The sequence below is a fragment of the Euprymna scolopes genome, chromosome 9 (assembly GCF_053919585.1).
Source record: "Euprymna scolopes isolate OS-2025 chromosome 9, ASM5391958v1, whole genome shotgun sequence".
In the NCBI taxonomy this organism is placed as follows: Eukaryota; Metazoa; Mollusca; class Cephalopoda; order Sepiida; family Sepiolidae; genus Euprymna; species Euprymna scolopes.
This window is the reverse complement of record NC_136490.1, coordinates 147011720-147083808: the sequence shown is the minus strand read 5'-3', so window position 1 is coordinate 147083808 and position 72089 is coordinate 147011720. Positions and strand designations below refer to the sequence as shown.

At 35.1% G+C, this 72089-nt stretch overlaps 1 protein-coding gene across 1 annotated transcript; it reads right to left on the bottom strand.

Annotated features, from left to right (window-relative positions):
- Nucleotides 1-28646: 28646 nt before the first annotated feature.
- LOC145284894 (carnosine synthase 1-like) lies at nt 28647-61504 on the bottom strand. Its single transcript, XM_080133967.1, has 8 exons — nt 61099-61504; nt 45653-46049; nt 44135-44526; nt 41622-41799; nt 39474-39550; nt 36395-36623; nt 33798-34063; nt 28647-32160 (listed from the first exon to the last, which is right to left on the bottom strand). Exons 1-8 carry the CDS (start codon nt 61243-61245, stop codon nt 30964-30966), a joined length of 2883 nt encoding a protein of 960 aa, XP_079990093.1. The 5' UTR covers nt 61246-61504; the 3' UTR covers nt 28647-30963.
- Between the last annotated feature and the right edge of the window lie 10585 nt (nt 61505-72089).

The following is a 72089-nucleotide window of genomic DNA, read 5'->3' as shown; positions in this document are numbered from 1 at the left end:
CGTCTAGACAAAACTCACATTTGTTTTCTTTCACCGTACTCGTTTATTCTTGTGAACACTTGTTTTAAATGCTCTATATGTTCACTTATGGACGCGCTCCTTATGATTATGTCATCCAGGTATGCACAAGCACAATCTAAATCGTTCAGCATTGTGTCCATTGCTTGCTGGAATATCGCCGGCGCGACTTTTATCCCGAACGGTAATCGGTTATACTTGAATAACCCTTTGTGTGTGTTAATGCATAAAATATTTGAGCAGTTTTCTTCTATCGGAATTTGCAAATAGGCGTCCGACAAATCTACTTTTGAAAAAATTTTCCCACCATTTAGTTTGGCAAAAATCTCTTCCGGGCTTGGTAAATGGTAATGGTGATCTTGTAGCATATTATTTAACCCGGTTGAAAAGTCTCTGCAGACTCGAATTTGTTCCAATTTCTTCTTTACGTACACTGTAGGCGCTACCCAAACGCTAGTTTCGATTTTCGATAAAATGCCCGTTCTTTCAAGTCTGTCTAATTCGCTATCTATTTTGTTTAATCCGGCGAACGGCACGTTCCGTTTTTTCTTAAATACTGGTGTTGCATCCTTTTTTTAGCTCGAACGAAGCTTTAAATGTATTACATCTTCCCAGTCCCGTAGTAAATATTTCTGGGAATTTGTTCTTTAGTTCATTTTTAATATTTTCTGACGTTGTGGTGCAGCTGGTTATTTTTTTTACAAAAAGCGTTCATCGGTTTATCCCAAAGGTTGAATTTTTCAATAAAATCTACTCCCAATAAATTCTCACTTTCTTTAATTACGAAGATTTTCAATGTCTTCGTCGTGCCATTTAAATTAATGAGCAGGACGACTTCTCCTTCGAATTTTATTTCGTCTCCTGTCACCGTTCTTGCACCCTAACTTGACTTTTTCAGAGTCGGTTTATCCAGTTTTTTTCCAAGTGCTAAGGTTTATTACCGACAAATTTGCTCCAGAATCAAGTTTAAATTTTATTTGTTTGCCGAAAATATTAACCAACACATATTTTCGTAAATTGCTTTTCTCTTTGTCGTTTGTTCTCATTTGGTGTACTCCATATTTTGTTCTGCAACAAATACTCTTATGTCCGACTTTGTCGCAATTGAAGCATCTGGTATTTTTGTAAGGACAATCCTTTCCAAAATGTTTTTCATCACATCTTCCGCAGTTATTACTTGGTCCCGATTTTCTATAGTTCCTTTGACTTGAATTGTAATTTCGTTTTCTGTAATTAGAGTTTGAGTATTTATAAATCGCGTAATCTTTTGGATTTTGACGAGTTTCACACTTTCTTTGCCCTGCGTTTCTGCCAGATTTTTTAATCTTCCTTATGTACGACACTCCTACTTCTTCTATATCTTTGGAGTCTTTTTTTTTTAGTGATACTGCCCTTTGACAATCTTCTCTATACATTTAAGAAGCCGTTCATTCTGTCTCCCGTCTCTTTCTTGTAGTTCTTTTTTCTATAATTCGTCTCTTTCTTGTTGTCTTTCATCTCTTTCTTGTAGTTCTTTTTTCTGTACTTTGTCTCTTTCTTGTCGACGCGTTTGCATTTCCGCGAATAACTTGTTAAGATCCTCCATTTTGTTTTCCAAATTAGTAAATCAGTCACTTTTACAATTTCCTTTCTTTAATAACTACGAACAATCAATTCCTTTTGTTTTATTAATTACGTACAAGAAAGAAAAAAATCCCTTCTTAGTATACTGAGAAAAAAAAATTACTTTTTCTTTCAAAACAGTCTACCTAATAAGTTCACGGTATCCTAGCGAAACACTTTTTTTGTGCATTTGCAGAAAGGGTTACTGTAACTTTAAAGTTTCTTTTTCTCGTAGGCACTTTGAAATAAAGCGCTTGCTGTTTTTTTCAAGTGTCCCGGATTTTGAATTTCCTTTTCAAGTAGTCACAAAAAAATCTTGGTGTTTTGCAAGTATCCAGCGCTTGAATATCGCGTTCGACAATTTCGTAGTTGCTGCGTTTTAAACATTGGATTCCCGAGTGAATTTTTTTCCCGAATACCACTGTTGAGTTTGATAGTGTATTTTCTCACGCGTAAATCTTTTTTCGAAAATCCATCGCCACTGTTGTGTCTGTATCAATAACAACACAAACGCAGAAAGTAAAGGTAAAACAAATATATTAAGACGAAAATATAATACATATTTGCGTTTATACTTATTTTGCTATTTCAGGTGTCATTCGTAAGCTGATATCATATATTTTTATTTTATAACTACTTTGATATATATATATATATATATATATATATATATATATATATATATATGTGTGTGTGTGTGTGTGTGTGTTTGTGTGTGCGTCTGTGTGCGTTTATGTGTATGTGTGTGTCTTATTTGATTTTCGTTTTGATTTTAGATTATCATTATGTGTACATGATTAACAAAAACGCAAACAAATTCCGAGAACCTGGTATTCGTCCAACAAGAAATTTGAAACCAATTTCAGCTGAAGCCGTCCCCATCGCCAGCGATTATTATTATTATGATGGGTTTATGTTGAAATATAAATTATTAGTGTTTCGTCCGTTATAAACGGGGAAATAATATAGTCCGTTGACTTAAAATGAGTTATTCATGCCAAATTGATGGTTCAATATAGTTTAATTTTTTACATTAAATGTTAATTAAATACTATCCGTGAAATAAAAATTATTTCATTGATTTTCATTCACAAATAAATAAAAATAAAAATGAATAAATAAATTATTTTCTTCCATTATTTTTTCCTGTTAGAAATCGGCATCGTTTTGATTTTGATTCGCCTTTTCAGCTGTTTACGTATTTCTGCATTGAGGAGTGTTATGAATTCGTTGGGGGCATATTTTGAGATGTAATAAGAACATGAGTCAACGTTTTTCTAAAGGACTATTTACACAGGATGAAACCTGGATCTATCACTATGATCCAGAAATTAAATTCCAATCAATGCAATAGAAACACTTGGGCTCACCACCTCAAAAGAAGGCAAGAGTTCAGCCCTCCGTTGGCAAGGCCATTTTCAGTTTTCTGGGGGCCGGAAAAATTAAGGATAGCAGATTTTCTGATAAAGTGTACCACAATTACAGGTGCCTATTATGATTTACTTTTGATGAAATAGCATTAGAGAAGCTATTAAAATCAAGAGGCGAAACAAGATCAGCAAAAGTATCATCCTTCTATCAGAAACCCCTCTAATCCATACCGCGCGTGTTGCCAGATCAAAAAGTAGGTTGGGGGCATTAATTATTGAACACCCTCTCGTAACACTTCTAATATTTTGTTCATACTCCCTGGCAAGTAGGCATCCTAGTACAATACATGTACGTTATGTGGAAAGAAACACTGGGTTTAGAATACCTTAATGTGAGTTCAATTAAGAACAGGTTTTATAACACAATGGATAGAAGTAATCGATATTAAAATCGATTCAAATGATTTCTATTAAATTAATCAATTGATATTTTCGAATAATAAAACTTGATCGGTAAAATCTTCTGAAAGTTATATATATATATATATGTATATATATATATATATATATATATATATATATATATATATATATATATATATAAAACTTCGGAGCATTTTTAAAAAGTAGTACAGCGGGGAGGAGATCAAGTCCACATGCTTTTGAGGTGTCTATTTTTTTTTATCATATCACAAACTTGGAAAAAGATTATTTTCAGATTATCGAGTGTGGTTTCTGTCTGCAAATAAAAACCTGATTTCTGTCTGGAAAGGAAAATGCTAGGCCCAAAGTGGAGTTGGAGGCAAATTGTCGGACAAGCAGGTTAGCCTTCTCAGTTGCCGTGTAAACAACTTCAAGGTTGTTAGATAATGGGGCAATTGTTGATTGCATATTATTTACTACACTTTTATAAATTTTTCAGAAATCACGAGTTCCTAATTTCTGCGACCCAATGCGTTTTTTATGATTTCAATATATCTTAGCTGTGACTATTTCGCTCTTACAATTACTTCTTGTGTCGATATACTTTTGTTTACTTGTACTGGACTTATGTTGGACAAATCTGCGGAAGGTCTCAAAGCTACTCACGTATAATAGTATGAAAGTTTGTTTTGGCTAAATTTGGGAAGCAATATATGACTAGGAAGTTAATTCTCAAGGACAGCCAACTTGAGAATAAATTCGATTGGAAATTACTTCGATACCTGAGTATGCAGGGAACCAATCAGAGGAGAGGGGAATGTGTAGTGGCGACCTCTGATTGGTCGGTTGGAATTCGGAGGAGCGTCACTCCCCACCCATCTACTGATATACAAGCTTATGCAAGTGCGGTTTTAGTTAGTTGAGAGTCTAGGCCAATTGAATATAGTTGAGAGCAGTTTCCCAAAACGCCTCTGACCGCGTCTAAATCGATATTCTGCTGTTAATATCTCTCGCTCGCAGGCTATAAAACATTTTCGCCACAAATCATATTTTTGCATTAATGAAACAGAGAATAGTTTGTGTGCAGAAAAAAAAAGCATCCACTGCTTCCTCTCCCATACTCACATCCACCTCTGCTGACTGTTCGTGATACATAGGAAAAATAAGAAGGAAAAAAAATCAGATTCACATAATTGTAGCGACGTTTATGATACATGAAAATTGATCTGGCATTATGGATAACCGTTCTCTCGGTGAACGCGCTCTGGGTCGCAGATGATACAACACCTATTGACTGTGGACTCTGAAGTGATTAATTTCAAGTATCTATAATTTTATCTTGTAGAGTGGTATTTTATTAGAACTTTGTATTTATATAGTTTCTGTTAATATAATTTTATGAAAAAAGAAAACCAACGATTGAAGTTTTTTTATTTGTTATTTTTTTATTACTTATTGCTTCCATGAAGAAGTTTGCATTGCTACCAGACCGGACGATCAACTTGAGTTATTTTTCAGGAATTATCTATCAGGAGAGGAGTGCCTACCTCGACAGCGGAGAGAGGTCTGTTGCCCGTGGATCAACAACAACAATCACAACGTGGTCTAGGCTGCACCTATCTCCCTGGATTGGCGAACTTTTCATGTTGAAATGAAATAACCAGAAATTCTTGTCAAACCTGTCTCTGTGTAGACGATCAGGCCCGACTGTTGTGCTGTGAGTGTTGTTCTGCGTGATCAGAATAACTGTGGAACTTTTTTGGGTCGTTCTGTGATCGGAAAAGCCTAACATGAACTCATATACTGAGATGACCTCGGTTAATAGCAGGAACCTATCAGGCCATATAACCTTGCTGGGTTATACCAAAAAGATATCACCAACCAATCTTCTAACAGAAGCTCACTTTCTAAAAACAAAAATCGAAACACGATCTTTCATAAACATCTAAAACGACTCGCAGACTTCTGCTCACATCTACGGGGTCATTTTTCGCGCCATTTTTCTGCCTAGATAAAATGGAGTTCCTCTTCAGATTTTCTTCTCAAAATGTCTGCTTATATCATAGTTTATATACGGGAGATGCCCACTTATAATAACTTAAATTCATATTATTTTGATTATTCAGACTACTGTTCTAATATTGAGTGTTATTCGCTCAATTTGGTATTATGATTCTGAATGTTTGAGATGTGGATTGATAATTCGTATTATTTTGATTATACGGGCTGATATTTTCATCTTGAGTGTTATTCAAATAATTATCAGTCCTCATCTAAAAAATTTAGAAACATAATATCAAATCGGACACATAACGATCAAGATAAGAAGAGTGACCCGAATAATCAAAATAATACGAATTATCAATCCTCATCTCACAAATTCAGAAAGAGCTTACGTTCACGACCGAATTTAATCGCCGACAAAGAAATCCCAAATCAAAAGATAAGGGGAAAAAAGAATTACTTTGATTGTATTTCCAATCAAATTTTCAAAGTCGTAGTATAAAAGAGGCAAACTGTATTAAAAACTAAATAATAAAAAAAGCAAAGTGAAAACCTATCCTCAAGGTCAAATAGGAAAAAGAAACAATCATATTTGTAAACGAATTAAATGCTCTTCCGCCATTCGAGGTTAACGAAGTGGTTATAGGATGAGCAGGACTTTCTCAATGGAATCCACTTAGCAATTGTGACATAAGACCACTGACGCACTTAAGTAAATGGAAACACTGTTTGATCTTTTATCAACCTACTCGATTCAGATAACTGCACCTACTTCTCACTTGAAAACACACACACACACACACACACACACACACACACACACACACACACACACACACACACACACACACACTAGCAAACGTATGCACTTTCAACCAGGAAAAATGTTTATTCATTCCAACCAATCTAGCATGAAGTATTTGACCTCTCATAAAAAAATACGGAGTTCATTCAAAATATTCTCACCTTCAACCAAAAAGAATTTTATAGTTAACGTGTAACCCCACGCTATAAAAAAAGATAAAAACATTTCACATTTTTTCTGCAGTCCAATAATATACAGTACAAATAAATTCTAGTCACTGGTTGACTTGCCCATCAAGTATCAGCCATAAATGCCCAACAGTCTTTATTTTATCGTCTTTTAATTATAAACTGTTATGAGACGAGGGGGATTTCTGTTCAGCGAAATATTCCCCTGAACAGAATCTTATCACTCTACATAACTAACAGTACTCAACACAGTCCCGCAACATATTAATAAAAGAATGGAGAAGAAGAAAAAAAGAAAGAACTTCATGTCACCTTGTCTTAGTTCAGATCAGCATCGTCATGAAATAACCGAGTGAAGCATACGGATGGCAAAATGAAAGAACACAACCTGTGGGCTATAGATATAAAATAATTTTATTGCATAATAAGGTTTCATCTGCCCTCGAAAATCATCATGCAATCTCTAATAGGGTGAGAGTAAGGCAATCGAAAAAGAATTCGTAAATAAAATAAAAGAGATATATTTCCCATTTTTTGTTCACGTTTATAAGAAAGGATTATTCAGTCAAAGAAAAGAAGAGTAACAAGAATGTTATATGAATCAACTGAACTAACCGATGGAGATGGGTGATGGCTTGGAGAAGGGGGGGATATAAAATGTAAAATACTTAGCTGAATAATATGTGCGATATCCAAAGAGAAAGATAGTTTGTCCAAAGGAAATAATCATCCAATGTCGAAGAGTTTTGAAAAGTCAGTAGGAGACAATGTATTCCGGATATAAATTCGCATTTTTTGTTCGTATCCTCTTTAATGGTATCAACGTTGTCTTCCTATTGTCGACAAGTAATGCCGTTGCAGATCGGGAGATCAGTATCTTCATTTCGCGTCTCTTTAAACGAGATTAATCTTGTTTACTCCTCCCGTAAATATTTCCGCAGACTATTCTTTGATACAGAGTTCTCCATGAAATATCAGAGAATAGGTTCCTTTATCTCATGCGAGATAATCTCTTCTTTTGACTTTCATTGCAACATGGCGACACTTCTTTTGGTATCGTTGTGCAAGACAATATTAGTTCTTTGTACCACAGTGCAAAGCGGTGAAGTTTGCATTTAATTCGCTATTCTCTGATCATTCCAGCCCTATGATTTGGTTTGGACGCATGGTACATAGGCAGTTTATACCATAGATCCGATCATCGCGCTATTAAGGAGAGGGTGAAACGCTAGCCTCTTTGCACCTAAACTGTAAGCCGTCCGTGTATCGATTGGATTTTACCTATATTCTTTTCACCACATGCTTGGTTTTCGTGCTAAAACATTCCTTGAATTAGTTTCTCTTTATCTGTCGCTACTTTCTGGAAGAAAAAAGTTTTAAAGGGAAAGAGATGTGATGGAGTCATATCGGGTCAGGAGGAGTTGTGGAGTTGATCCAGTCTGGATTTTTTCGGTTTGGGTTTCTGAAGAAATGACGTTTAGTAATCAAAATCAAAATAAATAAAAACGAAAATACATGGAGGGGTGGTACTCCTGCTGTTCCGCATTATAGCTTTGTCGTGTTCCCACATCACAACGCACACACAGATTCGACGTGCAAAATTCTCAATAACTGGTACATCTTTCTTTTAACTATATTCTTACGCTTGTTCACTCACACAAGGTATACTGCCACTTGGACGTAAGTAGATACTATTTCGGACCATGTCACCTGGGACTATGTGGGGAGTTGAGCAACGAGATATCTGTTCATATCACATTTAAACTTCTGCATATTGGTACAGTCAGGGAAGAAGAAAACAGAAAAAGAATTCCAAAGTCTAGCAGTCCGAGGGAAGACGCTATTAATGTAGAAGGCTTTCCGGTATCTAGGAACCGCAACAGTAAAGGGGTAGGATTTTGCTACTAGATGGCTTTGTCGAGTGTATGAAAAAAGAAAAAAAAAAGAGTGGCGTAAGAAAATAAGGCCAATGACTAATATATGTCTGCAGATTGAAAAAAAATGTCCAACGTGGGAAGAAACCAGTTCGCTAGTGCAAATAGAACTGAAAATAGAGAAGACCAAAATTAGCGCCGTTGTGATCAGAAACAAACGTATAATAACAAATCCCCACCGAAGTCATTCAAAGAAACAGCCAGGCATCTCTCATCGATCTTTTCGATGTTACGTCTATAGAATTATCTCCATCCAGATTATAATAAATGACAAGCGTTAAGAAGGAACTCTTTATTTCGGGATTTGTCTGCAAATAAAAAAAAAACTGCTGTATTTAATAAAACTTCGGGTTAGATGTGTTCTTTCTTGTCGACAATCAGTAAAGGAGGCAAGTATTTGTCCAAACAATATTAAGTAAGTGAAAAATGAAAAAGTTATGACATTAGTTTATGCAGCAAGGATATTAACTTTTTATGGAAATCGGTCATTTTTATATAGCCTGTAGTGTCCGTTCGCAAACAAAAATAAAATAAACAAAAAAAAAATGGCTGTTACTTCTCTTTATATTCTTGCGATATTGTGACCTGATATGCAAATAAAATGTTTCCGGTTTAGAATAAAGAGGTCAATTTTTTTAGAAACTCAAGCAGTTTGGAATTGGATGTCGGGGTAGCACATTTTGACAGCAGAGTCATGGGTTTTGAAGTAGCGAGTTTTGACAGCAGTGTGTCGAAATCACCCAGAAAATTGTTACTTGAAAAATGTAGAATAGTTAACTATTGACTATTTAACAACAAGCTATTTCGGTCAAACGGAGAAAATGGGTGAACGAGCGAGGTAAAGCAGTGATATCCTGAGGTCGTTTACTGGAGAAGGTGATGTGGTCGCATGGCTTGATAAGCTGAACCTGGTTGCAAAGCTACAAAAAATTAATAACGTAGCAAAATTGATTCCTATGTATCTGGAGGGGAATGCATTAGCGGTATATTAGGAAATGGGAAATAAAGATCAGACTGATGTCGAAAGCATTGAGAGAAGATTGAAGACAGCATTTTCGGGGGATACTTTTAAGGCTTATAATAAGCTCAGAAATATTACCTCGACTGGAGAATCAATGGACGTATATGTAGCAAAAGTAAGGCGACTAGCAGGATTGGCTGAAATTGACGAAATCTTGATAAGACTGTTAAACTGGCTTTCGTGATTGGTTTTCCTGTCCGTATCTCTGTAGATAAGTACTATCGAAATAATGGAGATAGAAGAAATCATGAGGCATGCCAGGGTGCTGGCGGAACATCTCAGTGAATTAGGGAGATTGCAACTTCCACCGCAAAAAAAAAAAAATCAGTAGAGAGAAACAGTGTTGCAGTGTGACCAGGTTAGGCACATTTAAGAATTACCTTTCGCCCCAGGGAAACAAGTGTTATTGCGCCAGTATTTGCCCCTTTAATTCTTAAAAGGCGTATGAGAGTTTGTTGCTACAGATAGTGGTCACAGTCAATGGGAAAATGGTTAGAGCCCTTATTGATACCGGCTGTGCAACTATACTCTTCAGTACATGTGTCATTGACTCTTAGAATTGAGCCAGTAATATTAGTGGTGGATGGTAGAGAAGTGAACTGTTGTGGAGAGACCGATGCCGAGATGGTAGTAAGGTAAATGCCACTACGACTCAGAGTAATCATGCTCGATGGACTTGTCGTGGGAACCGACATGATCCTGAGCCTGTATGTTAGAGACTGGAGGGGAGAAGCTACAATTGCTAAGGGCCAGGTGAAGTTCGGCAATCAATATATAACTAGAATGGCAATAAAATGTGACCAACAGCAATGCTATCCAACCAACAAAACCCAGGCTTGAAGATGATGAGTTGGGGCCCGTTTTCTTTGGGTAACCCTACAGAGAGAGAGAGAGAGAGAGAGAGAGAGAGAGAGAGAGAGAGAGAGAGAGAGAGAGAAAGAGACAGAGAGAGAGCATATATTATTTGGCATCTCTTATTTTTAACTCAAAAGGTTGAAAAGCTACGAAGACGAGCAACCTTTTGTGCTCCATAATTTATGACATGGGTTGCTTTTTTTAGAATCTCACACAGTCAATGTCAATATGTGCAACAGAGAAATGAATGCATAAGTTCAGTCATCATGCATTTTACAATCTATAATCTTATTCATTCAGGCGGCATAATAAATCTGGCATTACTTTTGGTACGCCCCATCCTATGTATGTGATGATTTTAGGGAAGTGTACAAAATTTTAATATCACAACCAGGAAAGGAAGTCCCATCTTTCTATTATTATTTATGATTGAAAGCGATAAGAGAGAGAGGAGAAGAAAGTCAGCTGACTGGTTTTGCTCTCACATTCACATGTATATATATATATATATATATATATATATATATATATATATATATATATATAGTCATCCACATACAGTATATATATACGAGCAAACAGTTAATAAAACATGTTAAAAACACTTTGAAATGAGTTAAAAACATATTTAATCTGAAAAGGAAACACTAGATAAGTGGATAGTCCTTAATCCGCGGAGTTTCGAATAAATACTTTCCTTCTCATCAGAGGGTAGGAATTAGCAAAATGCGGGATCGGATTTTGCATGCAAAAGTATTTGATGAAACAACAAGTAAGTCAAAGATCTTACTTGATAACAAAAAAAGTGAAGCAGAGAGAATATGGTGAAGAAAAAGGTTATTACACATGAATGGACAGTCTGGTGGAAGATTTTATTTTATATATATATCATCCATATACAGTACTGTTTCGCAGCGCATCAGTGCGGCTAGACAGGCAACTGCCTCAAGCTAGGATCGAAACCTGACAGTCCAAATGAAAGTCAAGGCTTCTCACCATTGCGCTATACGGCTGCTGCTTGTGGGGTAATGAATTAACGATGTCTGACATCGTCCAAATGTCTCCGCTCGATTTGTTTACACATAGAGCGTCGCTTAATATGCTAATGGCAGTTTGTATATCACTTCCCAATATATATATATATATATATATATATATATATATATATATATATATATATATATATATATATATATATATAAGAAAGATAAGTACCCACTAAGCATTTAAGGTACTTACAATCCTCGGATACAGAAATGGAGGATGTGGATAACAATGAATTTGTTTGTAGACAGTCAGCACGTTGCCGAGAAAATTCGGAGAATGAATCAGATTTCCTGCTGAACGAACATCACTTAGTTATGAAAGATGAAGGGGATATGAAAGTTAGTGATGGGGATTCTGAGGGTTTGATTTAAGAACAAAATAGCTTAAAGCATAGCGGAAATTAGAAAAGTAATAAGTGAGCAATCAATGCTAACTAACAGACGTAGTACCACATGTTGCATTGTTGTATAAAATGTTAACATCCAATTAATCTGTAGGCACGGATAATGCCTCTGGTCCTTTGGGTCAAGTGTCAACCATAATTGACACGAATGATCTCGCCACAAGGGACTTAGCTGCTAAGAGAAAACTGAATAAAAAGCGATATTGACTAGTGTTGTAACGAATAATCGCCATACAAGGAACTGAGCAGCTAAGAATCAAATTGTGCATAGGGCGAAGCAAGAGGTTATGCTAATTATTTTGGTCAAGAATTTTGGAGAGGAAGTTTGAACCAAAAGAAAACTAATTTGGCAATCGGCGTGAAAATCTATCAAATAAGCATAAGAAGAGAAATATTAATGATATGACGATATGATAGGTAAAAGGATAAAAATTTGTTGAAGAAAATGAGAAAAAATGCATAAGAAAAAAATAACAAACCAATCTTTGAATACAATTAATAGGAAAACGTGTGTTACGAAGACTGTCGAGATAAGCAATAAACTGACTTTATTACTAAAAGTAAATAATAAACATACTGATATTATGATTTGTGCAATCGAAATTTTAAAAAAATTATTTATCTTATTGAATTTTATTACTATTGGTTGGAAAAATAAACTGAGGAAGTCATAAATCGCAGCATCAAAAAGTAATCTGCATTATTTGGATTATTTAGACTAACCTTGAGTGCTATTTTTACAACGTTTCGGCCGATGTAACCTCCGACCTTCTTCAGATGTATCTTGTCCAACTTGGCAATCTTTTGTCGAACTCCGAAATCTTTCTGTTAAACTCGGGAGTCTGCACAGAATTTCAAACGGAACGCTTTATTTAATCCTATAGCATGCTCTCGTTCCGTCAGCCATGACTGGATAGAAGTATTAAGTAATTCGCCAATGTATTATGAGATGCGCACGCACTGAGGATTGAATCTCCAACCTCCAGAAAAGTGTAACTTACAGCTAAATTTCACCAAGTACTTAATCCAATACATCATGCATTCTTGCTGACAGTTGTAGTATGAATTATAGAATCCCTAAACCTATTTTTGATTTAAGATGTACAATTTTATAGCGTATCACTGTACATTGTTATTTATAACTACAAATTATTAATCTCTCTCTCCATCTCTTTCTTTCTCTCTCTCTCTCTCTCTCTCTCTCTCTCTCTCTATATATATATATATATATATATATATATATATGTATATATATATATATATATATATATATATATAAACCCTGTGTACCGCTTTATTGCAGGTCAATATTTTTTTAATTTAGACACGCAGAGAAGTGAAACTTGGTTCACCGGAAGAGCAAAACAAGAACGAATTTCACATTATTTTGTATAAGAAATATTTATTTATCAACATAACTCCCATGCTTCAAAATCACTTTGAATAGCCTCTTGTCAACTGATGATGTCAATCGGCGAATTTGAGATGATGTGATGCTATAGGAAACTTCCAAAATCTTCCTCCAAAGTTCATCTTTCGATGAAAATTGAACACCTCCTTCATAAATTTTCATCGTTATTATTGATCAGAGCTACTCAATTGGGTTTATATATGGAGAACAAGTCAATGTGTCTATGCCATAAAATTTTCTCCAGTAATGCTTAATGACTTAAGGTAGGATGTCGTAACCTTGGTTGAGTGGGATGGCGTATTGTCGTGCATAAAAATTAATTTGCGGTGACGCGCCAATAGAAGATCATCAAACCATGGTAACAAATGCTAATTTAAAAATAAAATGTAAGATTGGCACCTTCTGGTGCTCAAAATGATCCAATTAGTTCATCACAGGTTATTCCAGCCTAAAACATGACACTTCCACCTCCCTGTTGACGACAGAATCGGTGAAGGGTAGGGAATCGAAGAAGACTCCAAACTTTGGCCCAACCATTTGGTCCATCAAGGGTTGCTCTGGCCTCATCTGCGGAAAGAACATTTTCAAAGCTAGCTTTCATGTATTTCTGAACTCAAGCGAAACCTGTTTTTCCTTATGTTTAGTTTAAAACAGTTCTTTCTATGGGCTTAATGCTGCTTGCAATTTCGTTTAAGTCATTGCAGCATGTCTTTCTGGACAAGGAAATTATTCCAGCCTTGTAAAATATAGCAACACTGTTGCTGTCCGGCTGCTTGATAAGTTGACGGCGAATTTTTCTGACATCACGAGGAGAAACTGATTTTCTTATATTTTTGCCCTTCCTTGTTTGATGTTTGGCTAGATTTATGAGAGATAAACTTTCTGCAAGGCCTATAACATCACGCTCCTTTTCACTAGCTGTCAATCGACCCTTTCTAGGCATTTTGGGAGACCTGCACGTAAGTGATACATAGACAAAATTACCAGAAAATAGAAAAATTAGCATAATTTTCAAAATATTTATTCAAATTCCACAAAAATCAGAGAAATAAGACACCTTGTCATACTCTTCCAGTGTACCAAATTTAATTTCTCTGCGTTTCATAGCAATTTTAAAATTAAAAAAAAAATATTGACCTGCAATAAAGCAATACACCGAGTTTATGTTTAATATATATATATATATATATATATATATATATATATATATATATATGTATACATATATAGTAGTAAGTAGTAAGTTACAATGAAACACGGAATATTCTGTGTAGCTAAATTGTCATATATATTTTCATAACTTACTACCTAGCTCTACTTATTTATTGAGCACTGTTGAAGAAAATACTGAAAATTTAAGCATAAAATTATATCTTCGTATATTAATTTATGTGAGTAAATTAAGTAATCATATATATATATACATATACATATATATATATATATATATATATATATATATATATATATATATATATATATATATATATTAGTGGCCTAGCAAGGACACAGGGGAGACAAGAAAAGCAGCAAAACTAAAACTGGCCTGCTAAGACACTATATATGGAAATGTAGGTAAATTTGGGTATTGATTTGAAAATGTAGTTTTTTTTTTTTACCAATTGTCATAAAATTTTAACCATAGAATAGTATTATAATCTAAGCCTACAAATTTTCATGTAGTTTCATCCAGCAGAACCAATGATATGAGCGTTTGGTTATTATCATGCTGGAACACTGCTCAAATTAGTGTGCATAGCTGTAACCCTAGGAGGAAGCCTCTTCTGAAGGCAATACACAAGAAAGACCGCAAACAGTTTCCTGAAGACATGTCAAAAAAGCCCATAGGTTACTGGAACCATGTCATATGGTCTGATGAAACAAACTTTAATTTGTTTGTTTTTGATGGCCTTAAGCATGTGTGGCGGCGACTAGGTTGGGAGTACAAAGATAAATGTGTCATGCCTACAGTTAAGCATAGTGGTGTGAATGTCATGGTCTGGGGCTGCATGAGTGCTGCAGGTATTGGAGAGTTACATTTCACTGAGGGAAACATGAACTCCAACATGTACTGTCAAATACTGCAGCAGAGCATGATCCCCTCCCTCCAGAAACTGGTTAACAGAGCAGTGTTCCAGCATGACAATGACCCAAAACACACATCCAAGACTATCAAGACTATCACTGCTTTACTGAAGAGGCTGATGATAAAGGTGATGAACTGGCCAAGCATGTGTCCCCACTTGAACCCAATAGAACATCTTTGGGGCATCCTCAAGCAGAAGGTGGAGGTGCGCAAAGTCTCAAATATCCGCTAGCTCTGCAACATTGCAATTGAAGAGTTGAAGAGCATTCCACATGTGAAGCTTTGGTAAACTCCATGCTCAGGAGAATAAAGGCAGTTTTTGATAATGATATTGATATAATATTGAGAATTGGCATGTTGTATGTTAATATTGACAACTTTTCTTAAGCAATGTACTCTCTTTTTTGACAAGGATTTATCTTTTAATAGCTACATTTTGAGTTATTTTTAGGGGAAATAAATTAACTCTGTTATATATGCTGTAGACAGACTACTTTTCATTGTGTCAAAAACTCATTTTTAGTGTTGTCCCATGAAGAGATATACTTAAATATTTGAAGAAACTTTTGTGATACACTATATATATATATATATATATGATTAGTTTTTTTGGAAAAAAATTCCAGCAGAGTGCTCAATTAAAAGGAAAATCCAAATTTTAAGAGCGTACTTATATTTTGTGTACAGAAAGTTGTTTGTTGAGACAGGTCATTGGTACCGTCGGTTTCAAGCCCTATAATAAGGCCCGTTTAAGGTATCCTTATCGAGCTCTCTTCAGCCAATATTCGTCGACGAATATTGGCTGAAGAGAGCTCGATAAGGATACCTTAAACGGGCCTTATTATAGGGCTTGAAACCGACGGTACCAATGACCTGTCTCAACAAACAACTTTCTGTACACAAAATATATATATATATATATATATATATATATATATTCACTATTATTACTATTCAGAAACATTATATTAAAAAGTAAATTGACTAAAATGAAGCGGAAAGATTTTTTTCACACAAAATCTTATACCTTTATTCGGGATATAATAATATTCGTATGTGGTATAGTAAAATGAAAATAATATCGAATTACAAAACAATGAAAATCGAAATCGTTAATTAATTCGACTTTATTTGGCAAGGGAATATGTAAATTAAATCATCTCCCCCCCCCGATCTCTATATATCTATATATCACCCGACATTAGAAAGCTATTAATCTACTGAATACATTATTTGGCATTTTTATTTCCCTGTCAGTGAAATAAACGACATTATTTTATTAAGATATTGATATATTTATAGAGGAATTTTATCGATCAAGTGTGATAGTTTCAAATGTGTAAATATGTTAAATCAATTGATTAATTTAAGAGCAATCATTTTAATCGATTTTTATTATCGATCATTTATACCCATTTTGCCATAAAACCTGTTCGAAGCTGAAATCATATCAAGGTCTTCTAAATTAAATGTTTATCTCCAGAAAGCCTACATATATAATAAATTATAGACTAGCTGAATCAATTGTCTACGTAGGGTATATTAAAAGAATAACCCATTTCATTTCTTGGTACATATGCAGAATAAAAACAGTACTATCACCCTAATTTTTCGGGCAGTTTACGTAAACGCCTGAAAGGGCCAAACAAAATGTTCATAATTTATTTTACAAGCAAACGCTGGCCAATGTTTTCAGGGAAAATTTTTTTATTTTTTTATTATGAAGATAATTCAATGATAATTATTTGAAAAATTAATTGAGAAATGAAAACAATATTCATTTTGTTGTTACGAAAATTGCAATAATTAAACATTAGACAGATTTACGAAATTAAAAATGATTCAAATCAAGAAAAATGTTTTATTAATCTATATACCTATAAAAGTAAAGTTTTCTCTGTGTGTGTATGTGTGTGTACATTTCCCTACCAAACTACTCTTTCAATTTTCAGTCTACAGACTCGAGATTTGACATAAGAGGTACTGAGATTTGGAAAAAAAATTTTAATTGGATTTCGGCAAAAATTTGGTTGTCAAGGGGTCAAAGTTCAACGATTTGTCCTTTAAAAACTCCTCCACCATTTTTGATTTTAGATGCAAGTTACTTGGACATGGGCCAAACTTTTTAATTTAAATTGAGCCCGAAACAATAAATGTAAAGAAGTCAACATTGGGATCAAAGTTTAAAAAGAAATTGACCTCTGCAGTCTCTATCAAATTACTCAGCTAATTATATATATTATTCCTTATTGGAATTTTTTATTTATTTATTTTTTTTTTATTTAAGATGAGCAGTGTATGTTAGTTTTATTTTATTTCGAACTATTAGTCTCATCTTATCTTTTTATTGGTGCACAACGTTTCGGCCAACTTCCTCTGGCTTTCGTCGCGGTTACCACCTGACGAAGGCCAGAGGAAGTTGGCCGAAACGTTGTGCACCAATAAAAAGATAAGATGAGACTAATAGTCCGAAATAAAATAAAACTACTCAGCTAATTGTTGGTCTAAACATTTGAAATTTTACATAAAGGGTATTCTGACGTGCTTTTTAATCGGTTTTTAGGCGAAAATGTGACTGCCAAGAGGTCAAAGTTGAAAGAGTTGATCTTTGCAGACTCTACCAAACTCTTCCGACAATTTGAAATTTTAGATGTAGGTTACCTGGATATGAGTCAAACTTTTTAAAATATATATACATATGCATATAAAATTATGAACAGTACATAGAGCCCGAGCAAAGTAATAAATCATGTTATATCAAATTTTAAATCGACGATGACGATAATGGTTTTGACCTTCTCGAATATATATATATATATATATATATATATATATATATATATATATATATATATATATATATGTTATTTGTTTTTGCGATACGTTTTTGGATGAATTCAATTATTTACGACAGTGCGTTTTTACTAAAAGCTAGTTGGGAATAAGTTTCCCTTTAACCAATTTGGTACCCCCACATGGGGAGCGGTATATATATTGTTTTTAAAATGAGATTGTCCACTGACACGTGTTTCGTCGTCTACGACTCATCAGAGTGGCTGAATCTAGACAGATTCAAAATCGGGACCCCACGGTATTAACCTGACCTCTTATGGGCCTATATATATATATATATATATATATATATATATATATATATATATATATATATATATATATATGTGTGTGTGTGTGTGTGTGTGTGTAATATAATATAATATAATATAATATATATATCTGTGTGTGTAATATAATATAATATAATATAATATATATATATTATAATATATATATATATATATATGTATAGATTGGTTTCCTAGAAGTAAATCCATTGAAACCGAGTGATTATTAAAAAGTGCTCAATGGAGGACAGAGCTGGTATATAGTCTGTTTATTATACAAACATTATTGGTTACATATGTGCATACATGTTTCAATGGAATCTTAATTTAAGGAGACGATATTAAAAAATACCACTCTTTTTTGGTCTGATGAAGTTGTCTCCTTGAATAAGGATTCCACTGAAACGTATGGCATATGTAACCAATAATATATATATATATATGAAAGGCAAAAGAGGCGCGCGCGTTTCTGTACGTCCAGCAAAGTCTTTTTTCACCAGGGTTCTCGGGGGGGGGGGCTACAATGTAGAACTTTTTATATATTTCCTAGATTATAATATCTACGATCTGCGAAGGGACGGCGTCTCTAGGTTTATTTTGATCGACTTTTATAAAATTCAGTCTATTCCATCCTCTCGTGTGTTTGTTCGTGGTTGGTTGGTTGCTTTTGTTTTACAGCATATCAACCCTTTTCAGGTTATTTAATGCCGAATCCAGTGATTTTGAAGAACAATTTTTTAATAGAGTATATTTGTTTTTTTAAAGTCGGTTTCTATTTAACCCATAGTTGGGACCCTAACAGGTACTACCAGTCCGGGTCAGATTGGACATGGGAGCAATGGCAATTAAAAGGTGGCTCCACACTCCCCAAAGCCCGAAAGCTGGGGCCTCACCATCGGATATAGCTTAAGGTCATATCCAAGACCGTGTTTGTTCGTGTTTTTCGTATAAAAGCAAAACTAATGGAAAGGAAAAGCAGTTTCTTGGTTTTCTGCCACGGACACCCATGAAGCAATTAGCTTTGATCAATGTTGGGGAAACCCCTCATCTCAAACAATTGCTATTCATTTGGGCACTCCCTTTTTGTTGGGAGCTGGTTTTCCCCAACATCGTGGGGAAACAAATACATGAAACAGGGGAAAGCTGAACCTTCAGTTTTTGAACCTGCGTGAACTCATTCACTAAGCAAGTAACTTTTTGATTGACATCGCTAAATTTGAACGTAGCGGTAATATGTCGCGTTTTCTTTTACTTTCTTTACCGCGTTCGCGTCACGGGTTCAAGCCTGCCTGACTACTAACACTTTTTTCTTTTACACCTCCAAACACTCGGGCAACGCCGGGTACCCCCGCTAGTGTTTATATAATAAACAGACTATATATATATATATATATATATATATATATATATATATATATATATATATATATATATATATATACTAGCAGAAGTACCCGTCGTTGACTGGGTTCAAAAATAGCCTACAGAAAATGGATTGTTATTGATGAAAGTATGATAGGTTATGAAAAGGAGGGGGTTGTAAAGAGATAGGTTTTGATACTCAGAAATTTTACCCTAAGCAAAATATGATGAAAGTAAAGATAATTTTCGCGAAAATATATTTTTTATATCAACTTTGTTTCCATTAGTAGCCAAGAGTGACCAACAAAATGATGTTTCCTTACAAAGAGAAAATCTTATATATATAATAATATAAATATACAAGAAATAAATGTTACCATAAAAGTTACTTTTATGGTAGAAAAGTTCATTGGTTTGTATTTTTAAGTAGTTTGTAAACATTTTTTTTTTAATTCACGAACCGGTTTGAAAAAAAATCAAAATGGCAGCGACTTTGAAATGGAGAGCGCCGTCTTAAATTTGAAAGAGGGGCACCTGAGCATTCTGTGTTAAAAATTTAAGAGAGTTCCGTCCACGCAAGGAATATTTATAAGCATATTTTAATGTTTCCGTTATTTTGTGCTTGAGGAATATTCGATTATAGCATGTGTAGTTTATATAAAAATTCATTTAAGTAGTTATCGCCTCAGATTTCGTTTTAATTTCGGTTCGCTGAAATTATTTCAAGTAAAGAGCATTAAAAACTATTTCAAAACAAAAAAATCATGAACTGAACTTTTATTGACTATGGTAACATTTATCTCTTGTATATTTATTTTTTTCAGGTAGTCATTTGTTGGCTTTTCTGCTAAACACTATTACTAAATAATATCGACGAAATATCGAAAAACAAAGAAACAAAAACAGTTTGGAAAAATAATGTAGCTTTACTTACTTTAGCAAAATAATCCGAAACAGCAAAATGGGATATTAAAAAAGTAAACACGTAATTACTTTAGCTTTTAAAGCAAGGAATCGATATAAATATGAATAAGAAGAAAATGGCGCCCTTTTCAAGCAGAATAGCTTCGTTTCAGTTTTACAGTATTGAACGGTGTAGTATTGCGCCGTCGGATTCAGGGTTGTACTATTGTAATGTAAAGAACACGCAGAAAGGGTTGTAATCAACTTAATTCCTTCTAGTACACTGACAAAAAAAGCTTAAACATATATATAAAGAAAAATAAAAAGGTTATGTAAATGTTTTTAAAAAGACACGTAATCATGTGAGCAGGATTTTTTTCCTTCTTTGGACACGATAACAAGTACCATTCTTATTTTTTATTATTTATCTATTTATCTATTATCAAAAGAGTGCTAAGTGCAAGTGGAGAGGGAAAAACAGAGTTATGCAAAATTTGTGTCGAGAATTGTCTAAAGTTCCGACTTTTTTTGGCTTTTACTTTAATAAGAACGTAAATTTATGAGGGGAATTTATTCGACACAATATGATTCAACTAAAAAATTAATAAAAGCTAACGTGAATTAAGATTAAAGTTAAGGTGTTATTGTTTTAAAAAACCTTGTTAAACTTTGTGACATATTTCCATTCTATGGAGGTCAGGCGCGAACGAACACCCCATAATTTTATTATACCATATTTCTTCAAACTGAAACATAATTATCAAAGTATACTTACGCAAATAGATATAAAAATTCTTTGTTAAAGTTTGTGCCATATTTCCATAGAGTACAGGCGCGAACGCAGACCCCACAATTTTATTATACCATCCCTATTTAAGTTGAAACATACTTATCAAAATATTCTTATGTACATCTATATCAAAAACCCTTGTAAGCGTTTTTTTTTCATTTTTTATTTACATACTTTGTGGGCCAGACCCTACAATTTTTATGAACCACCGTTCTGCCAGATCAAACATACCCATTCCTGATCCTCGATACATCTTCTATCATTATATGCAATCAGTTTTTTAAAATAGTAAACCATATAGGAGTCTATTCGTGATCCTTGATACATCTTCTATCATTATATGCAATCAGTTTTTTAAAATAGTCAACCATATAGGAGCCTATTCGTGACCACACACACACACACACACACACACACACACACACACACACACACACACACACACACACACACACGCACACACACAGACGTTCAGCTTTATATATATATATATATATATATAAAAAAAGAGAGATCGTTCAGCTTTATATATATATATAAAGAGAAATCGTTACATATGTAAGTATTTTCCTTATATATTACTTTGTCTTGATTTAGTTATATTTCTTTTGTGTTTATTTTCCCACCTTTTTTATTGTTTTTTAAGCTTAGTTCTTTTTCTGTGCATGTGTTATGTCTTTCCTTTGTTTGTTATATCTTTCATTTGTTGACTATTATTTAGGACCTCTCGTTTTCTATACAGTTGTAATAGTCTTTTTACTGTACCTTCTGGTTTGCTATTTCATTTCTCTGAACATTATCTGTACTTCCTCGTGCACTCTATCAATCATTCTCCCATTTCTCTTCCTCTCTCCATATAAATAAACATGTTTCTCTATTTATTCCCCCACATTGAACTTAATTTGTTTTTTATTCATAGTCCGAGAGAAAGTATCTTTTCTTCATCTTTACTTAGTGACCCACTTATCTATCTACTATTATATAGAAGTCACTTTGTGTGTGTGTGTATGTGTGTGTGTGTGCGTTCCTTTCTAATAGCTTTCGACTGAGCCTATCCTTTGAAAATTTCACTTAAAGGTAATTTATATGTCTGATAGTGTTCTTAGATATGTTTTTTTTTTACAGAAATTAATCCGATAAGTATCGAAAATCAAAAAAAAAAAAAAAAAAAAAAAACGATCGTAAAAATAGTCTTTTTTCTTATAGATAAACAATATTTTTTCCAGGGTAATATTTTACGTTACACCGGTCAAGGGAGATAATTCTCAGGAAATCAAGGAAGATTCGATTCTCAGCAAATCATTACTTCTACAAAAAACAAACAAAAAAAAACAAAACAAAACAAAAACTAACAAACGAAAAAGAAACGGAACTATTGTCATCTGGAGATATAGCTCAATGGTTAAGTTTCGACTACAAATCGAATAGACCCCTGTTCAACCTCAAGTGTATCTCAATATTCTTATTTTATTATTTTTTTTATATTAATGAATTCAATTTACAATAAAAAGTAGATACCATATATAATCGCCGCAAATCATTTTTTTCGTTTGCATATTTTAAAACTAAACATTAATCAGAAGTAACATTCCAGGCCATTCATCGCCAAACCCAAATATCAGCTGACGTGATATTGCAAATAAACACGGAGGAATTTGATGAACCGCATTATCATTATTACTATTCTTGTCTTTGCGAATTAGCCCCCCCCCCGGCCAAATTATTCCTCGTAATATATAATATTCAGTAGAGGATCGAACCTTTAACAATACATACGAAATCTGCTTGAATTAAAATATCATGTTTAAGTGTATTGTACGACCGGGCAACACCAGGCGTCCAGCTAGTCTTTAATACGTTTCTCAATACTAATATTAAGATTATCATACTTGGCACTTTCAAATACACGCCATCTATACGGCATAGCTACTTTGACGTACCGGTTCTCGTTAGAAAAGTTAAGCAACGTTGATACTGTTTAGTACCAGATGGGTGACTATTTGAAAAAAACAAACAAAAACAAAACAAAACAATTTGTATATCTGATAGAAAATGTGAATGTTGTAGAGACATAGAAATTAGAAGACAAAAGAAGCAGAGGAGAAGAAGGAAAGAAAACGTTTTTGATTTGACATCTCTCAACAGTTGTGCGGCCATCAACTAACTTGCCCTGGATCGGAAGGAATGGCGAGAAATAAGTCACATGGGTTCGCAATCTGCATCAAGCGGAAGATGCGACTCGCGATGAAAGACAGCGAGATTTGTTTGGAAAATCTGTCACTTATGCTATCTAGATAATATAGGCGAAATAAACAGGGCATCTGTCAACAAATGGTTTTTAATTTTATAAAGGTTTGCAAAAGATTTTCCCTTCGCTATAATCCCTATGTGGTTTCTATTTGATTCTTTTTCCCACCCTCTTTTCCCTTCCTATAATCTCTATTCCATATCATTTTTTAATCGCAATCCTAACCTCGATTTAGTGAGGTTCCAAACCGGTTAGTTAACCGCTTCAATCTTTTTTTTTTATATTTTGATACATATATTTTAAATTAAAAACAGATTGTCCTGTATGTATTTTAATTATATATACTTATATACACTAGCGCATACATACATTTTATTTAAATATAGACTTAATTGGCCAGTAACATTATGCTGTAGTAATGTAGTTAGCTGATTATATTTTAAAAGTAAATGGACTTCCAAACATTGAAAATGCGTAGATACAAAGGAGTCGTGACTTTGAGGAATTCGTGCATTTTATGGTTAAGGGCAAATAACTAAACCATAAAAGGTCATGCATAATTTTGCAATTATTTACTAGTAATTCAGTTTTTGCGACGCATTCGTTGAAATCATTCATCATTTTATTTCACTTGTTGCTGACACCGAGTAAATTAAGGAATCACAACGAAAAGATAGACGACATTATAAAATATTTAATAGTTTATTTTAGAGCAACTCAAAGATTTAACATCGGTGATATTTGGACAAGTAAACACAGATTCCTATCCATAAAACAATGAGTGCCAACGGGCAAGAAAAAACAAACAAACAAATGACACAAGATGTGAGAGGAAAAAAGAAATGCTTAGAATCACCCCAAAAGAATCTAGTCTGAAGCAACTTCTAGTTCAGGAAATGTAGTTCCATTATTTAAGTGAATAATATATATATATTATAATTTAAAATCGTCTTTATCTCGTTTTTCATCAATATAATGTCTTCGCAGAAAAAAAAATATACAGAATATAATCAGTCTTGGACAAGATAATAAACACTCATTAAGGACAATGTAATTATGATTGAAAAATATAAAAGGCATTAATTTGTATAAGAGAAGAGTGACTGCGTTAAGAAGAATGAATTGTGGAGAGGACAACGAGTCGAGTGCTTGGGCCAAGCACTGCTTGGCAATGGAGAAAACACATTGAAGTTAAGAGTTGGTATGAATTACTGTGGCAGTAAAAATGAGTATTATTAATTTCAATTTATATTGCAAGTTACTTGGGCAAAAATATTAAGTTTACAATTCGAAAGTCAGATTTTTTTTTTTAGATTTGGCGTCGCCATGTTATGGAGAAGTGTTAATTACGATGCGAGAGTCAGTGTTTTTGAGAATCGGAGTCGTTATATAACAGAAACGCGTTAATTGCAATTCAAGATTTTGAGAATTTGAGTCATCAGGTTATGAACACGTGGTAATTACGATTCGAAAGTCAGAGTTTTGGAGAAATGGAGTTGTCATTTTATGGGGAAGTGTTATTCGAGAATCGGAATTTTCGAGAATGGAGTTGTTAAATCATGACAAAGTGTTAATTATAATTCGGAAGTCGGAGCTTTTTGAGAATTGAAGTCGTCATAGTATTGATAAGTGTTAATTAGGATTAGGCAGTCGGACGTTTTCATTTTGTTTTTTTTTGTGTATAGAGGGTTAGTTAAGTTAAGCAGTATATGAACGGCTAGTTATGTCTGTTCGTGTATGAAGGGTTAATTATGTCTGGTCATGCATGAATGTGTATGATTGAATAATTGTGTCTGGCCATTTAGTGAGGGTTACTTGTGTTTGGCCTTGTAGTAACGGCTGGAAATATGTTCCGCTCTGAGCATGGATTTATGTGATGTGAAATAATATGTAAGGATCATGCAGATCATGTGGTTTAAAATATAAAGACATTTATTTGCACATGAGAGAAATGAGAGGAATTTTAAGAATTGTGACTCGAGTGTTTGGCAGTTTTTAAAACACATTGAAGTTAAGATTACGAATTATGGTGTAAATGCAAATGGATGCTATCAATTTCTATTTCGATTACAGTAACAATGGATACCGTTATAGACAATGGAATCGGCTGAGCTAGGTTCAAGATATCCATTGGATTTATTAAATTCATTACCTTACACCACCGTTGGGAAATATACGCAAACTCATCCCAAGCAATGTAAAAAGGTTGAAAGTTCTTTATAGAACTGTAAGGATTCAACGAGGTCTAAATTTTTGAAGGGAAACTTATTTAAACAACACCGGAACAACACTAATGTAACTATAAAAACACTCTTCAAAATGCACGAATCTCTTTTTCCTCTGTTTATGACCATTTTGATTATATCTGATCACCCCTGCCGTTGTATCTTGTCTTTTCAAGCGAATACGCGCCTTTTCACTGTTTTCAATTTTCAATGTTTCTCTCAACCAGAAATGTATCGAATCTGGTAAGTTCAATTTATAATCACTTTGTACTTAGGATGGGCAGAAGTCTAAAGTTCATACTATTAATGCTGGCGTGTTTCAGGGCTCCATGTTGGGCTTAACTCTTTCTAATTTTTATCAATGACATCCTAAATCATATTCTTAGATCATTCGTTGATATTTATGCCGACGACACTACCATCTATATGAACACTTCAAAGACCGGCAAAGATCATAATCTTTCTGATTATATCTCTTCTGATCGTAAGCACGTTGTGCAATCGGGAAAAAGGTGGCTGCATTCAAAACCAAGCTTCTATTTTTTTCAACACCTCTGATCCTCACGTGGCCCCATTTGAAATGAATGAATCTCTGCTTTTACAGTTTTCTTGAACTGATTTTCACATTTTATCTGAAATAGAAGACTTACATCAAATTCATTGTAAAGGTTGCCGGAAACGCAATCCTCTACATGTATAAGTACCAAGTACGTCCTAAGATGGAGCGCTACACCCGGGGAAGAGCTACTCAGAGCATTTTTTCCTGCCTGTCGATGTCTTTTTCACCGCTGCTCCCTCATTCTCGCAAAAGAGACGTTAAGAGTATCTCTGCTTTATCATTATTTTCATGACAAGTGCTCGATTGAGCTTCAATTTGTGCTCTTCCCTGTAAAACATTCACTACCTAGCTACAACTACTATCAACAATTTTCCTTACTCTCTATCTGTGTCTAAAACTAAATGAAAATTCCATTAGCAAAGCTTTATTCCCAGAACTAAGCGTTTGTGGAACACGATATCGCTTGACTGCTTCCCAGTTGACTGGTTGTTTCCAAGTTCAGCGTAAGCAAGTCCTTGTTGATCTGTCTTCTTAAATAATCGATTCTATCCAATTTCTACCTAAATCCCCCATTAGTGATTATCGCGGTGTTGTCACACTTGACACTGATAAACCCTTATCCTCGAGCATACTCCGGGCCTTCATAAATGCTGACACCGTAGTAGAAAAAATAATTGTATATAATGATTCGCTTGAAATGGCACTTGTATCTGGACATCAAATGACGCTGTAAAACTGATAAAACAATACAACAAATAATTTAAATGAGTTAAAAATGAGTTTCACAAGAAAAAAAATACTAAATAGATAAGGAAAGAAATAAACATTGAAAAGTAAAAAAAAAAGATGTTATTTTATATAATGTACCAAAATATTTCTGGTCTAAAATATTTGTTTATGTGATGTACTTCCACCTTTCTGGCGTAATATAGTTTGTATGTTGTCTTTTAGCCCTGGCGAAACATCAAGTATTCAGCTACTAACAAGATTCGAATTACACTACAAACTCGTGTAATGAGTCCAATCTCGGCTACAGCAGCGCTGGATGGATGGATATTGTCTATTCCAAAGTTTCTGGTGTACCATATTCTTGTATGTAATCCACTTGACACTTTCTTGTGTACCATATTTGTGTATCTGTTTCTAGTTCAAAGTTTCTGGTGTATAATATTTGTGTACGTAATCTACTTAAACCTTCTGATATAATATATATATATATATATATATATATATATATATATATATATATATATATATATATATATATGGTTAGATTTTTTTTGGAAAAAGAAATCCAACAGAGTCCTCAATAAAAAGGAAAATCCGAAAAATAAGAGCGTATTTATATTTTGTATTTTGTGTACAGAAAGTTGTTAGATAAGTCATTGGTACCTTCGGTTTCAGGCCCGATAATTAGGACCGTTTTAGATATTCATATCAAGCTATCTTCAGCCGATACTCATCTTCATGGCTTAAGAGAGCTTGATATGGATATCTAAAACGGTCCTAATTATCGGTCTTGAAACCGACGGTACCAATGACTTATCTCATCTAACAACTTTCTGTACACAAAATACAATATATATATATATATATATATATATATATATATATATATATATGTGTGTGTGTGTGTGTGTGTGTGTGTGCGTGTGTGTGTGTGTGTGTGTGTGTGTTTAATCTATTTAAAAGTCTTTCATGTACCATATTCGTGTATGTGATCTACTTAAACTTTTTTAATGTACTATATTTGTGTATAGGATCTACTTCAACGTTTCTGGTATATTATATTTTGATATGTGATTTGTTCCAATATTTATGGTTTACCATATTTTTTATTTTATTTAACTAAGAATATGGACACAGAGTTTTTATTCTGTAAGTCAATCAGTTAAATTTATTTTCTATTCATTACAAACTGTCAAATGTGCTTCAATTAAAAAAACAAAAACAAAACAACAAAAAATGAATGTAACGTTGACGATATTTGTTTAACAAAGAAGTACAACTTGTTTACAAAGCAAAATTCTTTAATATTTTTTTTCAATGATATACGTTTTAAAAGAAAGAGGAGGAATGTATGTGTGGAAGAGAGTGTATGTTTGTGTGTATGCGTGAAAGAGAGAGAGAACGAGAGAGAGAGAGAGTGTGTGTGCGCGCGCGCGTGTGTGTATGTGTGTGTGTGTATGTGTGTGTGGAGGAAGCCAACAGCAATAGAAGGGATGAAGAGAAAAACATTGCGAAAAAATAACGATCAAAAACTCAGAATATTGAAATACACGTCATTATTTTTGTTGGTTTAATTTTATTAAACTTGAAATATAAAATAATTTCTAAAATTACACCAAGACAATTTTCATTGGAAAACACTAATAAAAACAGGAAGTCGATTTTTTCGTTGCATTTCCTTTTGGTATAAAAATTGTCGACAGAACTTTATATTTTTTATTTCCCAAAAGAGTTGGAGAAAAATACACAGTTTTAGTTTATTATGGCTACCCATAAACATGTCGAATTTTCATAAATAAGTGTTTTAAAGATTGAAATCAAAACATTTTTTGAACATATCAAAATTGTCGTTGAACGATGTCGATATGAATGCACATTTCTGTGATTTGCATGAAAACAGGATCATCACGTGATTCACATTAGATTGATTATTTGTACAACCTCGCCATGATGAATATGGGATTTGCTAACTTTGGAGTTGAATAAGTATGAAGTTCTGTGAAAAGGTTAGTCTCTGAAAACAGAAAATTTCTCCGTATTATTTGAATTCTTCGACTACTGCTCTCATTTGGAATCTTATTTTCACAACGTGAAACTTCAACTTTCAGAAGAGTGTACTATACAACTGAATTTTATCAACTATTCTATCACCCATGCTATATAATCCTCAGTGTGAACGATACTCATAAATACAATTACGAATTAGTTAGGTCTTCTACCAAAGTCTTCTACCTAGTTATGGTTGATGGAACCAGAGTATACTACCCTCGTGGATTAAATAAAAGAGTTCTGTCCGAAATTCCAGGCAGATTCCAGATCTCAATAGAAAGATTCCCGAGTTCAGCAAGATACACACGAAGAAGGTCGGAGTTTAAATCGACCGAAATATTGTGAAAATAACGCTAAAGATGAGAACAGTAGTCCGATGAATCGAAATAATACGAATAATTAATCCTTATCTAAAAAATTCAGAAACGTAATAATAAATTTATTTCTACTGTTAACTACTAAATTAATGACAGACTCAATAATATTATGGAAATGTGTTCCAAAAATTCAGCGTTAATTTATGTGTTGATATAGTTAAGAAAATTTCAATAAAACCCTTCCTTAAATTATTCATGACGGGAAAATTGTCTTGCAATAATCTTTGTACGTCTCATTAAAACCCTTACTAGTCTACACTAATCTCCACTCTAGAGGGGGAAAAAACGTGCAAGTAATGGTAGACTTCCTTGAATTCTCTTTCGTCTTAAATCAAACCGACGACGCATTTATCGCATTACGTACATGTTCACACAATCATACGCACATGCATCTCCTTATACTCCACGCTAGGTGGCTCTAAGATGGAGATCTAAAAAAAAAAACTGAATCACAAAAATATTAGCTCATTTTTGTCTCACTAGAAACCGACGTGTAGATTACGCTACCCATTCAAACCCTGTTTTTGTCATTATATTTAGTAAGATTATCTGTCTACCAAAAGCAATTTTTTTAGTTGCAAAATCCTTCAATGTTATTATTAAATCCCTTGACAGAATTAAATCTGATTATTTGTGAAGTGAGTACATCTAATATATAAACGGTTATATGTCTGTCTGTCGGCCTGTCTGTCTTCATATTTTCAAACTCTATCTCCTCCCAAACTAAAAGTCGCAGAGCGGCGCTAGGGACCTCAGTTTTTTTAAATTTTTAGTCACTTTATATGCGTGCCACGTTGGTACTGTGGTAACCCCACCGCTTTGAATGATACCGTTTCGGTTTCGATTCTAGTTGATGGCACCTAAATACTTCTTTTTACTTTTGAAATCACGACTATAATAATATATACGAAATCTGGATGAATTAAAATATCATATTTAAGCGTATTTTACGCCTGGGTAAAGCCGGGCGCCCCATACCGCTAATAGTTAGTAATCGTTTATTTAGTGTTTCTTAATTTTTAATAATTTTAATTTTTTTGCTGAAATTATAACTTTAAAAATCTTTCAAAATTCTTGAAATATATTTGGACTAATTTAGCAATCCGATTTATTCACATAAGATATTAATATTTCGAATTTTAGAAGGAAATTAGGTGAGAATAGTTATTGTAATTAGTAAAAGTACCAATTGAAATCCCCCTCTTTCACGCATGTTAAGATTTGAGATAATAAAAAAAGATTTCTGTTTGGAGACAAACGGCTAAGTCTCGCGTAAAAATCACAGTATTATACAACGTTTCAGTAATTTGAAGCTTTCCTCACGATTAAGTTTTCAGAGAGGCAAAGAACTTTACTCAAGCATGAAATATATTTTACATTTAGTGCCACGCTTATACAAGGCACATGAAAACAATAAAAGAAAAGAAAACCATCAGGATGGAACGAATGAGAGCATTTTTTCAACATTGTAACTCGGCGTACTTATCCGGAATGTGTCACACAGATCGATAAGGGCCTTCATGGCGGTGGTTGCATCGGGACCAATAGCTGCAATATTTGCTATCGGGAAATCGAACTTACTAAATCTGATCGATCCGTTATCCTGTTTTTCTTTGAGTCTCTTCAAAACCTCTCTGTCAGATAATATATCCCCATGTTCGGATGGAAGACACATCACCCCGACAATGCTTCTAGTCGGCTTCTTGGCCCGGATATGTGGGCGGATACCAAAGGATATCATCATTGCCGAAAGTAATATATCGACACCATAGCATTGCAAGATCCAGTCCCTCAAATAATAGCCACCCATGCGAGCGTTTATTTCAAGGAGTTTCGGCCCCGTCTTGGTCATCATCAGTTCAATATTAAAGACCCCATTTTCGAGGCCAATTTCTAAGCAACATTGGTAAGCAGTTGTGATCAGTTGGCTTTTACTTTCTTCGTCTAATGTGCTTGGCATCACGGCAACAGTTTCGGTGAAATCCGGTACTCTTGTCGGTCCATTGTCACTGACGAATGCTGCTACCAGTTTCCTGTTAAAAATGATCAGGTCAACATCGTGTTCTGAACCGGCGATAAAGTTGGTAAGCATCATGGAAGAACCAAAACCGAGCCCGACTCCGTGCATGTCCAGTTTTTCCTGGATTTCATTAAAATATTGTTTACATTCTTCTTCGGTTTTTACAAGATGGACTCCGACGGCACTGGAACCGTACAGTAGTTTCAGAACGGCTGGAAGTGAGATAGTCTTTTCGCTGACGGCTTTCTGTATGTCGGCGTCGGAATCGATTTGGTGTGTTTTACTGCTGTATAGATACGTTCTTGGGAAGTGCGGAATATCCCCCATTCGCTTGGACAAAATCTGATGGGTGAGGAATTTATTCTTGGCAATTGTTGCCGCTCGAAAATTTGAACCGACGAGTTTGAGCTTTTCACAAATTGCTGCTGCAATTGGTGCATAATCTTCCCAAAAAGAAATGCAACCGTCTGGATAGATTTTCTTAGAATGCAATTTTCGGATAATGTCGGATGCAATTTTCTCAATGTTTTTCAGATTCGATAAGTCATGCTCTACGAAGACGGGAACACTTGGCATGGAGTTGTCGAAATCTGTATCAACCAAAACAACCTGAAGAGTAAAAAAGAAAAATGATTTCGAAAGTTTTTAGATGAGGAGTCATGATTTGTATGATTTGCATTACTCGGGATAGCATTCTCATCTTATTTCTCATGTTCACAATGCCAGCGCAACGTTTTCAAAGGCATATTTCGAACTGGGAAAACTTCTAGTCCAACTTGGGCATCATTTTTAAACTTGAGAAACAAACATTTTTTAATATAATTGAGTAGCTCAAGCCCAGTTATGGCTGTTGGAATGAGAACAATCTCCTTTTGGATTAAATAATTCTGTTCAAATTCCTGGATTTGATATGAAGAGTTCCAAGTTTAATCAGAAGCCTTTCAAGTTCAAAAGACGCATTATAAAAAAGGCCGGAGGTTACATCTGCTGGGATGAATATCTATGGATTTCTCTCTTTCTGTCCTCTCTCTCCCTCTCTCTATCACTATATGTATGTATATGCATATATATATATATATATATATATATATATATATATATATATATATAGTAATTTATAAAATATATATGGCGATTAAGCTACACTGAATATTCCGCGTTTCATCCACTCTAGGACTCTTCAGGCTTATGTGCGCATTCTGTGGTTGTTTGTCGTTTTTATATGCGCATCTTCAATTAAGATTTTAGTTAGCCAATCAGCTTTCTAGTATCCACCGCGCCCTTCCCATCAGCTAATGAGCATGCATTTATCGGACAAAGGCCTATTTGACCTCTAGTTGACCTGTTCCTTTGTGTGTGCTCTATTTAGCCTGGATATTTAGTTTATATATATATATATATATATAAATATATATATAAATATATATATATAGTAATTTATAAAATATATATGGCGATTAAGCTACACTGAATATTCCGCGTTTCATCCACTCTAGGACTCTTCAGGCTTATGTGCGCATTCTGTGGTTGTTTGTCGTTTTTATATGCGCATCTTCAATTGAGATTTTAGTTAGCCAATCAGCTTTCTAGTATCCACCGCGCCCTTCCTATCAGCTAATGAGCATGCATTTATCGGACAAAGGCCTATTTGACCTCTGGTTGACCTGTTCCTTTGTGTGTGCTCTATTTAGCCTGGATATTTAGTTTCTTGATCTGTTTTAAATCTAGGTTATTGTGTTTTTTTAAATGCTAGTTTATATATAAATATATATATATATATATATATATATATATATATATGTGTGTACACACATATATGCAAACACATATATATACATATATACATACATTCATTTAAAACTATTTTGTATCGCTATCTTAGAGTAAATTTTATCTTGTGAACACAGTTGTTTGCTATTTCTCTTCTACAGTTTAATAGTTGTTGGGGTTCTTTAAAGTACAGGATAGCAAATTTTTCATGAAGGCATAAACTACATGGGTCGTCTAGGTCCCTACACCTGGTAGCTTGTCTTATTATTTTCCATTCGACTACCGTCGAATGTCCGCTTTCCTTGAGTTCCCAGTATTAGTTTAAAACTAACAAAAACAATAGAAAATAAAGAAATAAATAAATTAAATAAGCATGAATATACATAAACGATCACACATATATTAATGTATATGTATATATATATGTATATATATACATATATATATATATATATAAATTAGAAACTGATTCTTACATTGACTCCGTGTCTGTTGGCTTCTTCAAAGGCGAACCATTTGCTGAAATCACCAACACCGATAACGAGTAAGGTCTTGCCTTTGATCAAGAAGGCATTCGATCGAGCGATCATCGTCTCAACCAAGTCGGCTGCCGCTTCATGAAGTTTGTTACGATTTATGAATTCATATATTTGGCAGTTAATCATGCAGTCATGACTGTTGATCTCCAGCACAACAACTTCGTATTTTGCTTCTTCTGTTTTTTTCAAGATCAGATCGATTCCTGCCAATTTAACAAAGAAAAAGTATAAAATAAAGGCAAATAAAAAAATGATGATTTGTCAAAGAAAGTTACACACACACACACACACACACACACACACACACACACACACACACACACACACACACACACACACACACACACACACACACACACACACATATATATGTATATATATATATATATATATTGATCAAACATCGGAACGTATAATAATAATAAAATTACTACTACTACTACTACTACTAATAATAATAATAATATAGAAGACTGTGTGAATGACAGCAAAAAAGAACTAGAAAAATACTTAATGCAAAACACTGAAAGAATAATCATAGCAGCGAGAGACACTGAAAAAATCAATAAGACACAAAACAGAGAGAAAAAGAATGAGACAAGAAAAAAGTGGGAAGAGAAACAACTACACGCAAGATTCATAACGATGACAAAAGAGGAAAATAACGAAAACACTTGGATATGAATACGAAAAGGGCACATAATCCGAGAAACTGAATCCCTAATAACTGCAGCACAAGACAACTCGATAAGAACCAACCACATCAAAGCAAAGATCGACAAAACACAAAAAACAGCAAATGCAGACTCTGTGGACAAAGAGACGAGACGATCAACCATATAAGTGAATGCAGCAAACTGGCCCAAAAGGAATGCAAGAACGGACACGACCAAGTGTGAAGGGTATTACACTGAGGATTATGCAAACAACTGCATCTCGAGCACACAGACAATCATAAGCCGGCAACAGTACTTGAAAATGAGAATCACAAAGTCCTATGGGGCATGGACATACAAACTGATGAAACCATCCAAGAAAGAAGAACGGATGTCATAATAATTAACAAGAAAGAAAAGTCCTGTCAAATCGTAGACTTTGCTGTTCCAGCTGACCACAGGATGAATATCAAAGAAAAGGAGAAACGGAGCAAATACACAGAGCTAGTCAGAGAGCTGAAAGGGATATGGAAGATGAAGAAAATCAAAATAATACCTATAATAGTATGAGCACTAGGAACAATCCCGAAAAACTTTGAAAAAAGAATAGGAGAAATTGGAATCAAAGGAATGTCTGGAAAAATACAACGAACAACAATCATGAAAACAGCTGAAATATTAAGAAAAACCCTTGAATGTGGAAACTAACACATAGGAGCAACAATCGCGAGCCAGACAAATTCCTGCAAAAGCAAAACATGAAACACTACATTGATAATATGGTGTAATTCAACTAACATATCTTAACATATAACTTTGAATCACGTTTTTTATCTACTATTTTAGGAATCTATTTTATTTATGTCCACCGCAATATTTTCTTGCTATTGTTTATAATTAACCTAAACACTCTTTTCCTCCAGAACATTCTTTCTTCATACCGTGTTCTTATGTTCGTTATATAACATTTTACTTTTTGACAATAATAGCAGCAAGGCAACCCGATATCGCCCCGGCATAATGTAACTTTAATGTAAATTCAAATATTTTAATGTTCAGATAGAAGGTTGTGCCATTTAAAACCCCGTAAACACACTTCACATGAAGTAAAAGGTGTGGGATATTAATTAATTCGTGACTATTATATTTTGTTTAAATTTCAAACAAATCGCAAATATCTGAATATTCACGAAGGTCTTATTCCCCATTTGTCCCTTTTTGTATAGCACAAATTAAACCATATTATCCACCTTTACGGCAATCCCGTGATACAAAAGTATAAAAATATACACGTGCCTAATTTTATATAAATAGATATTGCACACTATACCTATGTTGTTATGAAGTTAGATTATTTGTAAGGAGATATTAAAAGAATAAAAGGTACTACATTTTTCCGTGACCCGTTTGATCACAATCTAGAAGTATTTATTTCACTTTGATTTGGATCGAAAATTATTAACTCTAACATATCTTCTATTTATTTTTTACTTTTATTCACTCCGGACAAGACATATTGCCACTTGAACGTAAGGGGTCACTATTTGGGATCGTATCTAATGGGAGACTATGTAGGGAGTTGATCAGCAAGATGTCTGTTCACATTACATTTACATTTCTGCTAGTCATTACAATCAGAGAAGCAAGAAACCGTGAAGAAATCCCAAAGTCTGGCAGTCCGAGAGAAGTAGAATAGAATACTTTCTTGCATTTAGGCACTTTTAGAGAGAGGAGAAGGGGTTTTGTTTGCTTCTTGGGTTAGTCGGGGATATTTGCGTGGTCACAAATGCTATGAGTGTTTTTATTAAAAGATTTTTAAGAGATTCTTCATGCATAACTAAAAATTTAACAATTTTATTATATTAAATAATAACTCACCTATCAAGTCAGTCTGAGCCCCAACTTCGCCGCGTTTCTCTTCGCTCAGACCAGCTTCACTCTGAATAATGGCAGCCATGCACTTCTCCGATTGGAGTGCAATATCCTGACGAATTTCCCTGATCTGAATATCCGAAAATCCAAATTTCTTTAATAATAATTCTAAAGAATGCGGAATTGTATTGTCGCCGTTGATAGGTTGATCCGAAATCCCAATCCCGCATGTGATCTGTGAATGAAAAGTGTGTTGTTGTCAAATAACTTTATTTTTACCGTGAATTCGTAGCACTTGTGCCCCCCTCGTGATAATTACCTCCCTGACTAATCCGATAAGCAGCAAAACCCCACCACCCCTAATTTTAGGGATCCTTACATGTCGGAAAGTCTTCCACTGCAATAGTTTTTTCCCCTGAGACCAAATAATTGATTAACAAAATACATTACTCATCCTAAAATACGAAGACCAAAACCTTTGGCTGTTTCACCTGCTAATCTTGATTCAACTGACTGCCAATTGGACCCGGACTGTAGATCCTTGAGTCATCCCTTGCTACATATCAATGCAAAAACTCATTTTGATTGCGTTGGAACAGTTACAAACAAAGCTCCTAGTCATCAATACGTTGTTGTTTTTGATCGACTATAAGCAAATGTGTCATTTACTGTGAACATAGCTTTCGCATTGCCAAATGTTCACTCAAAATGGCGAATACACTGCTTTCTGATCTTAATCTCTTCTGCTATTATACGCAACTTCAATTTACAACTGACAAAAATGAGTGTGAAGATTTATTTCTTTTTCGGCGTTTATTTTTATGAAAATCGCTCCAAACAAGGCAAGAAACCACTTAATGTGAGGAATGCTTCAAAGTCAAAAACTTGCCAACGAAAAGTATAATATGGATAAATTCTAATTCAGAAAACAGTAATTTCCCTCTTCTGTTAGAAACATTTCTTATAGAATGTAAAGACTAAACAATGTAATAAAAGAAGCTAGAGTTACGAGGCTGCTGAAACTAAACCCAAGATTTCTTTTCTATTCTCCTTAAAGTTAAACGGGTTTGAGTCTGGCCAGCACTAAATGGGTAACTATTTGAGAAGATTAGGTGTTAAACGTATAAATCATCTTTTCATATTTAAATTAATGTACAATTCAATTGTATCCTTCAAACTCATCAGTTTAACATTCACATACAAGATGAATTGGAGTAAATACACCGAGGACATTGTCAAGACTGCTTCAAAGAAGATGAACTTTCTACCATGCTAGAAAATTACTCCAACCAGACCGTATCCCATATCTTGAAAAAAAAAGAAGACAATTCGTCCATGCATGGAATATTGTTGCCACAACTATGCTAATTCATTTACCACTAGTCGCTTTCTCTTAGACAGGATAAAATGTCTAAAATGTAATATGTTCCAACCTCTATCCCATCGTCGCAATGTTGCATCCGTGTGTCTGGAATATGTTCTGATGAACTCATAGCACTCGTACCCTCTCGGCGTACATGAATTCATCAGAACATATTCCAGACACAGTGCAATCAAGGAAGCAGGCAACAGGGAAATTATTTCAAAGTCTAACAGTCCGATTAAAGAAACGGTTACAGTAGAAGGTTTTCGGTATCTAGAGACCTCAAAGGGGTAGGATCTTGTTGCCTCTTTAATTAGTCACTGTTTCCTGCTTCCTTGATTGCACTAACCTGCAGAAAAGTACATGCAATGTGAACATATATCTGCTGCTAAACTCCCCAGGGCCTCCTGTTAGGTACGATCCCAAATACGTCCCAAGTGGCAATATGCATTGTTTGTGAAAACGAGGTGGAAAAACTTATATTACGTCTGTATATAAACAGCTAATAATAGTTTACATGTGATAAAAATAGAAACCAAAACCAACCAACCAACCAACAAAAAATCCCACCAACTAACCAACCAACCAACCAACCAACCCACCAACCAATCAACCAAACAATCAACCGAACCAAACCAACCCACCAACCAATCAACCAAACAATCAACCGAACCAAACCAACCAACCAACCAACCAACCAACCAACCAACCAACCAACCAACCAACCAACCAACCAACAAAAAATCCCACCAACTAACCAACCAACCAATCAACCCACCAACCAATCAACCAAACAATCAACCAAACCAAACCAACCAACAAACCAACCAACCAACCAACCAACCAACCAACAAAAAATCACACCAACTAACCAACCAACCAATCAACCCACCAACCAATCAACCAAACAATCAACCAAACCAAACCAACCAACCAACCAACAAAAAATCACACCCACTAACCAACCAACCAATCAACCCACCAACCAATCAACCAAACAATCAACCGAACCGAACCAAACCAACCAACCAACCAACCAACCAACAAAAAATCCCACCAACTAACCAAATAACCAATCAACCCAACAACCAATCAACCAAAGAATCAACCGAACAAAACTAACCAACCAACCAACCAACCAACCAACCAACCAACAAAAAATCCCACCAACTAACCAACCAACCAATCAACCCACCAACCAATCAACCAAACAATCAACCAAACCAAACCAACCAACCAACCAACCAACCAACCAACCAACCAACAAAAAATCACACCAACTAACAAACCAACCAATCAACCCACCAACCAATCAACCAAACAATCAACCAAACCAAACCAACCAACCAACCAACCAACCAACCAACCAACCAACCAACCAACCAACCAACAAAAAATCACACCAACTAATCAATCAACCAATCAACTCACCAACCAATCAACCAAACAATCAACCAAACCAAACCAAACCAACCAACCAACCAACCAACCAACCAACCAGCCAACCAAAAAAAATTCCACCAACTAACCAACCAACCAAAAATCCAACCAACCGAGAAATAAACAAACCCACCAATCAACCAACCAACCAACCAAACGACAACCAAATAAATAAACAACGAAATAACAATATACAAGCAACAGCAGCAGCAACAACAACAACAACAACAACGCAAATAAATAAATGCGACAATAAAATGATAAATATATAAAACTGCTTACTTGTGTTGTTTGTGAATTTCCGCTCGAATTGCGGACCACGTTGCTTCTGATTCGAACGTTGTATTTTCCAATATCATCTGAAAATGAAAGAAATTCAAATTTATTTCAAATTCCAAATTATCGAAAAAAAAGAAAGACAAAATTTTAAAGTCATTAAATTTTAAATAACTATAGTTGAGATTACTAAATTAAAATTCCTACAATTATTAGAAATAATTCTGTGATTGTGTTTGATAAGACTAACGATGTACAAAAAAGTTCTTAGGGGGTTTGGGGTTTTTCAAAATTTTTTTTTTTTTTTAATTCAATTTTCACCCCAAACAAGGCACAGTGCCACTTTGAAGCAGGGGGCTACTATTAGGGAATTAATTAGCGGGGTCATTATGAAGGGAGAAGAGTAGAAAGATGTTTGTTAACATTACACTTGAACTTCTGCATATCATTGCAGTTGGGAAAGCAGAATCCCGGAAGGGAGTTCCAAAGACTCGCAGTTCTGGGGAAGAAACTATTGGAGTAAAAGGCTTTCTTGCACCTAGGGATCTCTACTGTAAATGGATGAGACTTAGTAGCTTGTCGGGTTTGTGGGGGTAGTTACGTCAGGGAGGTACAAGTGTTTGCAGTTCGTCAGAGCATTCACCATTAAAGTATTTGTAGAACAGGCAGAGGGATGCAACATCTCGTCGATGGGACAGAGGTGTAAGCCTAGATGACAGTTCAGGACCTATCAGGTTGGCGACTCTTTTTTGAACCCTGTCCAGGAGCGAGAGACAAGCAGCAGATGCACCAGCCCAGATGTGACAACAGTACTCCATACATGGGCGAATGGTTGCCTTATAGAGGTATAGGATACTGGCAGGCGTAAGTAGTTTTCTAGCACGGTAGAGGGAGCCAACCTTCCTTGCAGCAGCCTTGGCAATGCTCTCAATGTATCTATTCCAGTTCATATTCCCTGTAAACGTTAGGCCGAGGAGTTTAAAAGAAGTACTTTCAGGCAATGTGTTCTTGGCCATTGCTATTGGTGGTAGAGAAGGTTTCTTGTAGTTATTGAAGGAAACAAGCTTAGTCTTAGCAGCATTGAATGTGACCAACCATTTTTGTCCCCATTCCACTACGGATTGGAGGTCGTCCTCTAGTGTTTCTGCCATTTCCTTGGATATGTGTTCATTTGTTTTCCCCTCATATCTGTTATAGAGAGTGGTGTCATCGGCAAATATACCCATCTCCGAAACGAAAATATGTCCCCCAATCTTACTTAAGTGACTTAAGTAAGATTAATGAAATTCCATTTGATCTTAGTGACGCCCTACTATTATTTTCGTTATATTTAACTGCACTGATATAAAAATATAATACTCGGTGTTATTAACAAAACATGTCCCGTTTAAAATAATAATTTTCATTAATTTTTATTAGATAAACACGAAATATCCATTTTACATAAAAATGAATAGAAATAAACATGTATAAATTATTATGTTTAGGAGGAGGATTCAAAATTTGTATTATTTTTATTGTTATCATTTTTTACCTGATAGTCACCACTTAGCAAGCTTCGAAGGTCACTAGAATATAAGGGTTTATGAGTGTAAGGTGATCCGCAAGATAACACCATAATGATTGGTAATGGTGAAAACTGGGTAGAATTTGATTATCTAAGAGGACGTCTCAACAAAAAACTTGTTTACATCGGACTTGAAAACAGCCGTGTTGTAGCAAGCTAGAAAGCAGTCCCGTGATATGGCCTTCCATAGGCGGGCAGTTCTAGGAAAGAAACTTTGCTCATGGACTGTTTCAACCGATGTAAGACCCGACCTTTTTCAGTTGCATCTTTCCAAACTTGAGTATCTTCATGTCTAACTCTGGAACCTATATGGAATTTTGAACTGAACCCTTTATTTATTCCACGGATGAGTGAGTTATTGTTCTCGTTCAATCAGCCATAACCAGACAGATATATTATTTTCTTACTATGTCGTTCTTAATAACTATTGCATGTAATAAAGGTTGATATTTAATATTTAGAAGACTGTCACTTAAAGTTGATTGTAATCAACGCTGTTGTGCCACATGGTTACGTATCGCAACGGATAAAGGGTTAAAACTGTTTTAGCGTTTTCTTTTAAATTAAGAGAATAATCCAAAACTTACGGTTCTGGTGTTTCGGTTGCTCGAACTGAATATATTCTTCAACCAGGACCGAATCTCCTTCTTGCAAATGTTCGAAAACATTTTGTACGGCTGCCGTAATTCCATCGACGTCCATCTTGTTGTGGAATGACACACACTTGCTTCCATACCACGAAACACCCGACGGTTTTACCACAAGCTGAATTAAAGACGAGAAAATTCGCACTTATTGGTACCAAATTATAAACACATCATAACATACGGAATACGTGTATTGATAGATATTTCCCTTTCACCATTTAATCAACACAATTTTTTATTGTCACCACAATGTATTATCTCCCATAAAATACAGTCCATACCATGGGAAAAAAGTCATGACTATTTTTAAAACGATCTCTTGTCTGCCGTATATTGCTGGTCATAGGCAGTTCTAAGAGGTCTACTCTCATAGACTTTGCTTTCTCTCTTCGAAAAAGGGGTTGGTTTAAAGCTAATCGCCTGGCGCCCCTGTCGGGAAATACAATTTTTTGCAGGCCAGAGTGCTTCTTCTGTGGCGTGCTGGCTCTTTAATCGCACTTTCTGACTCTTATGTCATATTTTCCCGCCGTGTGAAGAAGATAAATGCCAACCATAGATCACTGTTAATACCTCCGTAGTGTTCCTCATTTTTCGGCTGATAATTATTCTGTTTCATTAACCCTTATCTTCGACTAGCTTTGGCCTTGAAAAGCGCTGACCCAATAAAAGAAACCGTCTTCATCAATAATCCAATTTTGTTCATTTCACTTATCAGTTTTAATCCTCTCATAATGTCCTTCATCATTTCAACTGAGCATTCCCTATCTTTAACTGTTATCCTCGAGTAAACGTTGCCCTTGATTGATAAAAAACAATGAAAAGGTGTAAACACGAGAGTGATACCATTAAAACGAGCTACCTTTTGTGCTCCAGAATTTATTTTCCACATAATCACCCTCATTATCAATGCACTTTGAACGATAGCTGTGTCCGGTACGTACTTTGCCATACCATTCTAAGACTTCAATTTTATTAATTCAAAAATTTGAAGTGCTACGAAGACGAGAATGGTACCATTAAAACAAATGACCTTTTGTGTTCCAGAATTCATTTTCCACATAGTCACCACCATTATCAATGCACTTTTGCCGGATTTCAATAACGCATCCTTGCTTCTAATGCACGGAGTTGCTTTCTTAGAGTCTCACACCCTTAATATCTGCAACAGAGAGATGAAAATATCAGGCCATGAATGCATCAGTGCAGTCATCATAACAATGCAACGTAATCCCCTTTAATCGATTTGAGTGAAATAAAAAACTGAAGACATTACTTTTGGAACGCCTTCCGTAAAATAACGTTTTGTTTATTTTTATTATCAAGCTATATTATTGATACTGCTTCGAGTTTGCATGAATTACGTACCTTACGTTTAGTGTATGCGTATTTATAAATATATGGAATAATAAAGGTCCAAGTATTGACCCTTGGGGTATACCTGCATTAATATCATATTCTTTAGACATACGACTATCGGGGACAATCTGATTTTTTTTCTTGTCTAAGAAAGATATGCTTGTCTTGAGTATTCACTCAAGACAAGCAATCTGATTTTTTTTCTTGTCTAAGAAAGATATGCTTGTCTTGAGTATTCACTCAAGACAAGCATATATTTCTTAGACAAGAAAAAGTCAGATTGTCCCCGATAGTCGTATGTCTAAAGAATATGATATTAATGCAGGTATACCCCAAGGGTCAATACTTGGACCTTTATTATTCCATATATTTATAAATACGCATACACTAAACGTAAGAAATGCCATAGAATTTAATTCATTTTCATGAGAAGCTCTTTATGCCAGACCTTGTCAACGGCTTTAAAAAGGGCTTCAGTACTAGCTTCCCCTGTCTTATCCACTGCATAGTATATGTGTTCAGAGATGACGGTTAAAACATCCGCAGTAGAACGGGATTGCCTAGATCCACACTGTTGCTGAGAAAGAAGCTTAATATTTATAATATGGTGAACTAGAATTTGACTTACACATTTTAGCAAAGAGAAGAGAAGACTAATAGAGCGATAACTGATCGGATCAGTTCTTTGGCCAGAATTCTTGAATATAGGTACAGCGGCGACAATTTTCTAGCTATAAGGAATCAACATTCAAATAGACATTTGTCAAAATGTTTGGAGATTATAAAGGCTAGATCAACGGAGCAGTTTTTAATTAGTATGGTAGGGATGAGATCAGGTCTATGCGCTTTGGAGGTGTCTAGTTTTGTTTTATGATATTAAGCTGTGCTAATACTGCTTCAAGTTTAGATGAATTACGCCCCTTTTGTTTACATATTGGCGGAGTTATAATCGTATGAAAGAAAAAAACAAATTTTATATTAAAGAATTAAAGGTACATGTGGTATTTTATTAATAGAATCTAAAAACAAGCCAAGAAAAAGGTAATATATATATATATATATATATATATATATATATTTAAACCTTATTTATTTACCTTATTGTAAGCAGAATTTTTATTTTCTGTGATAAATTTGCTGATGGCATTTCTCACCAAATTCTTTGACGCAGAATGACAAGCTCCATCATCGATTCGAACGACAGTGATATTGGAGATTTCGTTTTCGTTCTCGTATGAACCGATGGCCTTGTAACGGAAGGCCAGTGTAACCGGGTAACCCACGCCAGCCTTGCCCAGAAGAATCCGTGTGTACAATTTGTCATCGACGATCTGGTTCAGCTTCAAGGAACTGCTCATCGGACAGTCAAGACCCTTCTCCAGTTTCTCGCCCTCGCAGCAAACGCCTCCCGTGCAGGCATCGGTGAAATAGTTAACAAAATACGTCACCCTGCGTGGAGGGTCGTATCTTTCCAAAAAGGAATATCCACCTGGATAAAGAAACGAGAAAGCAGTTGTTGAAATATTTAAATTTATATATATATATATATATATATATATATATATATATATATATATATATATATATGAAGTACTTCAGGCAAAGAACCCAGTATAATCGCACACAATTAAATACCTTTGATCTGTTTCAGTGTGTAAAGAAGCATGTATTCATATAAACAGTTTTCTTAGTAGGAATAAGTATTTCCAGAAAAGAAAACTGAAGCGAAACAAAATATAATCGTGCAAATAATAATATAAGAAAATAGGGTAGTCTGTATTAAATATCGATAGTTAAAGATCGTTATTTGAGTTCGACTTTAAAAATCTGACAAGATAACTTTAAATGTTATATTAAATCTGTTATGTACAGGGTGAAACAATAAAGCTGTCGCCCTAAAGAAAACAACACTACATCTTTATTTGAAAACTCTTATAAAAAAATTAAATTCAGGTAACTTGATTATGTAAGAGAGCTGACATCTAGTCAATGTAGTCATCCTTCAGCCTCAATCATCACCTCGATACGGGTCAGGAACTGGGAGCATGCTTTTTTCACAAGCGAGGAACCACCTGATTGCACTAGAGGATCACCACATTCTTAAGCACATCCAGGAACGCTTTGGTGTTGATTTTCAAGCCGACTTCAAAGATGTGAGGTGACATGATGTGCCGCTTACTTGAAACCACACAAAACACCATAACCGTGGCTGGAAAAGTTGTTTTCCTCACCCTGGAAACGTCCTTGTTATTCGTGGAAATCTAGCAGTGAATTTTGTGGGGGCTGGTAATGGTCCTGTTGTCATAACTTGGATCGGTAAAGAGCATGAGTTGTAAAGCGGAGCATCTCCGACCTCGCTTTTTGAACATTGTGTCACTTTCAGACATGACAGAAGGTTTCTATCGCTCTGGCCAACTAGTACATGATCTGTAACAAAAAAGAAAACCGGTTTTTATTAAACGAAAATGGAATCGTGCCGTCTTTTCTGAGGCGACAATTTTATCATTTCACCTATTATTACAAAAATTAATAAAATGATTGAAGTCTTTATCAGACGCTACTGTAGTTCGAACTCACTCTACCATGCATCAAATATGCTACAAATATGTACTTACCTTCATAGAATGTTACAGCCTGATGTACATATAATGAGTACTTATTAGGCAGAATAGGCGACGTTTGTTTACTGCACCAAGTGTCAGACATTATTAGAAGCATGTCTCCGGGACACAGCTCCCCTCCAGCCAATAAGTTGCTCATACACTCAACTGGAGATGATAGTATCCCGATGGTCACCTGGTCACAAGATTGTTTTTTTGACACTCCGGTAAGGTCAATTGTTTCCGGAAGTCCTGTTTCGTATAATGTGTGTTGCAGAGCTTCATAGAAACGCGTCAGTTGATTATCATCTTTCGATGATGCCAAAGGACCGCACAGACCATGTGGTACTTTCCACGTCTTCTTCTGCCATAACGGCGCTGTGTAATCTTCCATCCCGTTGGACTCATTGAGCTGAAACGAAGGCAGAATTTTTTTTTAATCGGTCAGAGAAACTTGGTTTACATTTTAAACCCTTTACTGAATGTTATGTTACTAGGTGCCTTAAATAAGTTTCCAAGCTTTTTTGTACATGAATTGAAAATGTTTGTAGACTCTTGAAAATTCAGTATGTTATTGCTATACATCTTATGAGATGACTGACCAATTTTTATGATTTAAGGTTAAAATCAACAGCTACAGCTGGAATGTGAATACACTTTACTAAATCTGGTTGTCACAGCTGACGAATTTCAAAATTGCAATCTGGACAGGAGGACACTTGAGAAGAACAGTATGAAATAAAATTCTATTTTAAACTTGGAAAAATGCCATATAAACGCATGGAATGCTTCAGACTGTTTTTGGACAATCTTACATGAATCAAGTATCAGGTTTTGAGTAGCATAAGAGATTTTAGGAAGGCAGGGAGTCTGTAAGGGATGATGAGATGTGTGGGAGGAGTAAGGAAGTCAGAACACCAGAATTGATTGGCCAAATAAAGAATTTCATGGATAAGGACCGTCATGTTTCTATAGAGACAATAAGTGCACAGTTTGATGTCAGTGTAGGAACTGTCCACACAATTATTCGCGAGGAACTGAAGATGCGGAAGATTTGCTCGAATGTACCAGTCCACAACTCTATCCGTGTCGCAGACTATTTGACCAAGATGCGCATCAAGACAATTCTCCATCCTCCCTATATTCCAGATCTTGTTCCCAGTGACTTTTAGTTATTTCCTTATCTCAAGGAAAACTTAAGCGGTTATCGTTATAAGATAATTGAAGAAATGAAAGAGGGCGTGGCAAGGGTTATTTACACGCTTACACAAGGGGACTTCTATGGGGTCTTCCAGAAGTTGTTGGAACGGTACATAAAGTACATTGCGACCGAAGGAGATTACTTCGAAGCGAACTAGAGTTTCATGTGTTGTGCTATCAATAAAAGTGTCCATACGAAAAAAAAATCTTGAAACTTATTAAAGTACCTCGTACATCTAAAAAGTTTTTATTCATAACAAAATATGTTGTATTGACTCTCGGTTTACACGGTCCTGGATATGACCTTAAACTATATCCAGTGGTGAGGCCCCAGCTTGTGGGCTTTGGGGAGAGTGGAGCCATCCTTTAATTACCATTGCTCCCAGGTCCACTCTGACCCGGAGTGGTAGTACCTGTTAGGGTCCCAACTATGGGTTAAATAGAAACCGACGTGAAAACAACAAATATATTCTATTAAAAAGTTTTTCTTCAAAATCTTTGGATTCGGCATTAAATAATCTGAAAAGGATTGATATGCCGTAAAACAAAAACAACCAACCAACATCGGTTTACACAAACAATCACAGAATGTAAAGAAACAAAATACCGTGAAAAGGCATATTAAAAGCTAAATTAAATGTAATTTGGGCAGTTCAATCGATTGTATTTGATAGTACATACTTATAAAATTGCATCCATTGCAAATTTATAGCATTTATTTAGACAGCATTTCTAAAATGGTAATTATAAACATGTAAAACTGTATATATTTAAATGTATTTAAAACTATATAATTGGAACAATGAGTTTAATTATTGTAATCATAATCATACAGTTGTAATTATTATAATTATACTTATATAGTTATCGCATATAAAATGATATAGCGGTTGCAGAGTATTTAATAATTATGTTTAAAATTATATAGCCGTAAGAATGTGTTTCTATAATTGTGTATTTAAAATTACATAATGTAACAATGTATTTAATTGGCGTACTATATTATACTATATTTAATTATTGGATTTGTTACTGTACAGCTGTAATGATGTATTTAGTTATATTTTAAAATGATATAGATTTAATAATATATGTGCTCGTATTTAAAAAAATATATAGCTGTAACTATGTATTTAATTGTTGTATTTGAAACTACATAGTTTTAACAATGTTTAACGAATTCTGTCGACTCTAGTAACTTGCATGCATGTCGATATTTGTCTTCTCTGTTAGATTATAAGTGGAATTATGTTCACACTGGTAAGCTGCGAGCTTTTGTTAACTCTTACGGCCAGCGTTTAAGTAGATTTTTGTCAAATTTGTCCGTGCATTAGAACCTGTTAATTACAGTACGCTGCCTGCGTACTGACTTTTGTCCACATTGCCGCTGAAAGAGTAATGACCTCTTTATATTTCTCTTATTATTAACTGAACATAGCAATCTTGAAAATTACCGAAAATTCATTACATATCATACACTGAAACAAACTCAAAGCAACAAAACCGATTATTATCAGTAATTGCTGATGATGGCCTCTGTGAGAACTCCTAGTGAGTACTACTACTACTACTACTACTACTACTACTACTACTACTACTAGTAATAATAATCATTAAGGACCGAGAAGGGTAGAAAGATTGAGGAGAAGAACGCTAACCAGTTTTCATTTGAAGAATTCGAAGAGCACAGGAATCTTGTGGAGGCTTATTATCAATCAGCTTCTAACAAAAAACCGCCCGTTTTATCAGATAGAATCGATGATGAAGGCCTGATGTGAGAGCATCCGTTGTCTTGCAATGGTGGCGAAAACACGTGGAAATATTGATATACTGGGATATTTCCTGGTACTCAGACTTTAAAGAACACCGCATGGTTTTTGTTTAGCAAGATATCATTGATAAGGACTGCTGTAAAAACTTCTAGTCAGTGAATAACTAATACTAATACTACTGCCACTATTACTGATAATAATAATAATAATAATAATAAGAAGAAGAAGAAGAGGAGGGGGAGGGTAAGAGAGGAAAGGAAGAACATGGATACTTAACTAACGTGATAAAAGAACACTTTACAAACGCGATAAGAACACTTAACGGGCGTGATACTTATAAACACCTGTGAATTATTGAAGATGTCACTATATAATAATAAAGACGACATAGATAATAGGAGAATACTTCAGAGGAAAGAGAAAACCTCTTGAAAGTAAAGTATATATCCGAAACAATATAAAGAGAAGAAAATTTACTGGATGATACTCCTGATACGATACTAACTATTCTTTGATAAAAATGGACGATAAATACAAATAACGAGGAAACTTATGAATATATACAAGGAACTTATATTCGAAGGATGACAGTAACTGACTCTATATAAAAAGGAAGAAAAAAAAAGGATCGAGGACTCATAATTAATGAAGGTTAGTAGGGTTATCCGGCGTTGCTCGGTGCGATAAAAAAACTAATTAGATTTTTTTTTAATTACATTTTCACCCCAAACAAGGCACATTGCCACTTTGGTGTAGGGGGCTACTATCAGGGGCAGCAACTACTGGGGTACTATGTAGGGATTTGGGCAGCAAGATCTCGGTTCACGTTACACTTGAACTTCTGCATGTTAGTACAGTTAGGGGAGCAGGGACCTGTGATGGAATTCCAGAGTCTAGCGGTTCTGGGGGAAAAAAAACTACTGGAGTAGAACGATCTTTTACATCTGGGGATCTCTACTGTGTGAGGGTGGGATTTAGCTGCCTGTCGGGTTTGTCAAGGGTGTCTACGTCGTGGGGGCACAAGTGTCTGCAGTTCGTCAGAGCATTCACCATTAAAATACTTGTAGAACAGACAGAGAGATGCAACGTTTCGTCGATGGGACAGAGGCTGAAGCTTAGATGCCAGTTCAGAGCCTATCTGATTGGCGACTCTCTTTTGAACTTTGTCAAGGAGCGAGAAACTAGCAGCAGATGCATCAGCCCAAATGTGACAACAATACTCCATACATGGGCGAATGGTGGCCTTATAGAGGTACATGATACTTTCAGGTGTCAGTAGTTTTCTAGCACGGTAGAGAGAGCCTACCTTTTTCGCAGCGGCTCTCGCAATGTTTTCAATATAATTGTTCCAACTCATGTTTCCTGTGAACGTTAGGCCAAGCAGTTTGAAAGATGTACTCTCAGACAGGGAGTCACTGGCCATTGCTATTGGTGGCAGAGAAGGTTTCTTGTAATTATTGAATGAAACCAGTTTAGTCTTGGCAGCATTGAATGTGACCATCCATTTATGTACCCATTCCACTACAGATTGGAGGTCATCCTCTAGTGTTTTTGCCATTTCTTTAGTTATGTGTTCATTTGTTTTCCTGTTATGCCTGTTATAGAGTGTGGTGTCATCAGTATATATACCCATCTCAGAGACAGTTTCGTCGGGGAGGTCATTAATAAATATTAGGAACAATAAGAGGTCCAAGGATAGACCCCTGAGGCACTCCCGCATTTATATCACACTGTTTAGATGTACGACCGTCGAGGACAACCTCGACTTAATTATGTTAAGTATTCTACCAGTGATACCGTATGATCTAATTTTCCTGAGGAGACCCTCATGCCATACCCTGTCAAAAGCTACCGCTCTGCCCTCCCCCGCTTTGTCCAGTGAATGGTATATACGTTCAGAGATTACAGTGAGGATGTCTGCTGTGGAACGGGCTTGTCTAAATCTATATTGTTTGTCATTCAGAAGTTTAGCATCTGTAAGGTGCCGGTCTAGAGCATGGTTAATTATGGTCTCAAATATTTTGGCGAAAAGTGGGAGGAGGCTAATGGGGCGATAATTTGATGGGTCAGTTCTTTCGCCAGAATTCTTGAATACTGGTACCACAGAAGCAGTTTCTCAACAGCCCGAAAAGCATGATTCATTAAGACATTTGTTGTAGAGTTTGGAGAGAACTGGAGCTACTTCGACTGATGTTAAAGAGTGTAAAGTTTCTGACCCTCCTTCACCCCTAGAAGAGACGTTCCTTTTTTTTTTTTTGAGAAGCGAAACAATAAAGTTTAGGAAGCCTCCGGAGCGCTACTGAAAACGCAAAATAAAATGAAAGATGCTTCTACTACTAAAACTAAAGTTTTTCCACTCCCTTTTCCTTGTAGAGAAATTACAATAGGTAAGAAACGCTAAATTAAATCCGGAGTTAGCGTCTTTTAATTTGAAAAAGAAATACAGACTCATTTCCTGGGCTGTATTAATAAATGATAACATTAAAAAGCGTTTTTAATTCTTGACAATATTCAATGGACGCCCAAAGAATGAATTTTGTTTTTAATTTTAGATATTATTTTTCTGGGTTTCCGGTTTAATTTTAGGCATTATTTTTCCGGGTTTACGCACTTTGTAGGGATTTCTTTGGTATTTTTTAAGTTTTACCTTGGCATACAAACACACAGACAACTGTTCTTTATATAATAAATGGCATATGCCACGCAATTTAAAGACTAGAGATGTAGAAACTATAAAATACAGTAAGCTTGATAAACACTGTGAAAAACAGTACGACAAAGGGTCAAGGAAAGCTTATTTATAAAATGAACTAATTACGCGCGGAAATTTTAAGGACAAAATAACATTTCAGTTTCTTTGTTTTTAATATGTGTCCGTTTATCTCTTTTTCTCTTTCTCGCTATCGTTTTTTTTATCACGAGGAATTGTAATTCAGTTTGGATCCGATCGTTGTTCGCCACGGACGTAAAGTTGAAATCGGGACCCTGAAGGTAAATGAAATGCTTCTTCGTTAATGTTTAAATAAATTTCTATTGTTGTGAAAGAGATATGTGTGTCGCTTATTGCATACAAGGGTTCAATTCCAGTGCAATCATCTCTGCCATTAGTGACAATGAAAATCCTGCCAGTAATGACGCCTATCAACGACAATACCCGTCAAGCAGCCGTAGCCGATGTCGTACCAACCCTTCGATCTAAAGATGTGCCTATCATTTCACCGTAGTTCACATCTAGTGAGCTGATCGCCGTGCCTAGGACATTACAAACGTCCCAGAAACGTCCCCACGATCCGAACGAACTAAGTTACTCTCCCCAGTGAGCGATAGTGCCATATGAATAAATGCAGGCGCCTGACGCAATAAGAACTATAAAAAATAGACGTGACTGGATTAAGAAGTAGTCTTCTCTGAATTGTGTAAACGATACAATTTGAATATAGAGACAAATGGTCCAAACATATTGTGGTTTCTTGTAAGATATTCTCAGTAACTGTAGTATTTGGATACGGGAGACATTACATTCTCTGGGACAATGGAATATAAGCAGACAAACTTATCAAAGCTAGAAGACAACCCATGATAATAGGAACGAGAAGGAACAATAAACTACGAAATATAAGATTTTTACCGTACCAACTTATCACAAAGTTAAGCTGAAGAGGCCAGTAATAATGCGTATAACATGCTAAAACCCTGACGGAACCATGGAACTGAAAAACTACTGTAATGCCAATAATTTTAGAACAGATAGAAAAGATCTGAAAATACATTCGAATAAAAGGAAGGATTACTACAATAAAAACATGGTAATGTTGAAAACAACTGACATATTAAAGAAAATCACACAGCGCAAACAAAGAGAAACAATTGCGGTTATTTTGTGCGGAATCTATCTGTATAACGATTATCGTTGGATTGCCTTCGACCTTAAAGTAGTATTTTTTAGCTCCTGACATCAAGTGGTTTCATGCCTTGTTTGGAGTAATTTCTGTAAAAATATTCAGATTCTACCATCATTTGATTAAATTTATTACGAATATTCAAAATAAGTAATATGGTTCTAATCCGCCTATTGATTCCAATTTCACTTTGTCTTTTTTCAGGGTTTATGTTTATTTTTAATTTGTAAATCAAGAATAAAGATGATTTTTCACTTGCAGAAAAGTAAACAAACAAAACAGAAGAAATCAAAAGATACACAAATTCTTTACCAGTCGAGATCTCTGTACGCATTTTGTTTTGTTCTGTACCATGGCTTAGATTAGATGTATTAATACATAAGAAAATGCTATAATCTGAGCCCCACCAAAGAAAACACCCAAAGGTACTCACATCGGTTGGTCTAAGCGAAGTTAACGTTGATGGGTAAGGGAACAATTGAACATTCACCATCGAGTCTGTCATAAGAAACTTTATTAGAATTCGTGTCACTCAACTTACAGAGAAAACAGCAGCTCATTCCGGTGGGAAATCCACGGTTGGTTATAGAACAGCGAGTTCAAATGATCATAAATAGAAACAAATCTTAGACGACTCAATCTCCAAAGAAAAGCACATTTCACAACCCATAACTAAAAATATTGTTTTTAGTTTATTTGACTGCTCTCTAGAGAGGATCAAATATTTATGATAAGAAAAAGCAACAAATACAGCAGTTGAAACTAAACTTGCCGTTTTTTATCATCTTTCTTAAGCGCCTTTCTCGATATTTTTATTTGAGATGGACAGAAACAATTATTTTCAAATAAAAGTGGAATAACTAAAGTTTACATGATGTTATATACCAATCTTAGTGTTCGATGCGTTCTCAGAAAAAAAAGCATTATAATAAATGAATAAAATACGTGGTTTTAATGAGTAATAATTAGCGTTGAATCAAGTAATCAGAATCAAGAATCATAAAGTTCAGAACTTTTTAGGTTATCGGATTCAGTATCAAAATCAGAAAAATTGCGTCTATTTTCCAATGCCAAAAACGATTCTTTTAATTGATATTTTTTGTCTGTTTTTGCTTTAAACAAAAGTTTTCATCGCTAATACTAATGATGAAATGATAAATATTTATTGATTTTAAACTAGCATCTATAGATCATCTTCCAAAAAACTGTATTTATACATTTATACATACATATTTAGAGATTAAAAAAGAATCGGAATCGAAATCAGTAAATGTATCGGAATCGAGAATTTAGAACGGAATCTGGAATTTTATTGGAATTGTCCCCTCATCTCTTATAATAAAATGACTGCAGAAATTCCCCTTTGGACCAAAGTACCGTAGGTTTGCAACAATAGATGCCACATACAAATTCAGTACATCTGGCCTATTAGCCACTATCTTATGTAGCTTTCGAACACCATTTTGGGCTCATTCAGTCGTGATAAGAAAATGCTACATTGCATCGAACGAGCAACACCATCATAATCACAACATCTATAGAGGAAGGAGTCCCTATTTTTCTCTATAAATATTTAGGCTTACCACTACTACCAGTTTTCGCCGGAAACAATTCTACATGTTCTACGATTATACCGATCAAAACTGGCTCATATATACATAGAGATAACATGACTTTTCCTATTTTTGATCCATAAATAATAAACTTTCCTTCGCCAAATTCCGTCCATTCTGATTGGCTGAGCTTTGAAAATTCTCATATTCCGGAATCTAGTTATTCGCTTCATAACTGAACGCTTAATAACATTACAATACGGCGTCACTAGGAGGCATATTTACGACAACGAAGTGTTAAAACTGATTTCTTTTAACATAAAACACACTAACTGTCCACTGGTGATGTTTCACAACTACGCATAACATATGTATTTATACATTGGAAAGTCCAGCTCCCAAATATTTGTGACTTTTATATTAAGATTATTTCTAAAAACTTAAAATAAACAAATATCGCCGTTTTCTTTGACGACGACAACGACAACGACAATGACATTTTGTTTATTCTGGCGAAAAATTGAACGAACTAAAACAAACTTATTTTTGCCAACTAAATTGAAGATGTTAGCTCCCACATATTTGCGTTTTTTTTTTTAATCCTGGCGAAAGATAAACTCAGTAATTTATTGAACGAAATAAAACAAACTTATTTTTTGCTAATAATTGTATTTACGCTACATATTTCCTTTATTAATATTCCTTAATATTGTTTTTCTACAGGAAGAAATAATTAGAAAATATACTTAATTATTTGGAAGCTAATTCAATATATAAATATATTTGGAATGCGTCGGTACTTCGCCCCGGTACATTCATTTTGGCCACGAGCGCCAGTGCTCACAATTATACTGGGTCGGTAGTGGCTCCCACTAACAACAGCGGTTTGTTTGTTTTTTTACAGGTGGGATGGGGGGCATACGTCTGCCTTACACTGGTTCTGCTTGTTAGTAATAAAAACTGATTTGACGCAATGAGCGATTCGTAAAATGCTCTAAAAGTTTTAGAGCCATCTAACAAATCATTCACCTTATAAAACCAATTATTACTGACTGATTAAAAAATAGTTATTTTATTCAATACACAGTTATTAGTGTATAGCATTATATCTACTTATTTGCGTTTTTGTACTGATTGATCACCGCTTATAAAAAAATGGGGAGCAATCGAGGATAAGGATTAAAAAGTTTGATTTTTTTAGACAATAATCTAAAACCAAACATATTCTCGTTGTGGATGTTTTACAAGGAGAAACCAAAGAGGGAACCGAGTGGACCACCTACCATAACAATAAGGACACAGTAAATAGAAGTTAGCAACATCTCTTCTGCATGAAGTTATCATTTGAACTACTGTCAGACGGATATGAAATAGTAAAAAATGAACCGACTTCAACGTTTGAATGTATATATTTGCACAAGCATACCAATAACATATTTAGTCGACTTACGCATGCAAAGGTTCAACTTTTTTTCAATTTTGACTCCTTAGCAACTATTATTACAGACTAAAAACTCATAAAAATTGGGCCATAAAAATGGAATCATTTGACCCGCCTCACCCAGATCTGCGACATTGCGTTTCGGAATAGATGCTCTTTGAAAAAAATGGAGACAGACAGACAGACATAGTGAGTTTTATAAATTAGATAATTAATACGAATTAATCATAGTATAATAATGTGCTTATTTATCTGAATAATGTACCAGCTTACCAGATCATGTTTAAACGCACAATTACGTAACTAGGTTTCCTTTTATGAAATTTCGACTACGTCTGCTGGATACATGATTCGTGTAATGCACACAGTACCTCGCCATGCATTGGTTTTGCCGAGCTCAATTCATATACAGGAAAAGCAAAAAGCAGAAAAATAGAAGAAAAAGAATGTATTTGTCCTTGTCTTTTCAACAAGATTGTTTGTGAATTTGTAAATGTTTGTGAAGGTTTATATTTTGTATTGTTATTTTCTTCAACAGCGTAATTTTGTCATATCAAGATATTTATTCGACCTGACCAATTATTTCAGGACACTTTATTCAACCACGCGTGACGAAGTTGCATAGAATCTACATTGATATTCATTCGAGTGAGTGTTCTATCGAGTAGCGCCTAAAGCAGAGATATCAAAGCCAAGAAGACAAAGTTGCTTGTTATGATGACAGAAGTTTTGCATTAATAACCTGAAAGTTTCATCTCTCTGTTGCAGATATTAACGGTGTGATCTTGTAAGAAAGCAACCCCCGTCAAGCAAAGATGCGGAATTGAGTTCCTGACAAAAGTGCATTGAGAATTGTAGTCGCAGTTTATGAATGTTGCCACACACATTCCAGTGAAAACCAACGGTCGTTGCCAGCAAGAAGTCACATGGCAAGGGGCTGTTGCGATAACGTAAATTCATTTGCAAAGGTTATCAAAAGAGGTGGAGATTATTAGAAATTCCAGGAGATTTGTTGTTATCTAGACTCCAGCGAACACAACCCGTTGTTATCAGTGAGTAATCTCTTATGGTGAATTGTGAGAGAACTCCTAGTGAGTACAAATAATAAAAATTTCCAGAGAACTGAAAGAAATATGAAACTCAATCAATATAATAGCAATAGTCATAGCGCACCAAGATCAGTCCCGAAAAAAAAAAAAACTATAACAAAACAACTGGAAGAAATTGATGTCAAAGGAAAGACTAAAACCATTCAACGTGCGTCAACAAGTAAAACAATTACAATTTTAAGGAAATTCATCCAATGCAAAAACCAATTAACATAAACCAGGAAAACTAACTAGCCACATGGATATCGTGATAGAAACAAAGCACAAATATGAGTAGAACAACATAAAAGTGGACGTGAAGGGTTAATGGGGGATGAAAAGACTGAAAGTTGGAAGGATACTGAACTTTTAGGCGGCTTATTGCCACTCAGATTCCAGAAAAAAAAACAGGGATCACAAATAGCGGGAATACAATAGTAAACAACTGTTGCGATGACGCAAAACGATTTACAACAGTTATTGAAAGGAGTGGAAAGAAACTTGTTGTCAGTCAAACTTTTTATGGTCAGTTAGCAATCATTGTTAATTACTTATGTTAAATTTCTCGTGTGTAAATAATAATGACTAGCGGGACCTGTGGAAATTCCCCGGGGGCTTATTTATATGTAATATATTGATGTTGGCATTCTGTAAATTATGTTAATAAAAGAATGGTAATACTAATGTTTCTAAAAGTAGTTTAAAAATACTTATAAGTCATCTTATTAAAGAGAGCTATTTGCAAATACGAAATAAAATATTACTTTAAACTGTAGGCATTCCAATGGGTTTAGATCTTTTTGGACATTTACATAGGCTAGAATATATATGTCATCATTAATAAAAACATAATATGCCTAGAACATATAATTATCATGGCTGCAGGAGATTTATTGACTGCCTTATAAATGATAAATAAATAATAACGAGGAATTAAAAAAAAATAAACATTTGATATATCCAAAGGAGTTAGAATTAAATTGTGAACAAAGAGGAACACAAGCTACATTTCTGAATTTATATATTTAAATTGAGCATAGAATATTTATTTAAAAATGTTTGATGAAAAACTCTTTTCGTTTCAAATAGTTCGTATGCTACATAAAAATAGCACATGTAAATTTATATGTATTTTGGGAGCATTATGTTTTTAAGAATATCTTATCTTCAAATTAATAGATTTTATACCGCCAGTATCTAGCTTAGTAATAAGAATGATTAAACAAAGTAAAATATTCAGTCAACTAAACTCCAACCCCTGTCCCATCGCCGAAACATGGTATCCTTAAAAATTTTTTTTAATTACATTTTCACCCCAAACAAGGCACTTTGCCACTTTGATGTAGAGAGCTACTATCAGGGACATAAGCTACAGGAGGACTATGAAGAGAGTTGGGCAGCAAGATGTCGGTTCACGTTACACTTGAACTTCTGCATGTCAGTACAGTTGGGGAAACAAGGACCCGGAAAGGAATTCCAAAATCTAGCGGTTCTGGGGAAGAAACTACTGGAGTAGAAGGCTCTCTTACATCTAGAGATCTCTACTGTGAAGGGGTGGGATTTAGCTGCTTGTCGGGTTTGTCGGGGGTATTTACGTTAAAATTGTGGGGGTCTGCGTATGCGCCTGGTCCACAAAGTATGGAAATAAAACATTTAAAAAATAAAAAAAAAACGTTTACAAGTGTTTTTGATATAGATGTACATAATAATACTTTGATAAGTATGTTTTAACTTAAGTAGGGATGGTATAATAAAAATTGTGGGGTCTGCGTTCGCGCCTGGCCTCCATAGAATGGAAATAGGCACACACTTTAATAAAGACTTTTCATATCTATCTGCGTAAGTATACTTTGATAATTATGTTTCAGTTTGAAGAAATCTGGTATAATAAAATTATGGGGTGTTTGTTCGCGCCTGGCCTCCATAGAATGGGAATATGTCACAAAGTCTAACAAGAATTTTTAATATAGATTCACAGAATATTGTGATAAGTGTTTCAGTGTGAACGGGTATGGTATAATAAATTATGGGGTTTATTTTTACTTTCATCATATTTTGCTTTGGTTTTGATAGCCCCAAATTCGAAGCTATCTCCTTACAACCCTTCCTTTTCATAACCTATCATACTTTCATAAATCCATATTATGTAGGCTCTTGTTGAACCCAGTCAACGACGGGTACTTTTGCTAGTATATATATATATATATATATATATATATATATATATATATATATATTGGCAGCAAGTCATTATTCAAGCACGTCTGACTGAACACGACAGAGTTATTGTTTTTTTCGATCCTTCTGGATATCTTTTCTATTTGCCGAAAAAATTATAAATACACCAAGCGGCAAAGGAAAAGAAAAAGAAAAAGAACAATCTCTTCTGATAATAATCGGATGCACTGATAGAAAGCGCTTGAGAAGAATATGGCTGAACAACAACTTTTGGGACCCATTTTATATAATATGCCTGCTGAAATTAAAAAGACCGCTCGGCAAATGGAAAAGATATATATATATATATATATATATATATATATATATATATATATATAGATAGATTGATAGATAGATAGACACATATAGATATAAATATAGATATATAAGCAAAAATTGTTTAAATTAACAGAAAAATACTACTTAATTATACCTTTCTTTATTTTGACAGTTTTTCTTAATTATCCTATTATGTTAAAATAATAAGAAATTAAAGTATGCTCCATATGTATCACATACATTTTTTATTCTGTGGCGAATCATCATCAGGTGATAAAAAGCAAATGAACAAAAACCTGGAGGAAAGAAATGAATTTCAAAAGGTAACTGTAAAACGGATGCATGAAGTTAATTAGTTACCGAGATAACTTTTTCACACTGTTCCAGAAAACACATAAATAAGTTAGATTTCGTGAGGAATCGAAACCGTTCGTGATACGTATGGAACATACATTAACGTTTTTGATTTCAACATAAAAATCATTAAAATAATCGAAAAAAATAAAAAAAAGTATAATCAAGCAGTATACTTCTGTTATTTTTAACAATGCTTGCTTAAACGAAAAATTATGCCCAAATACACAGACAGACAGAAAGACAGACAGACACACACACGCACATATATATTTCATTTAATCACATACATTTATATGCAAAAATATAATTTTATGCGTAAATCTCCAGTATTTACTTCAACAGTGCTCGATACATACGTAAAGCTAGGTAGTAAGTTATGAAAATATATATCACATATTTCATAACTTACTGCATGTATATATATGTGTCTTCTCTTCTATCTACCCTCATTATACACACACACACACACACACACACACACACACACACACACACACACACACACACACACACACACATATATATATATATATATATATATATAAATAATCGTTCATTCAATAGGGGAATTATATCATTAGGGGTATGGGATACACATGCTTTTTATACCTAAATATTTCGAAGCCTAATGCTTCTCATCAGAAGAGGAACATGCACTTATATCCAATAATATGATAATCTCAATTTTGTTTTATACTATCTTGATCACTTTAGTTCTTCAGCTTTCTCCCCTCCACATTTCTGCTGTTTACCCTCTACCCCAAATACCGAATTATTTCTTTCTCAATGTACTTATCTCTAGACGTCACATTTCTAATCTGTTACCTACCACCTCCTCTCTTCTTACTATGTAAGATTAGTGAGAGAGAACCCCAGCTGAGTGCTTGCTTATTAAGAAAATATCAAAGTAAGGACGTAATATTTGTTTATATATGTTACAGAAGATCAGAAAAACATTTGTAACATCGGCACCGTCTGTTTTATAGAAAGATTGAAGAGAGTCTGACATAAGCGACCAGTTATTGTCTCCCTTTTGCTTTGGAGTTGAAACTGACTGTGTCAGTGTTTTTCTTTCTGGTCTTTTGTAACATATAAATTTGGACAGGCGCTGTGTGTAAAGTCCAATTCGAGTGGACTTACAAGCCGAAGGCATGCAAACCTATTTGCAACTACAATAAACAATCCTGGATCGTTCGTTGTGATCTATGTCGACCAGATACTGACCGGCGATAACAAATTTACTTCAGATTAAAATTACATACCTCTATCTTAATAAATATGTTAATATTGAGGTACGAGTAATATGGTAATTTTGTCTCATATAAAAAATAGATACGACAATATTCACACAGATCACCAAAGATAAGCAATGTTGCTCATAGATTTGTGGGTGACCGTCTCGAAATACTGTATGTCCTAGTCGTTTTAGCAAGAAGACAATATCGCTTAGTAATCTGTAAGTATAAGGAAGACTCTTGGATCGTTTCCTGTGATCTATGCCGCCCTTAAACTAACCGGCGATGAGAAAGGTTAATCCAGGTTAATCTGTTTATGATTAAAATTATCTAGAACTTATTTAATTCGGATAAATTTGTAATACAAAGTTGATTTTGAAGAGGGAACAATGCCAGAAAAGGTTATGTAAAACTCACCAACAATTCCTCGTAAATGTTGTATTCATTTTGGCAACACTTACGGACGGTCGGTTGTAGAATACCGGAAGATGCTGCAAATTTATCACCGATGATATGAGACAGAGATAGGTTTGGATTTTGCGGCTGCTGTTGTGTTTCATTCATGTTGTTGTTTGTGGACTTGTTTGAGAAAGCAGGGTTAACGTTGCTCTTGACTCGTGTGGCCGAGTTAGCGTGGAACTACACGTAGTTTTTTTTTAATATATGAAAGACAAGTTTCCACTTCAAAAGACACGAGTGTACTGAATACAATGCAACGTTGACAACTATTTATAGGCGCGCTTTTGTTGCATCCACTCCCCCCCTCCGCTCCATGACTTTAATGACGATTGCTTTCTTTACACCCCTTCCGCCGTTTTATCACGGATCTTGTTCTCATTGGGCAGTTACACATTCTGACATCACACAACTAGTTGCTTTATTTGTTTTCTTTCTTTCTTTTTTTTTTAAATCTGAATGAGCTATTTAAACATAAATCTATCTTTCTATGTGTCTACATCTATCTATCTATCTATCTATCTATCTATCTATATATATATATATATCTATCTATCTATCTATCTGTATGTATGTATGTATGTATGTATGTATGTATGTATGTATTAATAGTTTACCCGGCGTTGCCTGGTCGTAAAATGCGCTTAAATATGACATTTTAATTCATATAAACTTCGTATTTATTATTATCGAAACAATTCTCTATTGATTATTATACTGTATCCAATTTATAATAGTGATTTAAAGAAGTAAAAAATATTTATGACTTGAGTGCCATTACCTAGCATCGAAACTTGACAAAATAATGCAGTTAAACATGTAAATGTATATTTGCGCATGCGTACAGATAGATGCGTAAAAAGTGGAAGTCTGTAGACCATTACGTCGAACTATGCGTGCCAAGTTCTAATTTGTCATTTTATAACCCTTACCAACTATTTTTATCGGCTAAAACCAAATCGATTTTGTTCCACTGGTCTCAATACTCTTTCTATCAAGTTTCAAGTTCCAAAAATTGACAGAGTAGTTTAGTAGAGACCGTTCAACAAACATGCAAGGTGACTTTTATAGTATACTAGTACGTTGCCCGGCGTTACCTTATTCGTTGACACCTGAGTTGAATCCATATGCATTTTAAAACTTAAAAAATTAACGCGATTAAACGTATAAATGTATATTTACGCATGCGTAGAAGATACACGTTTAGAAGACTTATGCCGAGTTCGGATTCTTTATAAGTTAATTTTATCAGTTTAAAATAAATTCGAATTTGTTCCACAGGACCGATACCTTATATATAAAGTTTGAAATCTGTAGACTAAAAATTAGCAGAATAGTTTGGTAAACACCGTTCCACACACACACACACACACACACACACACACACACACACACACACACACACACACACACACACACACAGAGGATGTCACGTTTATCTTTATACTAGCACGGTTGTAAAATACGTTTAAATATATTTTAATTCACGCAAATTTTGTATTCATCATTATGCAGTAAGTTCTCTAGTAATGATTATATTTTACCCAATATATAGAAGTCATTTAAAAATTTATAAAAATATGACTAGGGTTCCATCAGGTAGACTCAAATCCAGAAACAGTTAGCTTTCCCGCGTTATTCGCCACCATTTTAGCTAAGACAGCATGCTTATCTAAGCTTAATAAATTAACCAACTTAAACAGATAAATGTATATTTGAGCATGCGTAGAGTGTACACATTAAGTTGACTTATGCCTGCCAAGTTCCAACATTTCAATTTTGACCTCTTAGCAGCTAATGTTACCGATTAAAAACCTAATCGAATTAGTTCCACAGGTTCGAATCCCTTATATATCCAATTTCAAGTTTGTAGACCAAAAATTGACTGAGTAGTTTGGGAGAGGCCGTTCCGCACACACAAGGTCATTCATATATATATATATATATATATATATATTTATATATATATTTATATATATATATATACACACATATATATATATTAATATATATATGACTACTTCATTTACTCACATAAATTGATATACGAAAGTATAAATTTATGCGTAAACTTTAAGTATTTACTTCAAAAGTGCTCAATACGTAGGTAGAGCTAGTTAGTAAGTTATAAAATTAATCGCCATATATATTTTATAACTTACTATATATATATATATATATATATATATATATATATATATATTTCTATATATATACTAGCAATCCACCCGATGTTTCCCGATTGTAAAACACGCTTTAATATAATATTTCAATTTATCTAGATTTCGTATTTATTATTATAGAGCTAATTCACTATTTATTATTATAGGGTACATATTAAGTCGACTTACGCCTGACAATTTTCAATCTTTCAAGATTTACCTCTTAGAAGCTTTTTTACCGACTAAAAACAAAATTAGTTTGTTCCACGGGTCCAAATCTCATATACATCAAGTTGCAAGTCTGTAGACCAAAAATTAACAGAGTAGTTTGGTAGATCCCTTTCTGCGCACATACACACAAACAAGATCACACTCACAGACACACAAACACACAAACACACAGAGAAACACACACACACACACACACACACACATATATATATAGATATGTGAGTGCTTAGTGCCAAATTGATATTTTAATATGGTTAAATGTATGTCATTTTTGCATCAAAGACTAATCAATATTAATCCCTATCAATACATAATTGTGCATCGAACGGATACCATAAGACTTAGTTCGCAGAAACTTTATTACAATAACGGTCTATACAAAAGTTCATTAGCATTTTCTGGGATCCAAATGGGATAAATTTTTATCAACATCGTAAAAAAAAGTTTTAGAAAGCGTAATAAAAAAAATTAAAGTTTGTATTATGCTTTCTAAAACTAATAAACTTTAATTTTTATATTATGCCCTCTAAAACTACAAAACTCTTAGTATTATATCTTGATTTTAATGTTTGAAACAAGTTACAAAAGTGATACAAAACTATTCCGTTCGAGAAATTAATTTTACCATTCTAAGGCATGTATACCTCTAATATTTATATGAGGGCCGTTCCAAAAGTGATGTCTCGAATGGATCAGAGAGAATTGCCAATTGCATTGTTATGATAACTGAACTTATGGATTTTTGATTTCAAAGTTTCATCTCTCTGTTGCAGATAATGAATATGTGAGACTAAGAAGCAACCTCTGTCATAAACGTGCGTCAGAAATAAAGATAGATTATTGAATTTTTGGCAAATGTGCATTGAGAATAGTGATAACTAAAAAAATCTAGAAGAAAAAATGGTCGGTTGTTTTAATCGCATTACTCTCATTTTTGTAGCCCTTCGACGTTTTTAGCTAAAAAAAATAGAAGTCTTTACTTTTGGAACGACTCTCGTATGACAAAGTGCGCTACGGACTCCTATGCACAGCCATAGTTAGTCGCCGATCAAAGTGCATTGAGAATGATGGTGACTATGAAGAAAAATAAACTCTGGAACACAAAAGGTCGCTCGTTTTAATGGTACATCCCAGTTCTCGTGTAATATAGTGCATACGAGTGCGCGGGAAAATATCAGCAGCAGTGAAGGATAGCTGATTTGAGAAGAGATTAGGAGCAGCATCAGTAGCCGAAAAACGCACATATGCAAATTAGAAAGTGTGTGCGAGTTGGCGCAATAAGAAAAAGAAAAATAACATAATACGTGCCCGAAACAGAAGCAAAGTGCGCGCTGAAGAAGATGGACCTTTAAAGTCGCAGGCGAGGAATGGCTGGTTAATGCCAGCGTGAGGTTGGAGAAGAATAGTGTACGACGGGCGAGATGGACGATGGTGAGCGACTTTTTAAGTAGTGTCGAGACTGGAGAGTAACAGTAATAAATCCATCCCCCCATAGCCCTTGAGCCCCTGGAGGGGCATAAGCCATCTACAACTTTTGTAGATGTTTTTGTAGCGATGAATTCTTTTTACAGGGTGAAGGTGCTGCCCCCACGCCCAACTTTCCCAGAAGGTACATACAGCGCCTAGCCTTTCCAAAGGGTTACCCATCTGGTACTGGCCAGGCTTAACGTTGCTTAACTTCGGTGATCTAGCGAGAATCGGTGTGCCAACGTGATTGTGCCGTACGCAACAGTAATAAATGCTTGTGTTAAAAAAACAAAAAAAAACAAAAAAAAAACATGCAGACCCGGATTTTTATTTAGTTCTTTCCTTTTGTTGACGGCAACGATACATTCGTAGTTATTCAACGTTTTGAGTAATAAAATAAATAACTTTTACTTTTGGAACAACCCGCGTACGTTTCTTCCTACGATTCGCTCTTTTTTTATGATTTTTCCGCTTGTAAATAAATTTTGATTTTATTTTATTTGATATAAATTTGATACAGCGTGTCCGTGTGTTAACTACCCAATTATATACTCTTTCTCTACAACAGCTGTAAAGAAGTGGCATAGAAGAGTAGAACACCATAACAATTTTTCATGGATACAGGACTTGTATAGTTTAAAAAAACAAAACAAAAAGAAAACAGTAAATCAGCCGGTTAACCAGTCAAGCGTAGAAAGTTTTGTAACATATTTGAAGTAGGCAATAAAATATCTTCGTTTTAAATGGTTTTGTTTCATTATTTAGTTAATAACATTTGCTTATGTCAGAATGACAGACACCGTCTTTTAAGTGTCTACTCAATACACGCTTCTGCAAAAAAAAAAAAACGAAATAAAAAAATAATCAAACAAACAAAACAGTTAAGCTATAGCCATTCAGCACGATGTTTTACGTTAGGAATGATTTCTCTAACATAAGCATGACACATCCACGAAAATGCTTTTTCTAACTTAAGCATAACACATGTCGGGTACTTCTATGAAGAATCGGGGGCAGCACTTCCTCATTGTCATCTTCCTCATTACCACCGTTATTGCCACGAGTCTGTTCCATTATCCCCTCTCGTGGTTCCCTATGCGGTGTTTCACAATCAGGGCAAGGGGGCAGTATCCGTCTTTGTCGGGCACTCCTTCGAAGAATCGGAGGCATCACTTCCTCGGTTCCGTCTTCCTCAGCATGTTCCATTATCACCTCTCATGGTGCTATAGGCGGTGTTTCACAATCACGGAGGGTGGGCAGTATTCGTCTTTCTCGGGTACTTTGATGAGGAACTGGTGGTATTACTTCCTCATGTCTATCGTTGTCATCACTATTGGCACCAGTATGTTCCTTCATTCCCTCATATGGTTCTGTAGTTAGTGTTTCTACGCTCACCCGAAGAGGCAGTAGGCGATCAGGATCATCCCTGAACTGTATGTGATCTTCCTCAGAATCAGAAGAGGTATAACAGGGGTGGATATCTTTTACATGACGTGGTATACCATCAATCAACATGGTCTGAGGACTTATGATTTTATCTATTTTTCCTCTGCAAAATTTTACAGTGCACCCAGCATTTGGGGGTTTTACCCAAACACGGTCTCCCACTTGATATGGTGTATTGACAACGCTAATCACTGATGGTGTGACATCAATTCCTTTTATACGCTGTTCATAGCGGTAAATCCCATTAGCTGGTGCAGTTTCTGGTGTTGCATCGTCCTTTGGTGTTACATTATACCAGTACACAGCTTCTGGAATAGAACACTGTGTCCTGGCCGCAATTATTTTAATGGTGCAGTTACACCGCTCCGCTATACCGTTACCTTTGGGAAAATATGCACATCGGTAACGCATTCTAATCCTCCATTCCTGCGTGAATTTCTGAAATTCTTGACATCGAAACGTAGTGGCATTATCAGTCAGAATTTCAAGCGGGGCACCACGTAAAAAAAAGACAGCTCTCAACTGTCGTATAATGCTAGATGCATCCTGTCGTGTCAACAGGCGCCATATCGTGAAACGTGTCGGACCACAATCTGTCATGGTCAAAAAATGCCTGCCCTCATAATGTGTTACATCCATTCCTATTCGATACCAGTTGTCTTCCACCTCAAGCTTACCTTTTTGCCATTGGGACGGTGCCGGATCAATTCGCTGACACTTCACACAAGCGTATAGCTGCCTCGATTGATGTTCTTGTAGTTGAAGGACACACTCTTCGGACAAAATATGTTGTCCTCCGAATTCCAGGATGTCCACTCTGCTGATGTATTGTAGGGATCTGGTCAGGTGTTAATTGATCGGTTACGGTCGCGCATGTCTGTTGTGGAAGATCAGATCCCTGCCTCATTACATCAATCCACCTCTTTGGTACTCTAGTCAAGCTATCAGCCAAATTCTGCATCGACGAAACTAAGGTAATGCCCATCTGCAAGCTGTATTCGTCAACTAGACGCTTTATTATTGCCAGTCTCCTTCGTACTAACATCTCACTTGCAGCCCTAGTCTTAGTCGAGCCTTTCAAGTCAAGGTGTCGGTCAACCAATGGTAAACACACAATGAGTAAGCGTGGAGAGGCACAACCTTAGCCTGCCATTGCAATGCAAGATTAAGCCCTTTTAACGTGGCATCAAGTTCTGCCAAATTTATATGTTGGGCATCGTTTTTTTGACGAAGCCAGCACGCATCTTCCACAGCAGCACCCAATTGTTCCAACGCGACACCTGTAGCCAGTGAACTTGCATCAACCCATGCATTCAGTTCGTTTCCAGATACTTGCCACTAACCCTGAGCAAGGTTGTTCCTATGTACTGTGGACAACATTTCAGTCATCATTTTCTGGAGAGAATCATCATCCACCATGTCATCCCATCCTTTGGTTACTGCAGTTACTCGTCTTTTTAACACTCCTGTTGCCGATCGGAGCCATCCACAGACAGGTAGATGTCCTGCTAATTTACCGCAAATAGAAAACACAATGCGTCTTGTCAATACCCTGGGTAACTCTGGAATCGCGCTCCCTCGCTTCCATCGCAAAGTATTGCCCTTCTCATAGACCTCTAGGCCTAACACGGCACTCCATCCTTTAGGCGCTTAGGGTATTTGCTTATTAACCCAAACGATTCCAGTTTTATTCAAACCACATCTGCAGACATTATATCCTCATTAACGTAGATGCCGTCAATGTAAGCTGAAGCAGCTTTTGTCTCATCCTGCATCAAAACAGTTTTAATAATAGTTGTCATTATTAAGGGCGCTACGTTTAGGCCAAAACCTAAACGTGTCAAACAATATCGTTTCCCTTAATTATCACTATCTGAAATGGCAATAATGACTCATGGACACGTATCTGCGGGTAGGCTCTCTTCAAATCCAGCAGTGTTACATTACTCCCTTTCTGACGCCACTCTCTTAGTTTAGCCGCGCACACATCTGCGTTTCCAGTGAAAGCATCAACATGTTGATTCAATTCTCGGTAATCCATTACGGGCCGAATTTTGTCTTTAGTAGGTTGTTCAACAGCCATGAGCGGAATTAATCCTTTGGGGATGTCCCAGACGTTTCTGTGAGTACGGTATTAACCATCCGTTATCAATCCACATCTGAAGTTCTTCTTCATATGCGGCCCTATTCTTTGTAGAAACTGCATACTCTGGAATGGTGTTGCACAGCCGATCTGGTGCCTGACTCATAGTCTATTTCCACTTTGCAGTCTACGCCTTTTCGTTGTCGTCAAATGTAGCACAGAAGTCCTTTTCTTCAATAGACATGGCTGCACAGACTTCTTTCCCTTCTCCAAACATTACACCTCCAGTCGCTGTGATTATGATGCCTCCTAGTGCTTGTATTGCATCAATTCCAATCAATATGTCATAGCCAAGGGGTTTTTCTTGCATCACCAGAACGTCATCTTTGGCTGTGTCACCCTTCTCAGTACAGATCGTGACTGTCCCTTCACCACAACATGCTCGGGATAAGCCATTTATCGTCATAATACCGCCACATCTGACAGTTATGTTGCTAACTATAGACCGGGAACACCCCGTGTCTATGAGTGCTGAACACTGCACAACGTCAATGTTAACGCCAATGACCAGTAATCCTGTGTTTGATTGTATCCCAGTCTGGTTCATCCCCGAGTTGCTGGTAGACTGCATAGGTCCCCCCCCGGTTAACCTCAGAGGAATGACTGTGGCCGGATCTTTAATTCTGCACAGTGTACAGATCTTTTCAGTCTTTTCAACCCATTCGACGACAGAGGGTCCAGTGGTAGACCCGTCAAACTCTGGTATCAAGCGGAAGTCGAATCTGTCCATTTTTGTCTTTCGAGTCACCGCACACGGAGAGCCGAAATAGCTTATAATTCAATAACTTAAGTGTTATTTCTTCTGCCCGTTACACCAATAATTTCCTGGGTAAGGTGTACACTGTTGTCCAAACTTCCAACTTCCAAAACTTCTGTATACATCACGCATCTTATCTCAACTCCAAACGAAATTCTGCTAATTCAACTTATTTCTTCGAAATCCAACTTCAAAATGCACTTCCCTCTAAAAGATCAACCCTCTTTTATCTCCAACCAGGAGCATCTCATTTGCATATCGGGTGATCATATTACAGGCATATAAAGAGATAAGGCAGCCATTCTTGTTTCTTTCTTCCTTCATTTCGTTCCACGACCGACCCGTTGAATTATGCACACGTGCTAGTTAGGTAAGTCATGCGTTTCCCTACAGTTTCACAGACAGAAAATTTGGTGGTTAATTACCCATTAGCGTTTTTAGTTCTATTAGGGTTTGTGTCATTATTGTTTCTCATGGTTACAATCTTTTTGTCGTTTTTGTTGTTATGTTGGCCATTTTTCTTACTTATTTTGTTATTTTATTTTTATTGCTTCCATTTAATAGTTTATTATTATATGCTTTATTTTCCATCTCTTAGTTTTCACAGCAACTAAAGGACAGTTTTAGTTTTTTTTTTAAAGTAAAGAGTACGTGTAGCGAACCCTACATATGTAATATAAATAAAAACAGCACCAGCAAACCCCTACTGGTAGCTCACTAGAAAGTGGACGCTCGTCGATAGTCGAGCAGAAAATAGTACGCAAGCCAGCATATATAGGAACTGAGATGATCCGTATAGACTATGTTTGAATGAGAAATTAGATATCTTAAATTTTAAAGAACTCCAAAATCTGTTGAATTTTAGAAGTGAAATAGCAAACGTATGCATACACAAAATAATGTTTTTACCTTAGGATAACAACGCATTAGTAAGAATAAATGAATAAATAAATAAAATGAAATAGATAATTAAATAACTAAATAATTATAATAATAACAACAACAAAAACAACAACAACAACAACAACAATAATAATAATAATAATAATAATAATAATAAATTTACGACAGTACATGATAGACTGGTGCAAAGTCTGAGAAAATCTATTCGCAAAACAGAAATATCAGAATGGATGACCAAAGAAGGAATACATTAATATAAAAAGACGCTACAAAGGGGGAAAGGCCAAGCAATTACAGGTCGATAACTTGCTTACAAACCATGTGGAAATTTTTAAATGCACAACTGAGTGAACCGATCTACTACTCCCTTAGCACTCATGAACTATTACCCGGGAGACAAAAAGGATACCGGAAAGGAAAAAAGGGAAACACGACTTGCTATAAATAGACCAAAATATCTTGAAAGATGTAAAAAGTAGGAAAAAACATAACTATGACATGGATCTATTACAAAAAGGCCTATGACAGAATCCCACAAGCATGGATAATTGAATGCTTAAAAATGTACAAAATATCCAACAAGATTATTAATATTATTAAGAAAGCAATGAAATAATTTGAGACTGGATTTGACAGCTGGAGGACAACACTTGATTGAAATAAGAATACAGAGAGACATCTTCCAAGGAGACTCGCTATCAATAATACTGTTTATCACAGCCATGATGCCACTCAACAACATACTTAGAAAATGTAATCCCAGATACACGTTTACACACTCACGGTCTTCTAGCGGCCACCTGTTGCACCAGGAAATCATCACACTCTTTAGCACATCCAGGTACACTTTGGTGTTGACTTTAAAGAAGACTTCGATGAGGTATCATGATGTTGTCCTCATTTGAAACCACGCCAAAACAATAACCATGCCGCAAAATTCGTTGAGCTGTGCTCTTAAGCGTTGAACCGTCCAGATTTGCATTTTGAGGGTGCAGGCAATGGTCCTGTTATCATAACTTGGATCGGTAGAGACCATGAGTTGTACAGCGGCACATCTCCGATCTCGCTCGTTGAACTATCACTTTCAGACATGATAGAAGACTCCTATCGCTCTTGGGATTTGTACACAACTGGCCAACTAATAGATAGTCTGCAAGAAAAGAAAAGAAAACCGGGTTTCATTAAACAGAAATGGAATCATGTCGTCTTTTCTAGGGCGACAATTTTATCGTTGAACCCTGTAATATACATTAATAAATCATACTAACACGCGTGCCAATATATAGTATTTTTAATAATGTTTGGATAATTAACCGGAATCGGGAATCGAAAAAATCGGAACATTTTGGAGTATCAAAATCAACATCGAAATCAGAAAACTTTTGCCTGTTTTTCGATGCCAAAAAAATCGATTCTTTTCATTCAGTTTTTGTTTGATTTTTTTTTTAAGTCTCAATTTCTGGTACTAATGATAAAATGACCAATATTTATTGATTTTAAACTATCAGTAAAACTAAAATCTATAGTTCACCCCAGTATACTTTTACGTTAAGAAATTGTATACACACTGATTGTTACTGTCATCCGAAAATAAAAATATACAAACACGACAACACTATCGCTGAATATGTAGAGATTTCAAAGGAATGGGAAATCAGAATCGATATTTGCATCGGAATCGGGAATTCAGAACAGAATCGGTTACTGCATTGAAATTGGGAAAATATTGGAATCGTCCTATTACTACTATTTAGTATCAAGAATTTTAACTTACGTACGTGGAAAGGCGGCTATTTGGCGTAGCAAAAAAAAGCCAAGCAACGGCAAATAGGAAATATTTTTT

What these genes read in the sequence shown, in the direction of transcription:
- LOC145284894 (XM_080133967.1), bottom strand. Translation starts at nt 61,245, where the DNA reads ATGAATGAAACACAACAGCAGCCGCAAAATCCAAACCTATCTCTGTCT. An exon ending in ACATTTACGAGGAATTGTTG is followed by an intron (nt 46,050 to 61,098) that starts GTGAGTTTTACA and finishes CCTTCGTTTCAG; the next exon opens with CTCAATGAGTCCAACGGGAT. An exon ending in GAAATTCACAAACAACACAA is followed by an intron (nt 36,624 to 39,473) that starts GTAAGCAGTTTT and finishes TTTCATTCACAG; the next exon opens with ATCACATGCGGGATTGGGAT.